A 72,089-nucleotide genomic window follows, 5' to 3' on the forward strand; every position below is an offset into this window, starting at 1 on the left:
TGCCCCCCACCTGGCTTTTGAAAATAACTAAAAATGGTATATACATATATATATATATATATATATATATATATATATATATATATATATATATGCATACATTGAGTACATGTTCTTTGCCCCCCGGAAAAAGTAGAAATGACCGGCCTGGAGGTCTCATGCATGGCCCCCAGAAGGGTGGGACTGCCAGGGACAGTGCCGGCTTAACGTATGGGCCCACCCGGGCCATGCCCGGGTGCCTCAAGAGAAGAGGGGCCTCTTAAAAATTAGATCCGGTTGAAATTTTCTAGGATTTACCAGGTAGGGCCTACGAAAAACCACTTGGCCCGGGGGTCCATGATACTCTTAAGACGGCCCTGGCCAGGGCTCCAACTTGAAGGCCCGGGCTATTCTCACTAGTTTTTGTTCCTTTCTACAATAATAACTTACTAGTGAGGCCCGGTGAAAAGTATAATCACGGCATCGATTAGTATGTGCAAGCAATTTTCAGGGGCCCTTGAACATCGATTTTATCATTTTGGGTGTGGTATGTTGAAAAACACCATCATAAACGATGTTTTTTTTTTTCTGAATACACGAACTATTAAAAACTATGAATGAATGAAAGTCTCAATTTTTTTTTTTTTTGGGGGGGGGGGGCGGCTGTTGGACAACCCATTATCACGCCAATAAGTCCTTCCAGTTTCAAATGGAGAGCTCTCTTTCATTTCTGCTAAAATAAATAAATTTCTTTCTGAGTGAATTGACAAATTTATATCATAAAAAGTGGAAAGAGGTTGGCCGGGGGATGGGGCTCATGGAGCCTTGTCAGGCCCCAATTACTGCACTTGGAGGGAAAAAAAAGGGGGAGGGGAATGGGGTATCGAGAAAGACTTGTGAAATACTAATGGCAGGGACGTCGGAAGTGTTTCGAAGTTGTGCATGTTGGTATTGACGTTATACAAATACAACGCCACAACAGGCAAATTGCCCAACGAGGTGGCTGACTTAAGAACATCATGGATCCCCGAACCATTTTTTGGAGGCCCTACCTACTACTGCTACACACATGCACCCCGCCCACATCCCCCCCGCGGACCCCCAACGAATCGGTACATGCGGGAATGTGCGTGTACGTGTAGTGAAACCTGACGTGAAGGTTTTTTTTGTTTCTCTGTAATGCTTGTTATGTGTAGTGCTGCCATCTGCCACCAGTTTTTCTAACTATGAGTGAAGTGTTATGATTGAATGATTTATCGTTGTAGAACTGTTGCTCTCTGTGGCGAGACTTTTTAACGGGGAGATCGGCTCGCATTTGCACCTTGAAGTTCGGAACCACAGAAAACCAACTTCAGCCGACTACCACTGTGGGGTTCGAACCCGGATCCTCGCATCGCGAGTCCGTCACTATAACTACTCGACCACCACGTTGTAAGTTTTGGTTTATGGACAAGGCCGCAACTAGATAGTTTGTCACCTGGGGCGACAAGCCGGAATTTTGGCGCCCCTTGCTTGAAGAGGAAGCAATTAAAGGGCGAATTCGGCGCCCCTTCTGATTCAGTGCCCGTGGCACCAGACCCGCCTGCTCCCTCTTGTTGTGACCCTGTAAATGAAACATTTCTTGACGTGCTCGGACCTGTTCTACAATCAATGGTAAAATGTCCATTTTCCCGCGCGGGGAGGGGGAGTCAATTGCGCCCTTCCGCCTTTGAACACTAGAAATGGTATATATATATGCATACAAACACAAATGAAAATAAACAAAATTCCAGTCTTCCCCGGGAAATAGAATATTTCGCCAAATGCCGCCAGAATCACTCGCCAAAAATATATTTTATACGCTAATCATATTTTTTTGCTATTCTTCACCGCAAATGAATCGACCGCATCGGACCCCGCTACCGGAAATGCCGGTTACTGAGGGTTGCAGAGTTCGCCTGAAGGTAGCGCTAGAGCAGCTTAATAAACGTCAAGGTCAGAAGGGAAAAACAGGCCGCCGTTCAACAACCGCAACTTCGGCAGCCATTTTTATGTCTCTCGCGTGTTTATTCTAATTCTCCTTCTCAAGAATCTTCTAGAACATTCTCATCGATCATTCTTTGATAAGGACGGGCCGAAATAATCCTACAGAGGTAAGTGTTGTTAAGATTAAATAACATAACGATAATTTTAGACACTCCTGTTGCAAGCGTCTTCCGTATTTTAAAAGGAATAATTTCTTTGTGTTCGAGAAATGGTTCAGATAGTGCCCGATAGATGGCGGCTGTTATTGGACTGCAATACCAAAACAAATATGTTGTTTCTTAATTGGTTGGCCCACGAGCAGACGACGAAATTATTCATCCGTTGTAATTGATGTTACTTAATATCCATGTAAGTTCAAACAAAATTATACCTTCATACTTTGGTTCTCCGTGCATCATCGAGGAGAAAGCGCGATCTTAAATACGGGGTACCAGTAAGTATTGCCAAGAATTGCAATTTATTGCTTTGAATGCGATATGCCAACTACTGCTAAAATTGCTGAAGGGTGTGGATGTAAAATGTTATGCTACAAATCGCGGTTAACAAAAATGTGTAGTGCTTCACGAAAAAATATTCAAATGATCTGATGATCATATTTCATTGACAAAAATATAGTAAACTAGGATCTTTAATAAGAATCCGTAAAATACGGGACATCACCAATTGTCATCAAAAAACATTGCCAAAAGTACGCACATGCACCGATCGTAACTAAAATTAAGGAAAAATATGCTAAACCCGACAAATGTGTAAGATGCGCAGTTATAATTTTCGTCATAATTATTGTAATGTAATTTATATTATGAGAAAATTCTGCATGTGTGTGTAATACAATTTTTGTAATTATTACAAATTCAAGTAAGTTATCATTGAAAAAACAGGACAAATGTATGAAAAAAAGAATGAAAATTACAGGTATGACCCATAATATGGGATACAAGTAGTCCATCAAATTATTTCAGCCATTCTACTGGCATGGGAGGAGATACGGGGAGGGGCATTGCCCCCCCCCCCCCAGCGTCAAAGATGCAGTCGACTGATCTAATGTATATATGTATAAATGAATTGGCATCATCATCGTGCCCCCCCCCCCAGACTTCTAAGTCTATCTCCGCCTTGTTTTCAGAAAGGTTGAAGACACCATTAGATTATCGAAGACCCCTTGATAATACAAGGTATATTCAAGGGGCTATAGTATTATCATTGCGGGAAACTGTAAATTTTTGTCAAACTGATCAACAAATAATGCCTTAAATTAAATCACAGACCCCTACATCCGGCAGCAGGGCCCCATGTTAAGAGTCCCTTTTGAGGCAGGGATCTGCGGGCCCTTGGCAAGATTATTCACAGAACTCCTTCATTGTGCATTTTTGTGTAATTTCTACCTGAAACTGGTGCGTTAGTAAGGTACCTGAAGTATTGCTAATGTAATATGTGTAATAATCAGATTATATATATCAAAAACCCACATTGCTGTTTGAATTCACCATCCTGGACCATAGTTATGTTTGGTTAATTTAGGTAATTGATTGACGATTTATCATTTTTGCCAACACGTGCTTGGAATTAAACAATCTTAGTTATTGAATTATCTCTGGATGTCATATGCCGAAACTGATATTTGGAAAGAAAAACAATTTGTCTCCTCTGGGAGTCGAACGTGGGTCCGCTTGTATACCGGGCAAGTGCACCAACCAATACACCAGAGACACACCCTCCAATTCCTTGTAACACACATTAGTAGCGTGAAGCATCGAGTGGAGCCACAGCAGCCTCCCCCAACCACAGCAACTTCTGCCCCAGTTGGTGTTTTGTACCATCTCTTCATAATCTTAGTTAATTGATAAATTCTTGGTTTATGACCAGAAATTAAAGCAACGGTGCCTCGTGGAACCTTTGAGGCTTTGTGGCCGCTCGAGAAAAATGAAATAAATCTGTAAATCTCTCATATGTACAATAAATGTTGATTATAACGACGTCAACGATTTTGCGAAATTTTGTTATTGTAACCAGGGCAACGTTACACCCAAGGCCAGCGTTTTGAAGACCTTTTAAGTATGAAAAATATAAGATACAATCAAGTAGCGTGCATGAAGTTTTTATTTTATTTAGGGGGTGACCATATTTGATAAGGAAAAATATGCGAAATTGAGAAATCATAAATATAGGTCATGGCCGATTCTTGTTGAAATATCACAAATTTTCAGACAAATCTCCCTTAAAAATAACCATTGGTGATAAAAAGGTTGAGCTTTGCTGTCTTAATGGCATCACAGGCAAAGCAATTTTTCTAGGACACTCTGCTTGGCTAGAGAGAGTACCAGCTACCCAATTTCATACTCACTGCCGAAAATTATACCATATCTAATTTTCCTGAGGTCCTTTCTGCACTTGATGCGCCCATGTGTTAAGCCAGCATTGGACCTGGCAAATATGTGACATTAATACAGATATTTATAGTCGCAATTACTACACACACCTAACCCTTTCTATTTTTTAGTAAGGGTTATGAATTTAAGTAAGCTTTGTAGAAAAGAAAGGGGCTTTTTAAAAAGGAAAAAATTGCAAGAAGGGCAAAATTATGGAAATTTCCATGTACGAGTCATATCACCCTAGTTATGATGGAGCAGAATGATAACAAATGTGCATAGGTCATTGTGTTTCAATTGACATTATAAGCAAGATCAATTAGCATTATTTTCTGTAAATTAGTCAGAACCGCCAGTTAATGACATTATAACAGTTTTTGTTACAACCAAAGTTCAACTGTATATAAAAAAAGAGGGCCTACAGGGCTTCGTCATGGAAATAATATAAGGGTTTTACGAGTCAAAAAATGTTTTTGAGAACTGCTGAATTAGAGTTTGCCTATTGATTTTACTGTCCACTATCGAGAGCGTCTGCTAATGGGGAGTGAAATACATAAAATATTTGAACAGGATCCCTATTTCACGGGACCAGGATCACAAATGTGTCCGTTAGGGGAGGTTTCACTGTAATAATTTGAAAAAACAGGTTTCTCTTGACATTCCTGTATCTTCACATAATTTTGGGTATACTGGCTTTTCTTTTTAAAAATGCCCTTTTCTAACTCTCCCCACCCGTATTTTCAACGGGCCCTACGTAAATTTTTATTTTTCAGAAATGTCAAAAGATTAATTTCACGTATGAATTTTATTACTTTACAATTAAACCCTATTCATTGGAATTCATTGTATTGTATAGCCGACTGATGTCACTACGTAAAGTAGAACTTGGTTAGTTTGATTTCTGGAAAATTCAAACTTTAATGAACCCTCCTTGAGTTTTCTATCTAATTAAATGTTAAAATTTCTTGCTTAATTCAATTTTCTTTTATAGTTCGAAGTTGGAGGGGAAAAATTTTTAATTTTTTATGAACAAATTTAGTTAGGAAAAGTTCCATAAAAATTACAAGATTTAGCTTTTTATCTCGATCAAGTTGTAAAACAACAAATTTTCAACCATAGAATTTTACTTCACATTTTGGAAACATAGACATATATTGACAGTTGACATGCTGTTTTGATTAGTTTTTATTTTAGTTAGTATTCTATGCAGGCCCGTCATTTGGGGGGCTGGGGTGGGCATTACCCCCGACTTTCGAAAATACACTAAAAATAGTATACACAAATATTTATATATACATACATTGAGTACATGTTCTTTGTCCCCCCCTGGAAAAAGTTGAAATGACGGCGTTGATTCTAGGGTTAAAGGCGAATAAAAGTTTGAAAATCCTGTTTTTTCCTCTATTTTTTTTTTTTTTTTTTTGATAATTTATTCCCATTTTAACATTGTTCAGCTGGAGTGCATCGGGATTTTGTATTTAAGCCTTCCAATGTTTTTAATGTAATATTACAATGGAAATTTTATAGCATCATTCTTTTGCTTGCCAAGGTGCAAGTCGATTTGAGATAAGAATGCATAGGTGCCAATGCTCCCGATTTACCCGGAAGCTTTCCAGTTTTTAGCTCTATTTAAATCTTTCCGTCAGAAACCAAAGTCTTCAGATTTTTTGTAAATTTGTGCATTTCCTGAAAATTCTCAAATTTTTGTTTTGCAAAAATAAAAAAATTCTAAATTCCTAAAGAAAATATTTGTCCTTGCAGTCATACGCTCACCATGATACCTTTACAAAAATTCTGGAAGATTTAGACTTCTCTAAAAACTGGAAATCTGCGATTATTGTCAAATATGATGCCAAAAGTGAGTGAACAAGCCAATTATTGCTGAATGAATGAACAGCAGAACTTAGCCACTGGACTTATCCTGATGCCGAGATCTGGATCACTTTATTTTGTGTCAAAAAAGAAAAAAAAAAAACATACAAAATTTTCAAAATTTTTACAACATATTTTCTGCGGACAATTGGATACTGTCGCGATTTACAAATTCTGCGGTGATTTCAGATGAGGCGGGGTTGAGAGTTGGAGAAAAGTTTCTGGGTTTCGTTAAGATGGGTGAATTTACACATATTAGGATGGAGATATATTTTAAAGCAGTTGGAGGAGGGCCCCATGCTATCTCATCTGTTTTCTTACACTTGCCATATTATATACACAGGATACAAAAAAAAAAAAGAAAGAAAGAATTTTATTAATGTGGATATAAAATATCCACATCGGAGCCAGTCATCGCGTTTCACACCTTATTGGTGAGAAAGTGGATTTGATAACTTGCAGACTAGAAGCCAGCATCAGTTTTAATAAATTAATTATTTAAAATTGCAGTGGATTTAAAATGAAAAGAATGAAAGGAATTATTCCACACAAAGAAAAGAAAAAAGTTTTAGCACATAAAACTTGTGACAAATATTCATATTTACAGTCATAATAATAATGTTATAATTTTTAGGTTGCAAAATAATTTTAATCCTTGATTTTAGTGAAAAATAAAAACTCAAGCTTATTTCGTTTAAAATTCAAGAAAAACAGGACATTTAAAAAAAAAGAACAGGCAGGAAAAATACTGGAATGTCCCGAAAAAACGGGTAATATGGTCACCTTATGCATTCCTTGAAAAATTCACGTTTTCCCCTTTTTTCTTGTATGAAACTTTCTGTGTATTTATTTTTTTCTGTAAATATTCGTCACATGCAAACTACAGTTTTTTAGGTCTGAGAATTGGTACCTATGAGAATGTAACCTTGCGAATTTCTTGTATGAGTAGATAAAAACACATTTTTTTCACTTCTTTTTCCATACTTGCCTTTGCTTTAGAGGGGTTCTCGTTCTACTTTGGAATAATTTCGTAGAGAGGGGATTAAAACCTGACCAGTGTATTATCAAATTAGAAATGATATAAAGTACAATATGCAAATGTATGAAGTTATTGAAAATATTGAAGGGGCTCAAAAACATTGTGGTCGTTGGGGGGGGGGGGGTAATACGCTAATCCCAATATTTTTAAAGGTGTTGTCGAGATGGTGGGAAATATTGAGGGGCTCAAGCTCATGGACCTGATACAAGTACGCGCCTATGATAATCTAGCATTATATAGTTCGCTAGCAGTTCATGTGACATAAATTATCTGTCCATTATACAATAATAATATATAATGCCCAATATCTCTTTTTTGATTTGATATTACAATTGAAAATTAATTTCTAATTTCCTATATCAAATGTTGGTGAATCCCCCTAGGAGCCGTGTTGCTCGAACTACATTCAAGTGAATGTAACCAATAGGCTGATTGGTTACTTTTTTCAAGTTTTGTAAAAACTTTTATAAAACATTTATAGTGTAATCCTGGTTCTAGATCTGTGGGTGCTCATCTTTTGATTTGTGCAAAAATACTATTTATAAATCCTTTCCGGATATGCTCGGCATGGTACTGCAAAATACCATGGTTGCTTGTAAATTCATAGCACCCTCAACTTTAATGCCACAGTTATACCCAGGGCCGCAACTGGATTCTTGGTTAGCCAGGGGCAAGCATGCGTTTTGGTTTCCCCCCTTTTAATGTTGAGGGAAAAGGTTAGAAAGTGAAATTTGCATCCCCGCTGGTCCAGCGCCGGGGACATCAGACCCACTTGCTCCTTCTTAGTTGCGGTCCTGGTTATACCCACAAAGGTATATAAATAGTCCCTATTACATATACGGAATCCTAATGAATATTTAATTATACTGATCTTTGGGTTTTAATTTTGAAACCTCTCGTTTAAAAAGGTGGGGAGGGGAACACAACACTTGTTTTAGAATGTGGGACAAATGAGAACAAATAATCATTCTTCGGCCGAAAATCCCTACCTACTATTATGACAAATATTCAATCAAATAACATCCCCCCTCCCTTCTCCATTTAGTAAAAGATCTCAAACCTGTTCTTAAACCAAGAATATATTTCAAGGGAAAAAAAATCTAACTAGAATAATCTTTTTTCCCTCTGATTCTTCGATGACTGAATTTTCCACATTTGGTGAATATTTGCTAGGGAAAGAAAACATTGGTTTCACTGAAAGAAGGCATGAGCAGAGATTGGTGGGGGGGGGGGGCGGCTCCACATCAAAGTTATAGCTAACTGATCTAATGTATTTGCATATATATGAATTAACATCATCATGCCCCCCCAGACGTTCAAGTCCATAGCTCCGCCTATGAAAGAAGGGGGAAAGTAAAGAAACATTGTAGGGGTTAATACTGATTATGCTGTTTCAAGGTGGGGGCATTCAATATCTGAATCTTTTTGTCATCATTAAGATTAATGGAAAGTATCAGTTGAGTAAATTGTAATACAAATAATGAAAGTACAGGGTGTTTAAAAAAAAATCATAACTGTTCAGCTTTTAATATGTTGTGATAGAATAATGTATAGTCAGAAAGAGGGAAATCTCGAGTTTCACGCAGTTGCCAACAGGTAGCGCTAACGCCTTTCCTTTGGCCGCCACCTCAGTGTTTGTTGATATTGGCTTTTCCCACAGTTAGAAACCAATTTGGGTGACTTTATTTTCCAGCAGGATGGGGCACCACCACACTGGAGCTTGGACATTTGAGAATTTTTGAACAATCACATTTTTAAATGATGGATCAGCTGTACGGGACCTGACAATTCAGTTAAACATCACTGGCCTCCATGATTTCCAGACCTCAGAGTGTGCAATTTCTTCTTGTGGGGGGGGGGGGGGTTTATAAAAGACTATGTTTATGTGCCTTCCCTTCCAGCTACATTAGTCAAACTGAAAATATGCATAACAGCAGCCGTGGAAGCAGTGGATGAAAACATGCTTGCAAAAAATTTGGGATGAATTTGACTACCATATAGACACATGCTGTGCATCCCAAGGTGGTCATATTGAGCACCTTTAATTTGGTATGTAAAAAAACTGATTAGCAAAATTAATCTTAAATGTCTGTGTTCAATATTTTTTTGTAATATACGCATTTCAAATTGGGTGATTCTTTTTGAAACACCTTGCATATTTCCTTGGTAATGTAACAATGATAAGCTTGAACGGCAGGACTTTGCTACTGGACTTATCCCGTTGCAGAGATCTCTTCCAGCCCAGCTTCAACAATGATAAGCTAAATGTTTGGGAAACCGTTTCATAACGGATGCTCATGAGCTGTTCCTGTAAATCAGGCTTTTAACGTGGCCAAAATATTCTGTAGTGATACTGATTCCAGAGCAGTGGAATAATGTAGCTTGGGAAAAAGTTTCATAACTTATAAAATTTTAATAACTGGCAATCAGGGGGGAAGGAGGGGCACATGCAAACATTCTGCGCATCTAGAGCTATTTTCTCAGTGCTTTTGTAAACAAAATAATCAAAAAGAGATTAATGACAATATTTTCAATTTTCTGCACTTTTGAGGAACCTTTTCAGATTGTTTAAAATTGATTCTTTTATTTTTAAAGGAATTCAAAGAATGGTTGAAAATGTTCACATTATGTGCCCCACTAAGGGGGGGGGGGGAGAGAGAGCACACATTGTGAACATGCCTGGGGCATTTGTGAACAAGCATGAATACTCATAAAAACAGACTTTACTTTTCATGGCTACACTGTTTTTTATTTACTCGCACATTTCTTCAATGCTATCGCTTAGAGTTTATACTTATCAACAGGGTAAGGATGGGGCAAATACAGTGATGTGGCCGAATATCAATCTTCTTAAAATTCATCAAAATTATAAATAAAATGCCATTTTTAAAATTGAAAATGAAGTTATTGGTCATTTCAAATGTGATTGATATTGAATAAGAATTATTTTAATTAATTTTATTTAAATATTAATTTTAAATTTTTTGTATCAATAAATATGAAAAAACTGGTAACCAAAAGATTTTTATTGCCATGTTACTGACAATCAAATTTAATGATGATATATTGTATTTTAATATTAGTGATACTTCAGTAACGAAAATGATTTGTTCCGGAATCACTTCATTAACCGAATGGATTTCCCATAGGTTTCCGTGGAAAATTTTTTGATTCATTCCAGCGTATGCCAAAAAAGTTTAAGATAAGCTTTTTAAAACACCAAGGGATGCTATAAAAAAGACAAAACTGATTGAAAGCTGAAATGAATAGCTTTAAAATTGTGTAAATGGAATATGGGTCATCCCCAAAAAAAGTGTACGAACCGTTTTCGAGACTCTCGCTTCTTGAAATTTGAGGGAATTCAAATTTCAAGAAGCAAGAGTTTTTCACAAAGTCATATACGAAGTCGTCTACGAAGGCACATATATTCGGGTCTTCAAAAATACACTAGAAAACGATAATAAATCTACACCCTCGATCGGAACACCATGGCTTAAATTCATTTCGAGCGGGAATTATAAGAAAATTTGAATAGACCAATCAGATAGCACTATTCCGCAAGCGTCCAATCAGGACACTGCATTAGTATCTCACTCAGGCTCACAGCTTCATTCTGACCACAACGTTTGAAGTGAAAAGACGTACTTCCGCTGAGCAACTGAGCATTAAGATTTGGTATTCAACCCAAGTGGTGAACTAGTGGTAAAATTTTCCTCTGAAGACGGCATCCATTAGTGTTGAAATGCATTAGGACCTTTTGTATTTTCGTGTATTTGCCTTATGTATTGGTGTCTTCTTAATAGTCTTGGGTAAAGTTGATCAACTCTTCCAAGTCATTATTTGTAGCAAAACGTCAAAATATTGCTGTCCCAGCTTCAAAAAAAGTGTTAAACAAAAAGACTTTGTGCAAATCTGGAATTTTTTTTCAAAAAACTTTGAATCACATTCTATATATATATGCCATAGATAAGCAAAACTGACAATAAAATTTTGAAAAAAAATAATGAAAAATAATAATTTAGGCTAATCTGTCCCCACTGTGTTACATCTTCCAAAAACTGAAGCAACAGAATAGAAACGGATCTATAGTAAAGTTTCCTTAGTTAAGCAGTTTTGAAGGTTTAAATTGCATTTCATAAGTTACCTGTTCAATTTAAACCCTTTACCATACTCTCCATCATGTTATTTTTTCAGTTAAATATGAAAGTTTTGTAGTACAGATCGTTAAAATCACTGCCAGGCACAGATCCAGGAAGATGTATCATAAGGGGCATTTTAGTATGAGTGAAGCTTGTTTTATGACAATACATTTTGTATTGTATGAGACAGAACCATTATTTTCCTACATTATTTTTGTTTTCAAGCGTTACTCCCCCCCCCCCCCCCCAGTCCACTCTGCATCACTAATGTGAGAGGCATAAACACGAGATTTGTACCAACACATCAAATTGCTATTCAATTTCAACAAAAATAAATAAAAGAAAAATCAGTGCAAGTGCAGTGTCCACTTTGAACAGTGTCCCGTCATTTCCCACACCTTGCAGCAATTTGGTGTGGGAAATGAAAGGCTGAAACATAAATTGCAGTAAACAAAAATGTATTTCACGGAGAAAAAAAATAAATGGTCCGATTATATGATCATATTTCATTGAAAAAATATGTTAAGCAGAGATCTTAAATAGGGTAAAATACGGGACATTGCCAATTATCAAAAATGTTGCCAGAAGTGGCAACATTTTTGCTGGAGAGCAGCAGATGATCCATAAATTGGGCAAGGACGCCACAGGTGACAAAAGTTTGCGAACCACTGGATTAGATATTGTGAAAGCTTTCTGTGGAAGCAATGAGTCAAACGTGCAAAATATATTCAGCATGAAAATATAATGAGTAAAGTGATGAAAATATGCAAAATATAAGTGAGGGCACAATTATATGAGAGAATATGCAAACCTTGTGTGCATTTCTTCAAGTACAGTATGCAACGCAAGATTCTTCGCTAACTCCAGAGGATTTTTATTTTATAACAAGGAATCACTTCAAAGAACTGTATAAAACTGTATTTTACTGTTAACTGTGATTTATTTCTTTACTATAATTACTGCTTCTCGGCGCACAGTTTAAAACCTCTGCTTGTAGGCATAGACCAGGGTTGGCAGGTTTATGACACATGGCAGTTTTTAACATATTATTGTCATAAATATCACATAATACGTCAAAACCTCAAATATTGCTTTTCAATATAAAAATTCCAGTTGAAAATACTCATATTGATTGCATATAATGTTCAAAGTCACTATGTTATACAAAGAATAAATATTTGATATGATTACAAAATAGTTTTCTACTCTGTACAGAATTATTTTGGACAATATATTTATTTTTCTTGTAAAATATTCAATTTGAATTGAGCATAACATAAAAGCTGAAGGAAAACTATGGAACTATTTGATATTCTTTGATTCTAGATGATTCTTGACCTTCCAAAATTTCCAACTGCTTATATGTGTGTATTGATATAAACCATCTGCTGCACTCTCTTCATAACGGATAAGTGTTTAAAAAGTTCATTTACACCATATGTTTATTTCTATTACTATTAAATTATTTAGATAATCACATATATATATATATACTTAAAACAATACCTTTTATTTTTCCCCAGCCATCTCATTGGTTATTTTACCTCTTGTGGATTTGTATTTGTGCATAACATTAGAATATATGTAGCAATCAAAATACTAAATTGTAGGACTAAAATGTCCTTTAATTTGGCAGTGCTGGCTTGTATATGATGCCAAAGAAACTCCTGTAACTCATGGGCAGAGATACGGGGGTGGGGGGGAGCATCAAAGGTAGTGGACTGATCTACTGTATAGGCCTATGTGTATATACGAATCAACATCGTGCCCCCCCCCCAGACTTCCAAGTCTATCTCCGCCTATGCTGTAACTTATTCTTGGTACAAAAGTAAGAATAACTAAGTTTGACTATATGGTATATTTATCAGCATTTATATAATGATATGGTTTTCGAATTGAATCTGTATCTAAATGTGCAAAACAATGCTTTGGGTATCAAGTCCTGCCAGCTCTGCTTCGATTTAAAATATTCTTTAAAAGATTTATACAGCCTGAGCTAAGAAATTTTTAGATGAGAATAACTGAATTAAAGTGGTGTGTTGGCAGTAGTTGCACGAGAATTTTTACTATGGATTAAAATTTTGGGGGGGATCAGAGAATTTAAGATATTAAAATAGATATTCTATACTCAGTAATTATACATAATTTAAACTATAAAACACTAAGCTACATGAAAGTAAGGTTTTTGTTATTTAACATTAACATATCCATCAGGTTAAAAAACTATTTGACAGCATTGACAATAAGTTTTTGACTTTTAACTGAGTAAATTTCTGAGGTTAAAACCCAACTTTGTAATTTCCTATAACACATATTTTGAATATAAAGCTTCATTTAGAAATTATTTCACTTAGTAAATTTCAGGTAATCAGTAGTTTGGATAAAATCAGTTGGGTTTTTGACATGACAAGCATCAAAAACTGGTTTAAAGTATCAAAAATTGGTTTAAACTGTCAAAAACCTAAATGAATGCTTTCAGATAATGTTTTGAACATATCTGATCTGAATGTATATAACGTGATGAACTAACCTTTTTACATATTCCAATACTTTATTTTTAAACACTAATTTATTGCAGTAATTAAAACAGAACACCAATATTATAATTTGCAATTTTGAATTTTTCAACACGCAAAGAATCTACAACAGATGATACATAATTTTATGGTTCATTTTATCTAAACTATTGATCATCTTTGTTCAATTTACCAAGTCAAAGAGATCTGTTTATTCAAAATATGTGTGATAAGAGATCAGGGTTAGGTTTTTGACCTCAGAAACACAGTATTGTAACAGTGAAAAACTTATTGTCAATGGTGTCAAATAGTGTTTTTTTTAACCTGATAGATATATTAAATAAAAAACTTTATTTTTCAGGTAGATTAAAGTGTATTATATTTCGAATTATAATTACTATGTATAATATATATATATATATATATATATATATATATATATATTTCAATATTTTAAATTTTCTGATCTGCCCAAATTTTTATTCCATATTAAAAGTTTTCGTGCAGCATCTGTCAACACACTAATTAAACTAATTTATTCTCACTTTTAAAAATTTCCTAGCTTAGGTTGTATAAATTCAGAGTTAAGAGTATTTTCAATCAAAGCAAAGCTGGCAGGACTTGATATATCCAAAGCATTGTTTTGCATGTTTAAATATAGCTTCAATTTCAAAAACATATCATATATTATATATATAAATGCCAGTAAATATACTATATCATAGTAAAACTTATTCTTACTTTTGCACTAAGAATAAGTTACAGAAGTTTCTTCACCATATACAAGCCAGCACTGCCAGATTAAAGGACAATTTAGTTCTAAGAACTTAGTATTTTGATTGCTAGATTTACCTATATATTTTGATTTTACACACAAATAAGGATACTTTTTCAAGTATAAGTGATTATCTAGATAATTTAATAATAACAGAAATCAACATTATACATGTATGGCATTTTTAAACACCTATTTGTTATGAAAAGAGTACAGCATGTGGTTTATATCAATACACATATATAAGCAGTTGAAGAAATTTTGGAAGGTCGAGAATCATCTGAAATTGAAGAGTATCAAATAGTGCCATAGTTTTTTAGTTTTTACTTCAGCTTATATGTTATGCTCTATCCAAATTGTATATTTGATAAGAAAACAATATAGATATTAAACAATAATTCCGTAGAGAGTAGAAAATTATTTTACAATCATATTAAGTATTTGTTCTTTGTATAACATTTTAAACATTATATGCAATTAACGTGTGCATTTCCAATTGGAATTTTTGAATTAAAAAGCAATATTTGTGGTTGCTTTTCAATTTGTTGTTTTGCCATGCGTCAAAAACCTGCCACCTTTAGATAAAATAAAACATGAAATTATAAATTATCTATTCTAGACTCTTTGTATGACGAAACATTTAAAATTGCAAAAAAAAATATATTTTGTTTCAATTATTGTCATAAATTAGTGTTCGAAAATAAAACATTGTAATGTGCAAAAAAAGTAAGTTTCTTATTGTGTTATATACCTATTGTGTTCAAAATATCCAAAAGCGTTCATTCAGGTTTTTGACAGTTTTAATTAGTTTTTAACATCAAAAATCCAACCCTGGCATAAAATTCATATTTGATGTAAAAATAATTTCTCAGAATTAATGAAAACTTCAGTCAATGAAAAAACAATTCAAGAATTTGAGAAAATTCATATTTAATAAAAAAAACATCTCAAAATAGATTAAATTCTCCAATAATGTAGGGCATTCAGTTTGACTCTGAGCCCTAGGTCCATTTGTGGGGGGGGGGGGGGGTCTAACTGCTAAGATTTCACTGTGTGAATTGAGATATCGCTGTATGACTTGTTGACCATGGGGCTTCATGGAAATTTTTTCTTTTGGCCCTCAATGTGTCAAAAGTTAAACTGCTTTAGACGAAGTTATTCTTTAAATAGTAAGAGTTACATTTCACAGAAAAAGGACAGGGATGTAAGATGTGAGCAAGATCTACTTTTTTGGGGAGGGAGGGCGCAGAGAATCTCTCCTCCAAGGAAATTTTGAGTTTTTTTACCTTCAAAAGCATTTCAAAATGACAAATTTTTTTGAAACAGCGTTTAAAGAATTTTTTTTCAATATTTGAAATTTTTTATTTTTCACTTTTTTGATCATGGGGGTGGGGGACGGTGGGATGTGGACATGCAGCCTGCCCCCTTCTCGTCATACTTTATTCAGGCCCAAAACCAGGTACGAAATATTGGTGGGTTGAAATTCCCTTGAATTTAATTTGATAAAATTTCCTCATCTTATATAAAGCTCGATTTTCTTTGTGGTGTGAATATAGTGTGAAATCTCGCGAGTTTTCTGCTCTCATACTTCTGATGAACGGATAAAAATAAAGTTGAAGAGGAGCTGTGACAGGTGGCAAACGGGTGGCATGGTGGTAAGATGCTCGTCTACCATCGTGAACAGGGCCGGTCTTAGACCTAGTTGCGCCCGGTGCAAAAACAGTAGTCAGCCCCCCCCCAGGTGCGGAACCAGAGTGATGTGTCAGAGGAGGCAATTTTTGGTAGTCATTACTGCCCCGTAAAATATGGGACAGATTCATTCTACCATATTATCAGTGGTGTGGTGGTGATTGTCCCCATCGCTCCCCCCCCCCTCTTGGTTGAATATTAAGGGACGAAGAAGTCGGATAAGCTTTCTTCCTAAAACGGGGTTACCACCATTTAACTTGTAAACAAGCATAAAAACCCAACTTGTTTGATTTAAAAACAGTAAAAAAACGTCACACATTTATGCAGGGTACTCACCACAAAGGATCTATCTTCTTCATACTTATTTTAATTGAATTTTATGGTAAAATAAGTATATATATAGTTTCACGCGTAAGGGTTAAACTGATAATAAAAGTGGTTAAATGAAAGTGATATTTTCGTATGATTACTTTCATATTTATAAAACTCATGTGAACTTCATTTATAATTATCCCTTTCAGACCCAGTACTAAGAAACGGAAGGGGCAGGCAAACACCAGCTAAAGCACCGGGCTCTGCAACTTGGGCAGGCCCGTAACGATTCCGAAGCAGCTTGGACGGTGACCCGAGCGGAATGGGAGAGGGGCACTTGTAACTCCTTTTTCTGAGCGTAACCATTTCAAGAAAAGTCTGCCCCCGAGAAAGCACGCTACGGACCTGGGGAAGGGACAGGGCCATCTTAAGAGCATCATGGGCCCGTTGCACCGGTCGCCAAATGAGAAGGGCGCCGAAACGCATTAAATATACATTACTAGAAAAATTATCTTTAAGATACGTATTTATAAAAAAAAAACTAAAATATACATGAAAAATGACCGAGATGAGAATTTAAAAAAAAAAAAAAAAGGTTTGAGTGTATATAATATTACGGTTATTTTTCGAAAAGAAAATAATCGATGGGCAGTGCACCTATATACGTACAGTACATAGCGATTTTGGTCAGATAAAAATGCACACTCTCTCAAGCTCTTTTCGTTTACCCCTGTAGGAGATTTTGGGGGGGGGAAGGAGAAGCAATTTCTTTCTCTGTTGTTGTGCAGTAAAAAAAATAAAAATGATAGAGGAATCGCCCTCGCGGTCACCCAATTTTTCTACTAACGAAAGCAAAAGTGTTTTCCTGTGTTGTGGGGTGTATCACAGGAATTGAAGGTGTCTTCTGATGCGGGAAAGATTTTGAGCCAGAAAGCCTTACATGCATCTTTTTTCCCGACTTGTATTACTTTTATTAAAAACGCAGAATCGAATCTCAATACAGTACAGTATTTCTAAAAAAAATATTTAAAAAACGAATGAATTAAAACCCATGATTAGCTGACCATTTTAAATAGGGATCCTGCACTTAGGTCACGTTTCTACCTGTCACGAAAGGAGAAACAAAAATGCTCACATGAGAAAACCCATGCACTTTAGCGTCCCCGATCACTGGCCAGTCTCCCGACTCGCCAGACTTTCCTGTTAGTTTAACCAGGGGCAGCTCCGTGGCACTGGGTGTGCTCTAGAAGGGCGTCAAATCCGAAGTGAAAGGGAAAAAAAAATTTGGAAAAATTATTTGTGCCCGCTGTACAAGGGGCGCCAAGTCTGAGGTAGACAGGGAGGAAAAACGTTAGGGGAAATGATTTCTGCCTTTTACCTCTAGTAGGAGCTCCAAATCCGGCGTAAAAGGGTGAAAGAAATTACAGAAAATTATTTCTGCTCGCTTTAGGAGGGTCGTTATATCCGAAGTGGAAACGCAAAAAAAAATTAGGGAAACGTTTTTGCTCCCTCTCTAGGAGGGGCGTTAAGTTCGGGGTAAAAGGGCGAAAAAATGGGAAAATGATTTCTGCCCGCTCTAGGAGGAGCGCCAAATCCAAGGTAAAAGGCCAAAAGAAATTTGACATATGTTTTGACATAAAATATCGCTGTTCCTTTGAACACATCAAAAAGAAGCGATTGAAACAAAAGTTTTTTTTTAATTAGGGAGGTCAGGGGGACCCAAATATAGGTCCCACTTAGGTAGAGATTTTGTCGCGAGCCCACCCTGAGTGAAATGTATGTGTGTGTGTTTGTGGAAAATTTTAACAAACCGTACATATACACAGCTGAACATCTTTGCGAAGTTTCATGGATCTTTGTTCCAGATACCCAGTGAGTAACGGTAAAGGCTCCTATGAGACTTCTAGACAGTGTCTCTGTCTAGGAGGCCTTGGCAAGGTGAGGCCACAACGAGATTCTAAAAAGACATCTACATCTTTTTCAAGAAACTAATGAGGAACGTATGTCGGAAATTCAATTTTTTTTTTTTCCAACCGACTTTCAAAAGAAGGGTAGAAAAAACCTCAATATATAAATTCGATCGAAATGAAAATCTGGTGATCCTAGGGAAATTTTCGATTTTAATTTTTTTTGTATTAGTTTTCTATAAGAGTAGTAAGGATTCTAATCATCTTAAAGAAAGTCATTTTCTCGACGTTAATCTTGAATAAGAATTAAACAAAACCTATCGAATTTTACTGCTTATAACCCGCAAACTTCGCTAGTTTGGGGGGGGGGGGAAAGGCACCATGAGAATAGTCCGCAACGGTGTATAACCCACGAGAAAATTTCATTTATCAATATAAAATCGCTCTCAAGGAGGAGGTTGGGGGGGGGGTGTTGTTTAACACGGTTTTGTAGAGAAAATGTCAATTTTTGTACCGTCTTCCACTCAATCTATAAATATTTAAAAAATATATGTTTCTGTTAATAAATTTTCAACGTAATTATAACTAATGAAACCTCTCTCGGAAGAAAAAAATAAAGCCGTAGATAAGACGCAGCGGCTTATCCACACTAAAGCCACTTCAAAGTTAAGACTCTTCTTATGCAACTTCGACCCACAATAAGAAATTCATTTCTGACATTTTGTTTTTATTTCATCGTAATTTTTTTAAACGTATAATCTACGGACTATACGCAGCAGAATAGGTAGGTTAATTGGGACTTCCATGGAAATATGGAAATAAAGTAGTGTACCTCACATATTCAAAACAAGGAAGGGTGGGGGCAGCGGCAAATCCATTTCGTATAAGAGAAATTTCGGATATGTATCTTCGTGTATTTGAAATGAGGTTTTTGCAGCTAATGAAATATAGAATTAAATGTATGTTATGGTAAATGTGTGTGTGTGTGTGTGTGTGTGCGCGTTGAATCAGTAAAGCATATCGGTAATACATAATCACAAATCGTTTCGGTAAGTTTGATAAATTTCGCAACATTACCAGCGCGATTATGCACAATTCCTTTTAGACCCTGTATGCACAAACGTGCGGGTTGCTTCTTTTCACTTTAGATTTTTTTTTTTTTAACTTCAGGGATGTTCAGCCCAAACTTCAAGAATTGTGCGTTATCGTTGAAATTAAAGCCGAAGTTCCTGAGGTTAAAAAAAAAAATATCTATAGAGCGGCCTCACGAAAATGAGATCTACTTAAGATTTTCTAGAATCTACTAGGTAGGGCCTCAGATTGGGGCCACTTGGCCCGGAAGGCCCATGATGCTCTTAAGACGGCCCTTCCCCAGGGCCGTAGCGTGCTTTTTCGGGGCAGTCTTTTCTTGGAGTGTCCTTGAAATGATTATGCTCAGAAAAAAGGAGTTACCCCCCCCCCCATTCGGCTCGTTTCAACCGCCCAAGTTGTCTCAAGATAGTTACGGACCTGCCCAAGTTGCAGGTCCCGGGGCTTTAGCTGGTGTTTACCTGCCTCTTCCGTTTCTTAGCACTGGGTCTGAAAGGGATAATTTCAAATTAAGTTCATGAGTCTTATAAATGTGAAATAAATCATACCGAAATATCACTTTAATCACTTTTGTTATCAGTTTAGCCTGTACGTATTTTACCATAAAACTCAATTAAAATATGTATGAAGAAGATAGATCCTTTTGTGATGAGTATCCTGCATTAAATGTATGACGTTTTGCTTTTTTAAGGTTTTTAAATCTCTTAATTAAATCAAACAAGTTGGTTTTTATGCTTTTTTACAAGTTAAATAGCAGTAATCCCATTCTAGAAGTTCTTCTGACTTCTTCGTCCCTTAATATCGAACCAAGTGGTGTGCGGGGGGATGGATCACCACACCAAGAGTCTGATAATATGGTAGAATGAATCTGTCCCGTAAAATACGGGACAGTAATGACTAGCAAAAATTCACTGACACATCACTCTGGATTTTCGCCTGAGGGAGGGGGGCGCTGACTACTGTTTTTGCACCAGGCGCCACTAGGCCTAAGACCGGCCCTGCCCTAGCCAAGTGGTTTTTCTGAGGCTTTGCCTAGTAAATTCTAGATAATTTTAAACAGATCTCATTTTCGTGAGGCCCCTCTACTTTTGAGGATCCGGAGTGAGTCCATGCGTTAAAACGGCACTGTGTGAGAAGGGGTTATTTTTCTCTCTGGATTTTTTTTTTTAACCTCAGGAACTTCGGTTTTTATCTCAACGATAACGCGCAATTCTCTTCCACCTAGTACCTTACCAAGGTGTAAAACGATGCCGTAAAGCACATTTTAGGGACAATTATCCCAATGGAATAAAGCAATATATATTTTGCGCCTCACTTTTTTTTTATTTTAAAAAACAGAACGGGGGAGGGGGGTCCATGATTGTAGAATCTGGTTTACAAAGCTGTTAAAAAAATCAAATTGAACTTCCAACATACGTTCCTCATTAGTTTCTTGAAAGCAAAAAGATGTCCTTTTAAAGTCCCTTTGTGGGACCTTACCAGAGATACTATCTAGGAGCCTCATAGGAAGCTTTACCGTTATTCACCGGGTATCTGGAACAAGATCCATGAAACTCCGAAAAGATGTTCAGTTGTGTATGTACGGTTTGTTACAATTTTCAAGTCCACACACACGTCGCACTTAGGGGCGGTTCGAGACAAAATCTCTACCCGAGCGGAACCCTTTTATGTCCCTGACTTCCCCTAATTAAAAAAAAACTTTTGTTTCAATCTTTTCGTTTTGATGCGTTCAAAGGAACAGCGATATTTTATGTCTCAACATATGTCGAATTTTTTTCTGCCCTTTTACCTTGGATTTGACGCTCCTCCTAGAGCGGGTAGAAATCATTTTCCCATTTTTTCGCCCTTCTCATGTTTCGGCGCCCCTTCTCATTTAGCGCCCGGTGCAAGCACCGGTCGCACTGCCCTAAGACCGCCCCTGATTGTGAAGGTTGTTGTCAGGGTCCCGGGTTCGAACCCAAGGGAGGATAAAGATATTTTCCCTAACGAACTCGCGCGAGGCGACCACCGATAGACAGCGCCTTCACTTCCAACCCATCTCACTAATGGCAGTAAATTGCAATATGGCGATATGGCCAGAGTTGGTGTTTGGTGAAGTAGGTGGCGAACGGGGAGTCACAAAGAACTATGAAACAAAAAATGCAAATGTGAAGAAATTACACAAGTTTCCAATTAGAATACATATTAGAAAAATGTGACTACTTTCAGAATCTAGCACAGGGAGATGTGGTACCATGATTTTCGAGAGTTAAGTAAATATGAAAGTTGTTACTTCTTTAGCTAGGAACGTTGCCCCAGAATGTTATTTTGCCCAAGGGCCTATAATTTTGAGATATTTTCATGCATTGACCTCCCACCCCAAAGAAACCTCGTGGGATCAGGGGTCCGGAGATCGGCCAATTATGAATGAAAATTTGACTCGCTATAAATTTACTTAAGCCAAAACAACAAGTTGGAAGGATATCATTCCTGCTTGAGGATAGATGGGGGTCCCCGGATAAGATAAAGTGACTATGAGAATAAGATATGTTCAAAAGGGGGCCACGGGTGAAAAGATTTAATAGACAGATTTTTATAGGGAGTGTAACTGCCCCTCGTCCGCTGATACATGCTCTTCGAATGGAGGCGGGGGAAGGATCGAATTACCGAGGGTATGTATAGTGAATAGGAGGGCGATTGCCCACCTATGTCAATAATACAATTTTTTTACTAAACGTAATACCACTCTGTGTCCCCTATGCCTCAGATGTTTGCGGAACTTCTTGAAATCCATATTCCCTTCACAATGTGTGCGACGCCAAACCCTGCACAATGCATCACGCCGAGCAGAAAATATTTTGTGTCTACATAGCTTTTGATAAAGCTTAGATACAGGCTATTTCTTCATTTCTAACTGCCCATGAGAGCGTCGTGGATATTTATCACAAAGTTGTGAGAACCGCAGATGACTGGTAACGCAAGGAACTGCAGATAAACAATCAACATGACTAAGGAGCCACAGGTAAATTATCAGTTGGCCATGGGAAACTACTCGTAAATTAAGTGAGAGCTACAATCAAATGATCTCTAAGACGAAGGAACCGAAGAATGATTTTCGCTAGGACGAAAGAGCTACAGGTAAACGATCTATATAGCAATGAAACGAAGTAAATGATTACTAGGCTAAACGAACCTTGCATCTTAAAACTTTGAGAGCCTGTGCACCATACCACGGCTTATTAGCCATGTTCATCCCAAAAACTATCTTATCATAGTTCAAGCTTCTAGTCTGCTTGCTTTTTAGCAGAGCTATCTTCTCATCATTACTCAAGCTTTTATTCTGCTCTCAGTTTGATGACAAGATATTCAACTGCAGGATTTATGACAGTGTTATTTTTTCTTGCCTGCAGATATATACTTCAAGGGTCTTCCACTGGTAACTGATATTACAACCGCTTCTATTGGAATACTGGATACTCGCCAGAGCAGGACTGCCTACAACACCACCAATCGATCCATGGTCAATCAGCAGATTTCTACTCATTGTTTCCACAGAAAGCTCTCTCGTTTGCAACACCTTAACAGGATCAACAACAGAATGAATAAACCATTTCAACCCATCAGATGCAATTATTTAATTATTGAAAGATCCTTTGTTTAGCCACAGTTAGCTTTGGTGAAAAGATGATGGACTCGAGACAAAAAAAGCGTTTTGAATGCGACACTTGTGGCAAAAGCTACAACCGTCGTTTCAATTTGGTTGTTCATAATCGTGTCCACACAGGTGAGAGACCACACGAGTGCGATATTTGCGGTAAAAGATTTTCGCTCCTCTACAGTTTGAAGACCCACAAACAAGGACATATTGCAGAAAAGCAATTCGAGTGTGGCGTTTGCGGCAAAAAATTCACGCAGCGCGCCAATTTGATCACACACAGTCGGATCCACACTGGAGAAAAGCCAAAAAAGAAACACGTGTGTCATATTTGCGGTGCAGCGTTTCGACGTGTGTTGCGTTTGACAAACCATATGCGATTCCACGCGGGAGGAAAGCCACACGAATGCCACATTTGCGGTAGACGATTCTCTTTCGTCACCGGTTTAGACAAGCACGTACGATCACACTCCGAAGTCAAAGTATTTAAATGCAACTTTTGCAGTAAAATTTTTAAGCGGGAATCCAACCTCATTATCCACAACCAGATCCACGCTGAGCTAAAACCCGAGGATTTGGATCCCTGCAATGAAAATGTTACACGATTGCCTACAATAAAACGATTTGAATGTGATGTGTGCAATAAAAAGTTTAAGCGACGTTGCAATTTGATTGTCCATAACCGGATCCACACTGGAGAGAAGCCATATAAGTGCGACATTTGCGGTAAAGTGTTTTCACATCTATATAGTTGGAAAAGCCATAAGAGAGGTCACAATGCAGAAGAGTCATTCGAATGTGGTGTCTGCGGTAGAAGATTCAAGTATCGTTGTAATCTAATCACTCATAAACGAGTTCACACAGGAGAAAAACGATACAAGTGTGAGTTTTGCAACAAAAGATTTTCGGGTAGCAGTAGTTTGAACAGGCACCACAAACGCTTGCACACTGACGAAAAGCCATCTGAAAGCGAGATTTGCAGTCAGAATATCGAGCAGCCTTCTGAATTTGTTGATCACTCCATGAACACCGGAGAAAAGTCACGCGAATCGGATCCTTGCGATGAAAATGGTTCACTAATCTCCAGCAAGTGTATGACACAAGCTAAGGAAAAGCCATTCGAGTGTGATTTTTGCAGGAAAAGGTTCCGGCGGCGTTTCAACTTGGCTGTCCATTATCGGAGCCACACTGGGGAGAAGCCACACGAGTGCGTTATCTGTGGTAAAGGATTCGCACATCTTCACAGTTTGAAAAACCACGAAAGGGCACACAGCATGGAAGCGCCATTCGAATGTGGTGTCTGCAGCAAAAGATTCAAGTACCGTTGCAATTTGCTCACTCATAATCGAGTCCACACCGGAGAAAAGCGATACGGATGCGAGTTCTGTGATAAAAAGTTTTCGAGTAGCAGCAGTTTGAATAGGCACAAACGACTGCACTCCGGAGAAAAGCCACACGAGTGCAGTTTTTGCGGCAAAAGATTTTCGAATACCAGCAGTTTAAAGAGGCACGAACTGTTACACGCTGCCGATGAGTCATCGGAGGAAGATCTCTGCAGTAATCTGTCGTGATACTCTGGTAAAAAGTGTGACATGGATTAACCACGTGAGCATGTACTGCTATCACATCAGTGTTCTTCCTAAAATTATTGGAAATATGATTCAGTCTTCTGCAGCTAACACGAAACTAACACACCTCTGCTATCATTCATCCCGGAATATCCAAATCAATGCAATATATATTTGAAAAATCTATGTATAAAATTGATTTTCTGTTTGTATATCTGTGTGTGTGTTCTCTATATAAATGTGCAACTTTCGGCCAATCGCCAAGGGGAGAGTAGGGAGGAATGGGACAGTTTTCCCAAAAATATTTTTAAAAATTTTTCCCTAAGGCCGAACACATACTGGGGAGACGACAAAGAGAGCGATTTCAAAAGAGAAAATACATCGATGCTTATCTCGATGTCCCCTCACATACTGACGAGGCGGAGAGAGCGAAAATGACCGCAGGCGTTCCGAAGGGTAAAGAAGAGAAGCCTTTGAGCGGGAAAAGTGACATCTCGCCAACTAGTAACCCTACCAGCCTGTTCATGCCAAATCAATCAGTTTGGCAATATTGGAGGATTCCAATAAACCAGCGGTTCTCAACCAGTGCTCCGTAGAGCCCTTATGGCCCCGTGTGAACTCCCAGGGGCTCCGTGGCCACTCGAGGAAAATAAATAAAAAAAAACAGTAAATTTGAAAAAAATAATTAATATTTTTGAATAATAAAAATAAGTCAGAAACTTTGATGAATAAATACAAAAAATAGGCGTCTGGGGCTCCGCCATAGAAATTACATACCGGAAAAGGGCTCCGTGGGTCAAAAAAGGTTGAGAAGCGCTGCAATAAACCCATTAATCCTCAAAAGACTGCAAGTCCTGTTTATATATGTTTTTAATGACTTCTTGTATCGAACCGTTGTTTCGAATATTATTATTGCATAATGTTATTATATTATAATATTATTGCATAACGATTTAAATAATTACACTTCAATCAAGATAGAGAGACAACAGAATTAGTTAGACACTGAATAAAAATACATGCCTATAATCCGCAGAAGATAATTTCGATACTTTCTAAACAAAATATCACCGTTAATGAGATGAAGTGAGAAGTTATCCATACACCCCTCGATGATGAAACCGTAATTTTTTTATGGCCACCGTATCATTATGAAAATGATTGTTATTAGCGATAAATGTATACGTGGTCGTTAAGCACAAATTATCAGTGTGGATCCATTATTTATGAAATCCCAGAATTACAGATTCCTCCTATATGCAGGGCCGTCTTAAGAGCATCATGGGCCCAAGGGCCAAATGATTTTTCTGAGGCCCTACCAGGCAAATTCCCGAAAATCTCAACCACATCTCACTTTTGTGAAGCCTTTTTTATCTTTAGGTCCCACGGTCCTTGCCCTGGTGGGCTCATGCCTTACGACGGCATTGCTTTTAACCGGCATGTTCTGTGCATAACCAATTTCAATGAACGCACGGATGCTGCAATCAACTGGTTTCGATTTTTTAAGAAATACAGAAATATGTATTGTGTGTGAGATGTTCATTATTTGCATCAGAAAAAATCTTGTGCCTCTTTCATAACACACGACATTCCAATTCAAATCCACGGAAATAACAGATATTCAGTACAATAAAATAAAAGAGAAAAAAACAGAAACCGTGTTTCGACAATGTTAGTAAGCGATGAGCAATCATCACGGTGTTTATCCGTTTTCCTAAAAAACTGGTTCTCAATCTCAAACATTTTCCACCCGCGCCGCCCATTTCTCTTATGAAGAGCCATTGGCGTACGCAAAGGGGGGATTTGGGGTTCTAACACTCCCCCCTTAAGCCAAGATTATAGTGTTATTTTGCCGGGAAAAACGTAAACCCCCCCAGAAGGAAAAACAAATCTGAACCCCCACCCCCCGAGAAAATTCTGCGTACGTCTACGTGAATAGCAGTTGTAAGAAAAGCATTTCTTTGAAAAACCTTTGTCAAGACCACTGCGAAACTGCACCCCTGACAAAGGTTGGCGCGCACAGTTTGAGAACCCCTGCTAATCCATCAACGTGTTGACAAATACGGGGCCGTCATTCGAGGGAGGGGGGGGGGCTTTGGAAAATACACTAAAAATGGTATATATACATACAAATATATATATATACTAGGGGGCTCTGCCCCCGCCCGTCGCCTTTGGCAACCAACCCCCACCCCCCCTTTTCTCATCACAACATATCTTGTTTATTTCGTCCCACTTCATCAGCGTACTATGGAAAGGGACATGTGAAAGCACCAGTTTACTGAAGAAGCGAATTTTATAATAAGAAAACAACAAAAAACAAATGTGATTCATCAAGTACCCCCAGAAAACTTGCCCATGGGGGTCCCCAGACTCCAATTCGCTGAATTTTAGTGGGGCCCAGACTGGATTTATCTCGGGCTACCGATGTGTTGCAAATTTTACATTGTTAAACAACAAAAATCAATGAGATTCATCAAGGGACACCCAAAATGAAACCTGTCAACATTTCCATGGGGCCCCGACCTGGAGACTTGTCGGACATCTCCCCGGTGAGGAGCTACGAAAATTTTAAATTTTTATCAATTTTACAACGAATGAAATCCAGGGCCCCCATTCAGCAGCAGGGACCCAATATCCGACATCCCCCCTGTGAGTGCCACGGCAAATGTTCATTTGTATTCATTTTACCAACGAATAAATTCCAGCCCCCCCCCCTCAATTACCCGTGACCGAATTCGCAAATTTTATGGGGTCCCCAGACTGGATATAGCTTGAGCTTCCGCTATCGCAAATTTTTCAATGTTAAAGCAGCAAGAAAACAACGAGATCCATCAAGGATCCATCATCATCCCCGAAAAGCTGGTTTGGGGGCTCGCCATCTATTCCAGTCTAGGGGCCCTGCTGTAGGATGTGGGAGCCTCTCAGTACATGCACGTAACTTGGTCCCGATGGGTTAAATGGGTCCCGAATATGCTAGAGTTAAATGAATACTTGACCTAAAATCGTAACCGATTTCCATCACTCAAAAAACGTCACTCACTTCCGTAACATAAAATCGTCACTAATTTCGGTTGCTTAGAAACAGGCCCTTTTCGAGTTTGTGATTTTATATTATAGAGTAGATATACATAAATTGAGTTCATGTTCTTTGCCTGCCCCCTACCCTGGAAAACGTTGAAATGACGTTCCTGGAAAAATCTCTACAAATTTTCGTTGAAATTCCAAGAACATGTTCAGTATTGAGTAGAAAATTAATGTCGACCAGCAATTCTCAACCTTTTTTCTGCGTCACGGAGCCCTTTTTAGAATATAATTTCTACGACGGAGCCCCGTACGTCACGTTTTTTTTTTTCATTTGGTCATAAAATTTACTGATTCACTTTACTTCAATTGAGTGAACGTGGAGCACCCTCAACCAGTGCACGTGGAGCACTGGTTGAGAACCGCTGGTGTAGACAGTACATAGATAAAGTTTTCTTTCTAAAAGATTTTTGATGTGTTTGTGGGGAGGACAGGTTTTTTCCGCCCCAGCGACTGCATAATGATGTATAGTGATATATAACTTATGATTTTATAGTGGTTTTCCAGTTTCCGACAGAAATTTGCCACCCTTTACATTTTGCAGCCCAGAGCAAAGGCGTGGGCATGAAAAAACATTGAGAGGGTTGAAAGTTTCCAGTCGTCCCGTGACGAGCCTCGAGCCCGTATGTAGAAGGATGCAGTGCCCCGCTTTATTTATTCATTAATTGGGGAAGGGGGTTCTCAGCCCCCCAACACAAAATTTATTGGGGGGGGGGGGTTGAAATAGCCCCCCCCCCCCCGCCATGTTTTGGTGCCTACGTCCCATGGCAGTACGGCAGTACGTTTCTTATTAAAAGCTATTCAGAGACAATTGAAAAGATGGAATTTGCGCCCCTCCTGATACTACGGCCAGGAAACCAGACCAACCCCACCCCCTAGTTGCAGCACTGTCCGTTCATCAGAAGGAAGTTAGTTCTCTTGCACATAGTGTAGTTTTCCATGCAAAAAGCGCAATGGGATGGGCGGAAATTTGAGAAATATCTATCTCGTTAGTCCAGTAAAATTTTGAAAAATATTCACGTCTAAAAAAATGACGGGGGGAATTAATCCGTAAAATGCTACCACAACAATCGTCAAACTTTTAAATTAGGATACAAAATTAAGGATCAAAATTAATTAGGATTTAAATTAAGCACAAAAAATGGGAATCGAAAAGAAGAGAGAGCGCCAAAAGTGAAAAAAAATCCGAAGCACTCCCCCCAAACCAAATGGTGTGATGATGATGATGATCCCCCCTCAGAAGTTCTCTTTTTTTTCCAAGAGAGTGAGGAAAAAAAAAAGGGGGAGAAAACTGACCAATCCCCAAATAGCGTCTGATTTTACCTCGCGATGAAAACAAACCGGCTTGAAAGAATCGCGTACCTCTTGAGCCGCCTCTTTCTCCTCCTCGTCTCGCTGCCCGAGTATGTGAGGCGCAGAACAAAACAGTACATTTGTTTTCGCCGCTATTTCGTACCTCTCCGCTCACATACTGGGGAGACGACAAAGAGAGCGATTTCAAAAGAGAAAATACATCGATGCTTATCTCGATGTCCCCTCACATACTGACGAGGCGGAGAGAGCGAAAATGACCGCAGGCGTTCCGAAGGGTAAAGAAGAGAACCCTTTGAGCGGGAAAAGTGACAACCCGCCAACTAGTAACCCTACCAGCCTGTTCATGCCAAATCAATCAGTTTGGCAATATTGGAGGATTCCAATAAACCAGCGGTTCTCAACCAGTGCTCCGTAGAGCCCTTATGGCCCCGTGTGAACTCCCAGGGGCTCCGTGGCCACTCGAGGAAAATAAATAAAAAAAAAACAGTAAATTTGAAAAAAATAATTAATATTTTTGAATAATAAAAATAAGTCAGAAACTTTGATGAATAAATACAAAAAATAGGCGTCTGGGGCTCCGCCATAGAAATTACATACCGGAAAAGGGCTCCGTGGGTCAAAAAAGGTTGAGAAGCGCTGCAATAAACCCATTAATCCTCAAAAGACTACAAGTCCTGTTTATATATGTTTTTAATGACTTCTTGTATCAAACCGTTGTTTCGAATATTATTATTGCATAATGTTATTATATTATAATATTATTGCATAACGATTTAAATAATTACACTTCAATCAAGATAGAGACAACAGAATTAGTTAGACACTGAATAAAAATACATGCCTATAATCCGCAGAAGATAATTTCGATACTTTCTAAACAAAATATCACCGTTAATGAGATGAAGTGAGAAGTTATCCATACACCCCTCGATGATGAAACCGTAATTTTTTTATGGCCACCGTATCATTATGAAAATGATTGTTATTAGCGATAAATGTATACGTGGTCGTTAAGCACAAATTATCAGTGTGGATCCATTATTTATGAAATCCCAGAGTTACAGATTGCTCCTATATGCAGGGCTGTCTTGTCTTAAGAGCATCATGGGCCCAAGGGCCAAATGATTTTTCTGAGGCCCTACCAGGCAAATTCCCGAAAATCTCAACCACATCTCACTTTTGTGAAGCCTTTTTTATCTTTAGGTCCCACGGTCCTTGCCCTGGTGGGCTCATGCCTTACGACGGCACTGCTTATAACTGCCATGTTCTGTGCATAACCAATTTCAATGAACGCACGGATGCTGCAATCAACTGGTTTCGATTTTTTAAGAAATACAGAAATATGTATTGCGTGTAAGATGTTCATTATTTGCATCAGAAAAAATCTTGTGCCTCTTTCATAACACACGACATTCCAATTCAAATCCACGGAAATAACAGATATTCAGTACAATAAAATAAAAGAGAAAAAAACAGAAACCGTGTTTCGACAATGTTAGTAAGCGATGAGCAATCATCACGGTGTTTTATCCGTTTTCCTAAAAAACGGGTTCTCAATCTCAAACATTTTCCACCCGCACCGCCCATTTCTCTTATGAAGAGCCATTGGCGTACGCAAAGGGGGGATTTGGGGTTCTAACACTCCCCCCCTTAAGCCAAGATTATAGTGTTATTTTGCCGGAAAAAACGTAAACCCCCCCCAGAAGGAAAAACAAATCTGAACCCCCACCCCCCCGAGAAAATTCTGCGTACGTCTACGTGAAGAGCAGTTGTAAGAAAAGCATTTCTTTGAAAAACCTTTGTCAAGACCACTGCGAAACTGCACCCCTGACAAAGGTTGGTGCGCACAGTTTGAGAACCCCTGCTAATCCATCAACGTGTTGACAAATACGGGGCCGTCATTCGAGGGAGGGGGGGGGCTTTGGAAAATACACTAAAAATGGTATATATACATACAAATATATATATATACTAGGGGGCTCTGCCCCCCCCCCTGTCGCCTTTGGCAACCAACCCCCAACCCCCTTTTCTCATCACAACATATCTTGTTTATTTCGTCCCACTTCATCAGCGTACTATGGAAAGGGACATGTGAAAGCACCAGTTTACTGAAGAAGCGAATTTTATAATAAGAAAACAACAAAAAACAAATGTGATTCATCAAGTACCCCCAGAAAACTTGCCCATGGGGGTCCCCAGACTCCAATTCGCTGAATTTTAGTGGGGCCCAGACTGGATTTATCTCGGGCTACCGATGTGTTGCAAATTTTACATTGTTAAACAACAAAAATCAATGAGATTCATCAAGGGACACCCAAAATGAAACCTGTCAACATTTCCATGGGGCCCCGACCTGGAGACTTGTCGGATATCTCCCCGGTGAGGAGCTACGAAAATTTTAAATTTTTATCAATTTTACAACGAATGAAATCCAAGGCCCCCATTCAGCAGCAGGGACCCAATATCCGACATCCCCCCTGTGAGTGCCACGGCAAATGTTCATTTGTATTCATTTTACCAACGAATAAATTCCAGCCCCCCCCCCCCAATTACCCGTGACCGAATTCGCAAATTTTATGGGGTCCCCAGACTGGATATAGCTTGAGCTTCCGCTATCGCAAATTTTTCAATGTTAAAGCAGCAAGAAAACAACGAGATCCATCAAGGGCCCTGGAAATCAAACCTTTTAACTTCCCCATTAAGGTATATGTGCAATCCCCCCGGGTACCCCGACCCTGTGTGTTGGGAGCACTGGTGTTATATGTATATGATACATATACATACCTCTCAGCATGACCCCCCCCCTTCCCCCACAAGGGCAGGGCTGACAGGGGCCGGAACGATTCTTATCACTTTTTGATTTTTCACACTATAAATTAACCACAGAGGGCCCCCGAAAAGCTGGTTTGGGGGCTCGCCATCTATTCCAGTCTAGGGGCCCTGCTGTAGGATGTGGGAGCCTCTCAGTACATGCACGTAACTTGGTCCCGATGGGTTAAATGGGTCCCGAATATGCTAGAGTTAAATGAATACTTGACCTAAAATCGTAACCGATTTCCATCACTCAAAAAACGTCACTCACTTCCGTAACATAAAATCGTCACTAATTTCGGTTGCTTAGAAACAGGCCCTTTTCGAGTTTGTGATTTTATATTATAGAGTAGATATACATAAATTGAGTTCATGTTCTTTGCCTGCCCCCTTCCCTGGAAAACGTTGAAATGACGTTCCTGGAAAAATCTCTACAAATTTTCGTTGAAATTCTAAGAACATGTTCAGTATTGAGTAGAAAATTAATGTCGACCAGCAATTCTCAACCTTTTTTCTGCGTCACGGAGCCCTTTTTAGAATATAATTTCTACGACGGAGCCCCGTACGCCACGTTTTTTTTTTTCATTTGGTCATAAAATTTACTGATTCACTTTACTTCAATTGAGTGAACGTGGAGCACCCTCAACCAGTGCACGTGGAGCACTGGTTGAGAACCGCTGGTGTAGACAGTACATAGATAAAGTTTTCTTTCTAAAAGATTTTTGATGTGTTTGTGGGGAGGACAGGTTTTTTCCGCCCCAGCGACTGCATAATGATGTATAGTGATATATAACTTATGATTTTATAGTGGTTTTCCAGTTTCCAACAGAAATTTGCCACCCTTTACATTTTGCAGCCCAGAGCAAAGGCGTGGGCATGAAAAAACATTGAGAGGGCTGAAAGTTTCCAGTCGTCCCGTGACGAGCCTCGAGCCCGTATGTAGAATGATGCAGTGCCCCGCTTTATTTATTCATTAATTGGGGAAGGGGGTTCTCAGCCCCCCAACACAAAATTTATTGGGGGGGGGGGGTTGAAATAGCCCACCCCCCGCCATGTTTTGGTGCCTACGTCCCATGGCAGTACGGCAGTACGTTTCTTATTAAAAGCTATTCAGAGACAATTGAAAAGATGGAATTTGCGCCCCTCCTGATACTACGCCCAGGAAACCAGACCAACCCCACCCCCTAGTTGCAGCACTGTCCGTTCATCAGAAGGAAGTTCTCTTGCACATAGTGTAGTTTCCCATGCAAAAAACGCAATGGGATGGGCGGAAATTTGAGAAATATCTATCTCGTTAGTCCAGTAAAATTTTGAAAAATATTCACGTCTAAAAAAATGACGGGGGGAATTAATCCGTAAAATGCTACCACAACAATCGTCAAACTTTTAAATTAGGATAGAAAATTAAGGACAAAATTAATTAGGATTTAAATTAAGCACAAAAAATGGGAATCGAAAAGAAGAGAGAGCGCCAAAAGTGAAAAAACATCCGAAAACCCCCTCGAAACCAAATGGGTGGTGATGATGATGATCCCCCCTCAGAAGTTCTCTTTTTTTTCCAAGAGAGTGAGGAAAAAAAAAAGGGGAGAAAACTGACCAATCCCCAAATAGCGTCTGATTTTACCTCGCGATGAAAACAAACCGGCTTGAAAGAATCGCGTACCTCTTGAGCCGCCTCTTTCTCCTCCTCGTCTCGCTGCCCGAGTATGTGAGGCGCAGAACAAAACAGTACATTTGTTTTCGCCGCTATTTCGTACCTCTCCGCTCACATCCCCAGTATGTGTTCGGCCTAAAGGCCGAACACATACTGGGGATGTGAGCGGAGAGGTACCGCCATTTGGTTTGGGGGGAGTGCTTCGGATTTTTTTTCACTTTTGGCGCTCTCTCTTCTTTTCGATTCCCATTTTTTGTGCTTAATTTAAATCCTAATTAATTTTGTCCTTAATTTTGATCCTTAATTTTGTATCCTAATTTAAAAGTTTGACGATTGTTGTGGTAGCATTTTACGGATTAATTCCCCCCGTCATTTTTTTAGACGTGAATATTTTTCAAAATTTTACTGGGACTAACGAGATAGATATTTCTCAAATTTCCGCCCATCCCAGTGCGCTTTTTGCATGGAAAACTACACTATGTGCAAGAGAACTAACTTCCTTCTGATGAACGGACAGTGCTGCAACTAGGGGGGTGGGGTTGGTCTGGTTTCCTGGGCGTAGTATCAGGAGGGGCGCAAATTCCATCCTTCAAATTTCATCTTTTCAATTGTCTCTGAATAGCTTTTAATAAGAAACGTACTGCCGTACTGCCATGGGACGTAGGCACCAAAACATGGCGGGGGGGGGGGCTATTTCAACCCCCCCCCCAATAAATTTTGTGTTGGGGGGCTGAGAACCCCCTTCCCCAATTAATGAATAAATAAAGCTTTGTTTAGAAAGTATCGAAATTATCTTCTGCGGATTATAGGCATGTATTTTTATTCAGTGTCTAACTAATTCTGTTGTCTCTATCTTGATTGAAGTGTAATTATTTAAATCGTTATGCAATAATATTATAATATAATAACATTATGCAATAATAATATTCGAAACAACGGTTTGATACAAGAAGTCATTAAAAACATATATAAACAGGACTTGCAGTCTTTTGAGGATTAATGGGTTTATTGCAGCGCTTCTCAGCCTTTTTTGACCCACGGAGCCCTTTTCCGATATGTAATTTCTATGGCGGAGCCCCAGACGCCTATTTTTTGTATTTATTCATCAAAGTTTCTGACTTATTTTTATTATTCAAAAATATTAATTATTTTTTTCAAATTTACTGGTTTTTTTTATTTATTTTCCTCGAGTGGCCACGGAGCCCCTGGGAGTTCACACGGGGCCATAAGGGCTCTACGGAGCACTGGTTGAGAACCGCTGGTTTATTGGAATCCTCCAATATTGCCAAACTGATTGATTTGGCATGAACAGGCTGGTAGGGTTACTAGTTGGCGAGATGTCACTTTTCCCGCTCAAAGGCTTCTCTTCTTTACCCTTCGGAACGCCTGCGGTCATTTTCGCTCTCTCCGCCTCGTCAGTATGTGAGGGGACATCGAGATAAGCATCGATGTATTTTCTCTTTTGAAATCGCTCTCTTTGTCGTCTCCCCAGTATGTGTTCGGCCTAAGATATAAAATGTAATTGATGAATAATGAACCTTTTATCACTTTTGAGATATGGAAAAAAAATGACACTCCAAACGTAGTAATCTCTTTTTTATGAGGAATTTGTCACATTCCTCCTTCCCATATGGGAGGGGGTGGAACAATAATTAAAAAGTAAAAATTTAACATTGAAGTGGAGTAAATTTGAACTAAATTTATAATTGAAATAACTATTCAAATCACGACCACAATATTTATAAAGATGTGAAAATCTATATTCCTACAACCAGATTTAAATGAAGTAATGACTCTACATAAAAAGTTTGAAGGAAAAAATATCTAAAACTAAAAAGAACTACATATTAATCAAAAACAGTAATGAAAGAATCTGAATAGAAGAAAACTGTTATATCAAATATTTTAAAACTAATACAGTAACTCAATCAAGCTAATTAAATTAAGGATGACCCATTCCTCCTCTAATGGACTTGTACAGTCAAACCTCGTTAATGAGTCACTCTTGGGAGCGCAAAAATATGACTTACGAAGCGGAGTGACTCGTTAAGCGGAGTAAGCCATAGCTGTGCCAATTCCAATTGGGAGTTCCAAAAAGTGACCCGGTAAGCGGAGTGACGTGTTAACCGGGTGACGCACTAACGAGGTTTGACTGTATATAAAAAAAATGTCAACACAAAGCACAGTTTTCAGGCCAGGCTGAATACCGCATAAATTCTCTTGAGAATAATTCTATAGGAACTAAATACAATATTCTTTTTTTTAACTATTTTCCACCCAATTTGCATTCAAAAACACGAAAAATTATTTCACAAAATGAAATGTACTGCATCTCTTTTGAATTGGGATTTTTTTTTTTTTTTAAATTTAAAGCAATGCTAATCTTTGTCCAAAGTTTGTTTGAAATGAATGTTAAGCATTAAAGGGGCTTCATTCATTGGGAAAAACAGGAGTAAGTAAAAGCAATTTATTTACGCAGGGCCGCTGTGCCGAAACGATTCTCTTGCTACATGGTGCGCCAATTCTTTTTTCTGCTTCGTGGAGGTACCGCCAATTCACTAGTGCGTCAAATACCCGGAATTTAGAAAAAAGAAATAACCATGAAAATTTTGTTCACGGGCCGCGTTCTTTCCGTGACGAGGGAAAAGGTGCGAAGGGGGAAACTTTTCACTTTTTTCCTACCGTCTACCACAATCGCGTTATCTCGTGACCTTGGAAAGTAATTCTACTACCTGTGGGTTCCCAACTTCGAAGCGCGAATGCTAGCCGATCCCCCCTTTAAAAAGTCGCGCCACAGAGAGCAACAGACCCACAAACAGCAAAAATGTAATTCAATCATAACACATCACTCTCTTCACTTCTGGAATATAGATGGCGGCACTGAAAAATCAAACACAACAGTACATACGCATTCAGACTGTTAGGTACACACACAGTTACACTTCCGGCACAGTTCACTAGGTAGTAAATCGTCCATAGATGGTGATAGACCTGAGTTGTGCTCGGTTTGAAAGCAAGTTCTACTATAGTCCTCAGATCACGAGAAGAGTTACGCGAACGCTGCTCTCTGGAGAGGGTCCATTTCGGCGCGTGGAAAGGATAAAAATTATCCCGGGTTGCCACACAGTAAAGGCTGTCTTGGCGCAAATCTCTGTTCTGAGGGTATTCTTCACGCTTGAGTGAGCTGCGCTTTTTGTGTTGGTGTTTGTTAAAAGATGTTCTCGAAAATTGTTGTTATAAATTTTGGAAGTAAATTAAATTTTTTAATTTAAAAAATTTGAATTTTATTAAATTTAATATTTTGAACTAAAATATTTGATACAAAAAAAAATTCGAAGGGAGTCGTGATTATTTAGTAATAAAGGGAGTAAAATTACTTTAAATTAATAATTAAATTCTTAAAAAATAATGAAATAAATTAATTGTTAAAATACTTTAAATTAATAATTTTATACAAAAGGAGTATTATATAATTATAATGATAATAATTTATTACTACTGTAAATTATATTGCATTTTCTTCGGTTTAATTTCTATACCGCAGCAAGAGAATGCCACTTGCTAGCAATTAGCCATTCTTCTTCTGTTGTCCTTCTCTTATAGCCATATCATCGTCTTTTTTCCTTTCTCGACAGAAGCTACTCATATGGACTTTTTAAATAGGTGACAAATGCAGTAGTAACAAATAAAAAGATTGAGCATGCCTGCTTGTCAAGTTTGCAGTTACGTCTATAGCCACCTTTAGGGCATGTCCTCCCAAGGGCAGGGCTGACAGGGATCCTGGATGATTCTAATCATTTTTTACAACTATAAATTCATTTTAGAGTGACCCGTCGAAGATTCCAATCTGAGAGCCCGGCTGCAAGATGTGGGGGCCATGCTTAAGGGCATCGGAAGAATGGTCCTCTCATGCTGCAGCAGGGATCCTGGCTGGGATCTCTCACCGGCCTTCCATTCTGAATTTACAGTGTGGAAAAAAAATTATAAGAATTCTCCTATAGGCTGGATTTTATCAGCCCATCCTTCGTCTTCAGCTCGTCTGTCACTACGAAGGTTACCATCAAGGTCCATGGGTTCGAATCCGGGCATAGAACATTCGAAGGAAGTTCTTTACCTACCGAGCCTAGGGCGACCACCGATGGATGGAGCCTTCATTTCCCACCCAACTCCACTGGTTTGAAATTACCGTATGGCTATATATTACCGGAATTGGTGTGCGGTGTAGTAGCACATCCTTCTGGGGGCCATGGTCGAAAATGTTTTATACGAGCAGTGTTCGGCTTCAGCTTGATGCATGCAACTGATTATTAACAAAAGGCTGGAGTTTCGATCCCTTCTGCGGAATAAAAAATATATTTTTTGTATTAAAATAATGTGCCGTAAGTGCTCGAGCAGCCGAGCCATCTTAAGAGCATCACGGGCTTTCCCGGGCCAAGTGATTTTTCTGAGGCCCTACCACGTAAATTCTGGAAAATTTCAACCAGATCTTATTTTTGTGAATTTAATGCGACAATGCCTTAAGACGACACTGTCGAACAGCCGGTGTTTACGCAACAAAAACGCTGCGATGACGACGTTATCAAGAGCACTGCCGTGACTTTTTTAGTGAAATTTCTAGGAGGCCAAAATAGCGCTAAAGACGCCAAACGGGAAAGCGCCGTTGCTAATGCGTTATTCTCGATGGACAGTTGCTTTACCTAAAAGTAAATAATATAATTGTCCGACGTGACGTTACGTGACGTAGCCAGTGTTGTTCTCGTGATCGGTGGACTATACCTTTAAGTACAAAGTCCTGTACTGTTATTGGTAACCCGCGGGCTATCAAATATCGAAGTCCCTGAATGAATATGCCGAATTTTCCAATTTCGGAGAGTTTTTTCTCCCGCGAGTTGGCCGCATGGTTCGCCCCTGCATTGGTGGGGAGGGGCATTCTCTTGACAATAGCCAAAGGAAGGAGTTTGTACTAGGAGCATGCTCATTTTACATAACTTATGTGAGATACCTATTATATATGAATGTCCTACCTTTCCAAAACATGTTGGAGAGAATGAAATGTTTGCACCCTCCCTTCTTTTTTGTTTTTTGCTCTACCTCTCGTGCATTGCTGGGAATGTTGCTTAACATTGTATCACCAACAGAACTATCAATTATGTGTGATGAATGGATTGCACTACATTGCAAATTACAAGAAGTGAAATCATTTCAGAGGATAAATAGATATTGGGCAGACATATTCAAACTTTGTAACCTTGAAAGCAGCCCAAAGTTTAAAATTTTGCCAGTTTTGGTGAAGGATTTTTTTATTTTCAGCACATGGTAACGCAGACAGCGAAGGAGAGTTCAGTGCTAACAAAAGTATGTTTGAACAGGGAAAAATCTGTCCATCCAATGGAATAAGACACAAAATCTGGTGTTGTGAGGCATGAAAAATTTGAAAAAAATTGTCATTGAGATGCTGAACTCCTGAAAGCGACTCGTGATTCGTATAGAAAATATTGCAACATTCTTCAGGCTGAGAAAATAGCGAAAAAAAACATTTTTAGTCTATTAACATTCTATTATGTTGAGAAATTGTTTAATTAAATAAGGTATTTATATTTTTCTCGTTTTTTGCATTTCGCTTTTAAATTTAATTGTTTCTTTAAATTCTGTGAGAAGCTAGCTGGTTGTGCATTAGGAGCTCACAAGTTCTTATAACCGTCTCATTAGCGTATTTCCACCGAAGTCGCTCATACCAGCGCCACCTATTGGCTGTTTTTTAGTTATTTTTCTTTTCCTGTTTCAAAAAATTTCCGTGACATAGCGATGCTAACCCTGCAAACAGTTCTTTATTTCGATTGCTTTTCCGGTTTTTATTCATTTTTAAAGTTTCTGTGGACTTTTTTTGCCATATAATACTAACCGAATTTCATATTTATAGCTTCAGCGGTTTCAGCTCGGTGCCATGATTGCCTCATGTTGAACGCATTTAGAGGTTGAAATTTGAAAAGTCCCTGCTTAGAGTCTTCACATGATAAAATAAAACAGCCTAAATTTCAAATTTATAGCTTCCATATAACCTTCGAACCCCTCCCCCCCAGGGGTTGAATTTTGAGAAATCTCTTTTTAGTGAGTCTACATTACAAATTAATATTGCTGACCAAATTTCATATTTTTCACCTCAGTCGGTTTCGGCTCGACGGGATTTCTCTTTGAACTCCCCTTAGGGTTTAAAAAAAAAAAAAAAAAAAAAAAAGTGAGTCTTTGCATCATGAAATAAAAGTGCTGATCGAATTTAAAGTTTACAGCTTCAGCGGTTTTGGCTCGGCGATGATGAATCAGTCAGGACATGCTATTTTATATGTATATGTAACGTGATTTGTTTTGTTTATGAGTTGACAAAGGAAGGTGGAGGGAAAAGCTATTTTTCGCCACTGGATAGAGCGTGCTGCACGTTTTCTTCGAAATATTTCATAACGTGATAAACTACAGATTTTTCATGTCTAGGAATTGGCCTTTGTTACAAAACATCAGTTCATCAAGTAAATGGCTCTTTTATTTCCTTTTCTTATAAGTCTTAAATCAGCTTAGTAACTGTGCAGCTCAATTTTTTACAACTTTTTATAAGCAGTTCATCTGTCATGAAAACTATGCACTATATTCGTTTCTCGGCTCTCGATTACCCGCTCAGAAAAACAAATCATCATACTTTATATACCAATACATAATGTGCTGTCACGATGATGATTACGTTTTCTGATGAACACCATGTTGTTGAGAACGAAATACATCTAGAATCGTCGTTTGCATCAATACTGATATTTCTACTGAATCACAGAGAATCAAGGACCTACACATCTCCTGAAACCCTTAACAATGTTTTTCACATCCTTCCCCCTTTGTCCGCCAACCACATTTTGAAACGAACTAGTTGATTATATTATTTACATAAGCTCCATTTCTCCGTGTAATAGATGAGTGGAATGAATGCAAAAAAAAAAAAAGATTTAGACTTTGTGATGGTGGTATCTCTTCTTTTGCAGGTGATTGGGGATTCTCACCCGCATCTCAAAGATGAAATAGCCGATTCTCTACTAGTAGATACGCTAGGAGAATTTTTAGAGTGACATCGAATTTGATGAAAATTGAAGAAATCTCAGATTTGGTACTCTGCTGAAACACATCTCTGATAATATGGATGAATCATCTGTGGCATCACAGCATGATGATGTAAATGAAGACGACACCAGTTGTGTTTCGATAGCAATAGCATTAAGTATAAAGCAATGTGAATCTACCGTTTCAGATAAGATAAATATTGAAAAAAATTCACATGGGCGTGAATTATGCGGCGAAAAATTGTTGAAGGAGAAAAATTTGCACAAACACAAAAAAGTCCTCTCTGTAGAAAAGAGACATCAGTGTGGTAACTGCGGGAAATCCTTTACTAGAATGGGTAATTTAAAACTGCACGAAAGAATCCACACCGGAGAAAAACCAAACGAGTGTGACATATGTGGTAAAACGTTTTCTCGAATACAACATTTAATACTTCACAAAAAAGGCCATACCGGGAAGAAAAAGTCACACGAATGTGGTGTCTGTGGTAAAACGTTTTCTCACATTGGCCATTTCAAAACACACGAAAGAGTCCACACCGGGGAGAGGCCGTATGAGTGTGGTATCTGTAGTAAAATGTTTTCTCATTTCAGCAATTTAAAACTACACGAAAAAGTCCACTCTGGAGAGAAACCGCATGAGTGTGATATCTGTGGAAAAGCTTTTGCTCAAATGAGTGGTTTCAAGCAGCACATAAGAATTCACACTGGAGAGAAACCACATAAATGTGATATCTGTGCTAAAACATTTTCTCGAATGTCCTTTTTGAAAAGGCACATAACAATTCATACTGGGGAGAAGATATATCAATGTGATATCTGTGGAAAAGCGTGTTCTGATTTGAATTCACACAGAAGAGTTCACACTGGGGAGAAGCCGTATGAGTGTCATATCTGTGCTAAAACTTTTTCTCACCCCTCCGCTCTAAAAAAGCACATACAAACTCACACTGGAGAGAAGCCGCACGTGTGTGACTTTTGTGGTAAAGCATTTTACGCAATCAGTGATTTAAACGTGCACAGGAGAGTTCACACTGGTGAGAAGCCATACGAGTGTCATATCTGTGCTAAAAGGTTTTCTCAAATTAACGTTTTAAAAAAACACTCAAAAATCCATACACGACAGAAACAGGAACAAAAATCCATACAATCACGCGATTGTGATGTTTGCGGTAAAAAATTTTCTCGAATCGGGCGGTTAAATGAACATAAAAGAATCCACACTGGAGAGAAACCATTCGAGTGTGATATCTGCCATAAAACATTTTCTCAAATCAGCAGCTTAAACTTGCATAAAATAGTCCACACGGGAGAAAAACCGCATGAGTGTGGTGTTTGCGGTAAAAAGTTTTCTAGAATGAACGATTTAAAAATACACAACAGAGTCCACACTGGGGAGAAGCCATACGAGTGCAATTTTTGCAATCGGAAATTTTCGTCGAATTCTTATCTGGAGAAGCACAAGTTGATTCATTCTGAAGGAAGTTTAAATGAAATCGCTAGCGGTAGCCAAAAAGTTTAACATAAGAAAGACTATTTCAAACTCTTTCCAAGGTTTTTTCGCTTTGAAAAAATCGTTTTCAAATGGTATAAAGGGTCAACAAAAGAAACAAGTGAAAATTCGAAACGTCGATGTGCGTGATTGATTCCGTGTGTAGAAGTGCGTTAGTTATTGCCAATCGTTGAGAGTTGGTTCTTTCTGTCACCCTGCTATCGATAAACATGGCAATAAATTACGGTGGGACATTTTCAATACCGATTCCTTCACCGATGATAATTTTTTTGATAATGATATTGCAGTCATTAAATTTATCAACGCCTTATTTCACTTTGTCGAAACTTTTCGTAATTGAATCATCATATTTGTTAATAGCAGCGGTCATCATGATCGAGTCAAGTAACTCGGAAACTTAAAATCAAAATTCAACAAGAATTTCCAAATCACCCTGTGCTTTCTTCACAGGCTAATAAACGTTAATAACTATGGGTTGAGTATGTCTCTGAGCCTGTGATAGGTATAAAATAAAAGGATGGAATACGTTTCGGAATCGAGATAACTATTAATGACTTTTTGTAAGAATATTATAAAGAAATTTCTGTTATTGTTGTATCACAATCGGATATTTCACGCATTCAAAACTTTTCATTGGACCATCACCATATAGATTGCTTAGTAATTGCAAGATAATGTATTACTTTGGGAATCAGATCGTACTAAAAATGCGACACGTTGTTTTGTGGTTTTCCGTATGATCACTCTTTGTATTTTTGTATTTAGATTCATAAATTGTGTGTGTTGTAACTCTCCTAAAGCTTAGCCAGTATTGGTTATTGTAAGTTTTTTAACCAATAAATTCAATGTGTTAATACAGCCAGACTTATTTGTAATGACATTTGAAGCACTGTGTAGTATTTTTCGTCCAGCCTTTTTAGGTAAGTGCTATCGCATTGTAACGAATTGTTTCTATTCCTTGAAAAGTAAAGGCACAAAGATGTAATACAGAAAGTGATGAATTTTCTAACCTCATCAGTAGCATTCGTCGGATTTCTCGCGTAACTTGATGCTTTGTATTTCGGTAATCCCGAAACATCTCCCCTCCTTTATTCCTGCTCTTATTTCAGCTATGATGAATATTTGCAAATTCCACCTCTCCTGAGCTCATGTTTTCCACTTCTCCTATCGTGTCAGCTTTTGTTAACAGGAGAGAGACGGTGTAAGGATATAATTTTTTTCCCCTTCCCTTTGGGATGATATAGAAATTCGCCTACATGAATAATTAATGTATAAAAAAAGTTTCTTTTCCTCGGTTTACCGTTTGTTATGGTAATTGATCTTAGCTGATTCATTATTCCACTGCTCTTGAATCAGTATCATTCTATAATTTCCTGACCATGTTCAAAGCCTGATTTACGAAAGCAGTTATGATTTTCCGTTATGAAACTGTTTCCCAAATTTTGCTTATCATTCTTATGCTGCCAAAGAAATATTCTTTGATTCACGTATTAGCACACACATCTGAACTTTCCATACTCTTATTGACACCAAAAAGATTCAGATTTTGAATGCTATACCATGATCTATAAGTTCAAAATCATGATCGGTACCAAGTGGTACACAGTCTCGATGCTCTCCAGCTGAATAATGTTAAAATGGGCATTAAATTATCGATGAAAGAGAATAGAGAAAAGTAAATTTTCAAACTTTTATTCGTCTTTGAAAAAATTTGTTCAACTATATGATCGGGAAAAGCAAATTCTTATTACTTGTAGAATTTTTCCAAACTATAGCTTTGCTCATAAAAAAAATCATGATATTTTTACCCCTCCAACTTCAAATTATCCAAAAAATTCAAAAACGTTTCGAATCGAATCAACAAAAATTTAACATTTACGAACTTCCCTTGAGTTTTCTATCAAAGTTCGAATTATCCAAAAAAAATTATCAAATTCCACCGTATATACTACTGGTGAGCAAGTGGAGGCTCTGTTTTCTAAGGAAACCAAATATTTTTTTCTGTCATTGCTCATAATCCGGAAGGGAAAAGGGGATTTTTCGGGGAGCCGTTTTGAGCTAATGCGTTTTTTTATTGTTGGTATTTGATGTTTAGGGTATGTTGATTCATAAAATAGCGGGTACCCTTGGGCAACTCAGAATTCAAGATGGCGGCCATCCATCCCTAAGTTAAATATTTAGGTTCTATGAAAATTTCTGCTTATTTTGTCATAAACATGTTTTCCTCGTATATTTATTGCGAATTTTTTAGTTGAAATTACCCGAACAGACCTGGAAGTAAATATTTTCGTACTTATTTAAATTGGTCAAGGCAGCCAATTTGAATGTATAGTTTTACTAAATTTATAAAAAAAACTTGCTAAAAAATTATCCATTTTTGGTTAGTTTATATTTTATATCTCGTAACAGATGGTTTCTAAATTCTGCAGAAAAGCTTCATTAGTGGTTGCGAAGAGCTGTCTTCCAATTTAGATGGACCAAGCTCTAACTCGTGCTTAGAGAGAAGGTAGCGGATTTTTTTTTTCGAATTTTTCCGGCAAGTTCCCGCGCTCGACTTTGTCCCCGAAAATCGAATTGATAACCACGGCCCCTTATTTAAACTATCGAGCTTTCCATCGCGAAACCCCCGATAATAACCGCGATCGTGCAGCTGGAGAGGATTTGCAATGGTGTTTTAGCTTTAAGCGAAAACGTTTAAGATTAATTTCGCTGCTCCAATTTATAAATATCTGCTCTGAATCCTACATTTTGCTGCTCCAAAACTGCTTTTTCCATTTTCAAAAAAAAAGTCGTCACTGGAAGCAGCAGAAATTACTATAGTCGATCGTCATTGCGTTATATCCCGATGTTTCGTGGAAAACATTTTCATTCCGGGATTAAAAAAGCAAGTCCACCGAATTACGAATGCTAATTTAGAAACTTTGCCGAATAACGAGTGTTAAATCGCCAATATCGTCAAATAATGAGTCAGATCGCCACATAACCAGTTTTGAATCGCCAAACATCGTGTTGATTCTTCGAAATTCTCTCCCATTTTTTGCAACAATTTCTTTCAGAGTGTAAAAAAATTAAATGGGCTAAAAGTTTTCTATAAGTTTTCAAACTGCTGCTGTACCAGACAGCAAATAGTAGTAAATGTAATTTAATACTATTTGCAGTAGTAGTAAATGTAATTAGTATGCAAAAAATGTGACGTCTTTAAATAGACTGGTGGGAAAATTTTTATGACAGCCGCTCTTTCAAACAAGGTGTCAAAAGGCTGAAACACCAAAAACAAGCTGATGAGAAGATGTTTGACAACAAAAGACAGACACATACTCGACTATAGTATAGTTGTTTTATTTTGAAAAAGGATGGGGGTTACTTTCTTGTAGGTCAATTTCGCTGCTCCAATTTATAAATATCTGCTCCGAATCCTGAAATTTGCTGGTCCGAAATGGACTTTGCCGATCGGGGCGGTCGCACTGGGCCCTGCACTTGAAGTAATAATAATTACTTTCATAAATTTCTTAATTCTGTGTTTCCATCTAGAAAGAAATAATTCTGAAATTTTCTGCAGTTTCATCATTTTTGAAATTCCGAATTTTCATCTATTTTTGGAATTATCTCTTGCATTTACGCTGAACTTCCATTTTCTGAATTTTCGATTCTCCTCTTCCACAGAATAATTTCCCGATATAAAATTCGGGGCTGAGGGAGCCCCCGAAATAATTATCGAGACGCCTCTGATCTCATTATTTTCGCACTGGGTCCCGCGGCTGGTAAAGGTGGCCCTGGCTTAGGGAGGACAGTGACAAGTTCATAAACTTTTTCGCATGTCAGTTGACGCATTTAAATATTTGAACTCGTGATGCCATCTAGAAAACAACAGATGAACTGGCGAGTACCGCCAGGACCTGCGTCTTGTAAATACCCCCATTTATATGTAGGAAGACGTTACACTCCCCTGTTAATACAACAGATTCGGAAAACTTGCTGAATGAAGAGATATCGGGGTTTCAGGGAAAGGAAAATTTGTCTCTGCTCACGGGAACTCTAACCTCGGTCTCTCGTTCGCCAGACGAATGCTCTACCAACTAAGCTATGAAAACATATAGAATTCTCCCCCCTTGGAGCGTATGTATATGCTGAATGGCTCCGTGCAGTGAACGGTGGCAACATTCTGCTAATAGCTCGAAAATGGCATCAGGACCACCAGATGGCGACGTATATGAAGAAAGACGTCACTCTTCCCTGTTAATACAACAGATTCGGAAAACTGGATATACATATGCTCCAAGGGGGAAGAATTGTATCTGTCTTCATAGCTTAGTTTGTAGAGAACTCGTCCGGCAAACGAGAGATCGAGGTTCGCGTCCCCGTCGTGAGGGCAGACATGAATTATTTTTTTCCTCTGAAACACCGATATATCTTCATTAGCCAGTTCTCCAAATCTGTTGTGTTACCCCCATTTAATGTAGAACACCTGTTTGTGTGGATGCGGCGACTGCACGAAGTTTTGACGTGTGCGGACGCCATCCGGGCCCTGACGAACTCTTTCAAGCAGCAGGACGCATTCCGCATCGTCTGAAAAGCTCCATTTGTAAACCATTGGTTAAAACTTCCGGACCCGCATCCACTCCGGATCAAAGGGCCCTGAAACATCACTAGTGTCGTCATCCATACTCATTTCTACGGAATCGCAGTAGGTCCGTGTTCTTTCAGTGATTAATTTCTACTGAATCACTAACCACACAAGTTTCTACGCATAACGTGGAACACTTCACTGATACTAACGTTTTTCGAATCCCTTATTTTGTTCACGGAACAGATCTTGAAAACCACTAGTTAATTCTGTTCCAAGATTCACATAATTTTCATTTCTATTTCACTAAGTAAGAATGAATGCAAAAGAATAAAAAAAAATAGATTCAAACACTTTTTCTGATTATGATCTCACCTCTTCTTTTTTTTACAGGTTTGCAGAATGAAATAGCCAATTTTCTGCGGACAGAATTTTCGAAACAATAGAATAGAAAATATTTGGGTTCGAACAGATTTGATTGTCTGCTCTCTGCTCGAATAATTTTTGATAGTATGGATAAATATTCTGTGGGATCACATAACGAATGTGGTGTAAATGAAGACAATGCCAGTTGTGTTTCTATGGCGACATCGTTAAGCAAGAAACATTATGAATCTACAGTTTCGGATCAAATCAATACTGAAGAACACTCACAGGAGTATGAATTCTGTGGTGCAGCATTTATGAAGGAATGCATTTCAGACCAGCACAAAAATGTCGACTCTGTTGAAAATATACATGGATGTGATATTTGTGGTAAAACGTTTTCTAAAATCCGCAGCTTAAAACTACACGAAAGAGTACACACTGGGGAAAAGCCATTCGAGTGTGGTATCTGTAGTAAAAGGTTTTTTTACAGCAGCCATTTAAAAGGACACGAAAGAGTCCACACTGGAGAGAAGCCACATAAGTGCTATATCTGTGGTAAAATGTTTTCTTATTTGAACAATTTGAAAGTACACGAAAGAATCCACACTGGAGAGAAGCCATACCAGTGTGACTTATGTGGTAAAGCGTTTTCTAAAATCAATGTTTTAAACATACACAAAAGAGTTCACACTGGAGAGAAACCATACGAGTGTAATATCTGCGCTAAAAGTTTTTCTCAAAGCTCAGCTTTAGAAAGGCACACAAAAATTCACACTGGAGAGAAGCCATACGAATGTGATGTTTGTGGTAAAAAATCTGCAAGAGCAAGCGATTTAAACATACATAAAAGGGTCCACACGGGACAGAAGCCGTATGAGTGTGATATCTGTCGTAAAACATTTTCTCAAATCGGCAGTTTAAACGTACACAAAATAGTCCACACGGGAGATAAGCCGCATGAGTGTGGTACCTGTGGTAAAAAATTTTCTAGAATGAGCGATTTAAACGTACACAACAGAGTTCACACTGGGGAGAAGCCGCATAAGTGTGGTATCTGTGATAAAAGATTTTCCAGAATGAGCGATTTAAAGGTACACGTCAGAGTTCACACTTCGGACAAGCCGCATGTGTGTGGTATCTGTGGTAGAAAATTTTCTAGAATGCACGAGTTGAACGCACACAAAAAAAATATCCACCCTATGGAGGAGCCGAGCGAGTTCACTTTTTGCCACCGGAAATTCTCCTCGATTACTTATTTGAAAAAGCATAGATTGTTGGTTTAGCATGAGAGTATGTCTAAACCTTACCAAGATATTTCAAGAAAATCATAATTTTTAATACAAATACAAAGGCCGCCACAGGCAAAATGCTCAACTAGGTGGCTTAAAAAAAAAATGCCCATAAAAAATATGGATGTCTAGCATATCTAAACTATATCAAAAATACAGATACACAATTACGAGCAATAGAAACCAAATAATTAAGATAAAACGTAATACATTGCCCATAAGAAAAAAATTTATGGTTGTCTTATCTAAAGCCGGCATTACACTGTAAAAGTTCTTTTATAAAGCTTGAAAAATTTAGTCAATAAGCGCATTGGTACATTCGAGCGAATGTAATCAATAGGCTTATTGGGTGTCACACACACCCCATGACACACCCGTACTTTGAATATTACCTTCAACATTAGAGAGTGATGCGAAAAAGTCACCGAAAGCACCATGTATGCCTACATATGCTCTCTAGCCTAGACCCTCATACCGAAAGAGGGCCAACTGATGTTTTCCCCCATCAAACCAGACACGACCCAGGCTCTGTCCCTCCCGGGATATAAGCCTTTTACCCGTGTGGGTTGGCTGTTTTCCCCCCAACATCCATTATTAGCATAGTACCTAAAAATGACTTTTGAGCCAATGTTATCTGCCAACCTAGATTCAATACTTCCTTCTTACTATACGTTTTAATTTCATTCAACGCCCTTCTTTTTGCAGTAAATGATGGCAGGTCACCTGTTAAACTTTTATACTCTGTAAAAAATTTCCCTTTTCTTTTCAACATGAAGATTAGGCACATTATCCGTGAAAACGAGGGAGTGCGACGAACAAATTCCCTTTTTACGAACAGAGAGCATGGCATTGTGCAAAACCGAGTTCTGTCCTGAATTCTTCCTACTGACTTGCCACACCCACTGATTCCAACTAGTCTTTGAAAATTACCGCTAACCTTTACTTCAATGTCAGAAAACTTTCCTGACGCGGGTACAACAAAAAACGGCGACTTGACCGCAGGGAGTCCCCCATCGAGGGGTTAGCGCACCAACCTCTCGATGAGTATAAAAAAAAATCAAGTCTGCTTTTCGGAATCGGCAATAAGTTGTAGGTCCCGGTCTAATTAGCCCTCGTGTGCAGAAAATGACCGTGGTGCGACAAAAATGATCAAGAGACCCCCTCAAAAGTTCATGGTTGGTTCTTCGAAATAGTATGGTTCTTTAAATGGTAGAGTCGTGGGAGAGTGGGGGCATATATAAGATAACAAAAGAATCAAATGAAGATTATTCAAAAATCTGTTTTTAATGTGGAAAGTAAATTTGTGAGTTTGATTTCGTATATAGTTTAGTGTGGGTAATTGCAGAGCCTTGCTCAGGGGGGTTGTTCGGGGGCCCGTTGCCCCCCCCCCCCCTCCCCAGGCCTACCAAAATTATGAAAAAAATATTACATATTTCGGCGAAAAAATTTGAGATTTGGAGAGATAATTTCTATAATATTCTATCATGTATATACAGTCTTAAGTTTTTATAATTCCATGTCTTAATTGGGTTACTGTATCTTAGAAAAATATGACATCCATATTTGTTATTGTGGCATCTTTTTCTCAGCCACCTCGTTGGGCAATTTGCCTGTCGTGGCCTTATATTTGTATAATGCCATTTATATGCTGTATTAACCGATTTTCATTAGTTTAAATGCTATTTTGAAGGGTGGTAACTCAATATTTTTCGGGAAGGAAATTTTTATGCTACCCCTAAGCATTTTGTGGCCCCGCCAAAGGTTTGCGTACGCCCTTGGGTTATTTTCCAATTGTCGAGGATTATTTTTTCTGTTGACTTGATATCGATAAACATGGCAATAAAATCATCGATAAACCATTTTCAATACCGATTATCTGCCACACACACCGATGTTGTTGTTTTTTTTTCCAGAGTTAGAACATGCTCACATATATATACCCATTAAGAGTTAAATAAGTGATGAAAGATTTCGGAATCAAGATTACTATATCGATGACTTTTTTGCAAGGTTGTTATGAAGTCATCTTTGCCGTCGTATAGCAAACAATATAGGATATTTCACTTATGGGGCCGTTCAAGTATTTACGTCATCATCGATTGGGGGGAAGAGGGGGTTTCCGATTTGATGACAAGGGGGGACGGGGGGTTTGGATAATGCTTCACGTCATCAATCATCCTTTATGAAAATATGAGTTGGATTCAGTGGGGCAGAGCTGATGACGAAATTTTGCTGACAAGGGGGGGGGGGGGTTAAAAATGGCCAAAAATTTGCTTTCGTAATACTTGAACGGACCCTATCCGAAACTATTTTCATTTGGCCATGTTGATTGCATTGTCATTACAAAGTAATGGATGTATTAGGGTACGAACTGGTTTTCGAGTCGGCGTAGTTACGGATTGCTTAAAAATCCTCAAATATTCGGGCTTTTAACCAATCGACAATGGCGCCGACTTGCAGAAACAAAAACAAACGTGCACCATATTTGTACCTTTAATTTGGATCGTACTAAGAATGTGTCGCGTTGTTTTGTGGTTTTTCATATGATTAATCATTGAATTTTTATATTTAAATACATATTCTTGTAACTCTTCAAAAGCTTTGTTGGTTTTTTTTTACCGGTACTGTACATTGTAAATAATCATGCAGAATAAATCTGATGTGTTGATACAGTCATACTTGTTTGTAATGACATTTGTGAGACCATGTGGTGTTTTTCATTATAACTAAGGTGTAGGATCTAGTCCGTACAGCACGACATGAAGTTCATTGACTTAAGCGATGTAAATCAATTTGAAATCTTCAAAAATAGCAAGTCTTATCCAAGTGATTTACGTCGTATTGAATGTTCGCTAAGGATTCATCGTTCCGACAATGGACTGAAAATTATTGGTGTTGACTGAATGGCAAGCTCAGTTAGTTTTTCGGGCATAAGGAAACGTCCAAAACAAAGAACCTAGGATAAAGCAGACGACAGCAGAAATTTTCATTCAGTACTGTTCCCTACGAGCACACGCCACAAACTGAACTGAATTGCAAGTTCAGTTTTTTTCTTCAGTGCACAAGGAGACGTCCAAAACAAAGAACCTATCGTCATTTTGATATTTAGAAATTCATCTGCAAGTTCACGAATTCATCGCTAGATGGCTGCTCATACACCAAAAGGTGTCATCAGGGCCTTGGCGTACCTAGTAAGGGCCCCGGCAGACATTTTCTTGTGGGCCCCTTAAAATATAAAAAAATATACAAAATAAGTGTACATTTGTTTCAGACGCCCATTCGGATTCGTGTCTGGAAAATTCACCGCTATGCAATTCCATGCTAGGAAAATTCACCGACAATAAGTTCAACATGAAGAAGCTACCGAGTCCGTGAGCGAGCGAGAAAAACAGTGAGGGAGTGAAGGAGCGAGATAATAAGTGAGTGAGGGAAATAGGCGCCGGAACATAGGGTATGAGGCCATTCTAGCCACCCACCCCAATAAATTTTATAAAGGGGCTGAGCCCCCCGAGTGGATGATAGGGTAAATGACTGGGGAGGTGGGTGAGCGAGGGAGCGCATAAAGGGGGGAAGTGAGATACTGAATCCGTGAGTGGACGAGTGGTTAAGCGAGTGGGTGGATGAGTGAGTGGAAGATTGGAACGAGCTACTGAGTCCCGTGAGTGTGTGGGTAAGCAGGTAAGTGAGCGAGCGGGTGAGTGAGGGAGTGACCGAACGATCTACTGAGTCTGAGCGGGTGAGTGAGGGAGCTACAGAGTCCGTGAGTGGATGAGCAAGCGAGTAAATGAGTCAGTGAACCGGTGAGTGTGTGGGCGAGCGAGCGAGAAACGCTTCAATTATAAATATTTAAGGAATGAAAATTATATCGGAAATTATTAATTAGGTACTGTATGTTTTGAATGTGAAAGTTACCAAATTAGCATGTGATGAAAGTTTGTCGAATTATATATATCCTACATTTCCCAAAAAAGGAGTGCTATTTTTTGATTTCGTTCGTTTTTCAAAGCTCTAGTTTCACGAGGCAGTTTTCGACAATGTTTTTTTGTCACCCACGAGGTTTTATGTGCAAGAATTGGGTGCTCAAAACGAGATAACTTCACACAGCTTTTGAACTTAAGCATGGCTTTCAACAATTAGAAGCTGAGGCTCTCTTTTACTAGTTTTGCTGATGGAGAAAATTAAAAAAACTTACCTTTATATCCACTTTATTCCACTAATGTTTTTTCCAGCATCAGTAGTAGGACATGGGTCGACAGGTCAAAATCCCGCAAGGGTCGAATGGTTTTACCGTATACGCCGCACCTCGCGATTTATGTCGAGATTTGCATTTCTCACAGCGAGGGCGAAATCAAGGGGCGAATTTCTGGGGCGAAAATCAAGATAATGAATTGCGATCAAATAAAAGTTTGAAATTTTAATTTCACTGTATAAATCGACTTTCTGTCCTGATTTTCATTCCTCCTAGCGTGGGGCGTTGCGGTTCGATAAGGATAATGAATTGCAATCAAATAGATTTTGAAATTTCGACTTCAACGTATAAGCCACGCTTCGCGGTTTCTGGCGGTAATTTTATAACGGTGTTCTTTGTTCTCACCTAGAACACTTCTGCCTCCTAAATTTTTCCGCTGGGCAGTTACCCTACTTCTACAGTTCTGGGCCTACACTGGGCGAAGGGGTTTTATGCTTTTTCTTGGGGCCCCACTTGATTGGAAACATCTGCTTATATATTTACATTCTGAATGTCGAAATTTTTCGAAAACTGGCTCAAGAAACTAGAGCTTCAAAAAAAGAAATCAAACAAGAGTACTTCTTATTTATTGTGAATGGCAGGATGGCACTCACATCACTAAGAGCGGGGGGGGGGGGGGGGGAGAACAAACAAATAAACATACAAAGGAATAAAATAAACAAGCAAGTAAAATAATATGTCTTATTAATGATATCCATTCAAAACATACAGTATTTAATTAACAATTTCCGACATAATTTCCATTCCTCACATATTTATAATTAAAGCGTTTCTCGCTCACTCATTCCCTTATTATTTCATTCGCTCACGCACTCACCCGCTCAACCACTCACTCGCTCACGGACTAAGTAGCTCGCTCACCCAACCACTCGCTCGGTCACTCACCAGCTCACGGACTCAGTAGCTCGCTCTCCCACTCACTATTTCACTCGCTCACGGACTCTGCAGCTTGCTCGTTCACTGTTCCACTCGTCCACTCACCTGCTCATGGACCCAGTAGATTGCTTGCCCACTCATTAGCCTACCTATTCTCCCACTCCTCACTCGCTCATTTACCCACTCACGGACTCAGTAGCTCGCTCTCCCACTCATTCGCTCACAAACTTATCCGTTTAGTCGTCACTCACTCACCAAGTCACTCGCTCACTCATTCACTGACGGAGTAGTTCTCTCACTCAATATTTCTCTCGTTCACGGACTCGGTAGCTTCGTGACGAACTGTTGTCGGTGAATTTTCCTAGCAGTGAATTAATGTTGGTGAATTTTCGGTAAACCATTCGGCGTGGGCATTGCCCCGGTCGCCCCAGACTAGTTACGACTAAGGGTATCATAAATGTCTGATAGTAAATCAAACTTCATCACAGTCATTGAACCCGGGTTTTAATTTTCGTCAACACATAGCAGCAACAGCGGCATTGACGTCATGCGCTGCAATGCGCCATTATCTGTAAAGCACTACAATAAGAAATATGGCGTATAAAACACGCAATGCATCAACCATCATAGGTAATACAGCACAATAAGTAGAGCACCTTATATATTCTGGGCACCACATTAAGCAATACAGCACTTAATGCATCACCAGTGGCAATACAGCACAATACTTATTTCACAACCATCGGCAATACAGCACAATAATTAGCGCACCACTATATTTAAAACACCGCAATAAGCAATGCACCACTATATTCAGTGCACCATATTGTATGCACACCTGATATTTCTTCTCAATGGCTGAGTGGTATGTATTGAGTGTAGTGTATTGGGCTTTTATTACGTTTAGGAATTAGTAGAAGGTCGATTTGTTTACTTATATTTGTTACAGACAACTGACTATCCGCAGTGACATCTAACGAGTCTTTATATGCCATGACTTTTCGATAAGCTGAGTAAAGTGTACAGGGCTTTGACTATGGTTTAGTTATTGGTAGAAGTCGATTTGTTTACTTATATTTGTTGCAGACAAATAACTATCCGCAGTGACATCTAACGAGTCTTTATATGCCGAGACTTTAACATAAGCTGAGTGAAATGTATAGGGCTTTTACGATGTTTTAGGCTTTGGTTTGGTAGAAAGTCGATTTGTCTACTTATATTTGTTACAGACTATAATTTATTTGCAGTTACATCTATTGAGTCTTTATGACCTGAAGTGTCATCACTGGTCGATTGACCATATTTGCTTGAGAAAATACTGTAAATTAAGCTCAAAGATACAGAATATCGCCAATTATCGCGAAAATTGAAGCTAAAAGTAAACATATTTGCCAACTCGTGCTAAAATCTTAGAAAAGTCGCCAATCTCGCGAAATGAAGCCCGCTTCAAATTCTAGTGAATTAAAATAAAAAAGACATGAAAAAAATGTGAGATGATTTTTCTTGTTTGTGTTCTTAATACAATTTCTGAGTTTGGAACATACTTTTATTTATTGATTTGATGGATAAAATTAAGAATGCAAAGTAAAGTTGGCTTCGCTGAAAATACGTGATAAACCGGGACATTTTTGCAAAAAAACTCGGGACAGCCAGAAAAACAGAAAACACCGGGACTGTGCACGGAAGTACGGGGTGTATGGGCTGACCATATTTCCTCGAGAGAAATACGGGACATCGGCAATTATCGCCAAATACGACGCCAAAATCAAACAAAGTTGCCAAATATTGCTGAAATTACGGGTAATCACAAAGGCGGGAAATGATGCATTACTGCAAATTGCAGTGGATCAAAATGTATTCCACGAAAAAAAAAACGTTCACCAAGGCAAATGTGGGAGATTAATATTCTCATATATAGTTGTAATTACCATAAAATAATTTATGAGTTGAAAAATAATGTCAATCTTTGACTTCAATAAAGAATAAAAATTCGAGTAGGCTTCGTGTAAAATACGGGAAAAACCGGGGCACTTTTGCCAGAAAGACGGGACGGCCAAAAAAACAGGAAATAATGGGACTCTCCCGGGAAATACGGGACGTATGGTTACCCAACGTGTGGCTCGTAGTATATCACAGCTTGCTATAATGTAACAGACACGGAGTCAGCCAACGCCACACTAGAAATATATATTTAGTGTGGTGTTGAGTCACCCCCCCCCCTCCGCACATTCCAAATATATGCACGAATACGACACATCCCCACGATTTTTATTTCGATAAAAAATCCTGTTTACCTGTCTGGTAAACAGGAGATCGTGGGTTCGAATCCCACCGGTGCCTCGTGGGGAATTTTTTTGCCGCTGTGGTGGTCGAGTGGTTATAGTGCCGGACTCGTGATGCGAGGATCAGGGTTCGAACCCCACAGTGGTGGTCGGCTGAAGTTGGTTTTCTGTGGTTCCCAACTTCAAGGCGCAAATGCGAGCCGATCTCCCCGTTAAAAAGTCTCGCCACAGAGAGCAACAGTCCTACAACGGTAAATCATTCAACCATAACACTTCACTCATAGTTAGTAAAACTGGGGGCAGATGACAGCACTACACATAACAAGCATTACACAGAAACAAACTTTACGTCAGGTTGCACTACACGTACACGCACATTCTATGTACCGACATGTACCGATTCGTTGGGGGGGGGGGGGGTTCCGAAGGGGGGGGTGCATGTGTGGTGTAGCAGTAGTAGATAGGGGCTCGGGGATCCATGATGTTCTTAAGTCAGCCACCTCGTTGGGCAATTTGCCTGTTGTGGCGTTGTATTTGTATTTGTAATGTTTCGAGATTAATTCACACGTGCGTGGTCTATCTATACATCTACTCTATAATATAAAATCACAAACTCGAAAAGGGCCTGTTTCTAAGCAACCGAAATTAGTGACGATTTTGAGTGACGGAAGTCGGTTACGATTTTGGGTCGAGCTTTCATTTAACTCCTGAACACATCAGGAACCGCTTGATCTATAGGGATCAAGTTTTGTGCATGTACCCAGAGGTATGTATACATCACCAGTGCTCCCAACACACAGGGTCCGGGTACCCAGGGCGGGGCATTGGACAAATTTCTTTATGAGGAAATTGACAGGTTTCGTTTTGAGTCGAGGATGAATACTTGCTTCTCATTGCGCATTGTGCTGAATTGCCTAATGTGGCACTGCAAAAAATAATGGTGCATTACTGATTCCGGTGCATTGCATATTGTAGTGCGTCGCGTGCTGTATTGCTCATTGTAATGCAGCGTTTAATGCGTATTGTGGTGCATTGCGTACTATAGTGCTTTGCTTATTGCGATGCATCGCATACTATGCTGCATTGCTTAGTTGTGGTGTACAATATTACTGATTACACACATTACTACATTACTTATTGTGATGCTTTACGTGTTGTAGTGCACTGAGTGCTGTATTGCTTATTGAAATGCAGTGTTTATGGATTATTGTGGCTCATTGCGTATTATGGTGCTTTGTTTAGTGCGATGCATTGCGTATTATGCGGTATTGCGGTGCATGAGGTATTGTGCTGCATTGCGTATTGTGGTGCACTGTAAATATTGGCCTGTTGCGCATTGTTATGCATTACGTATTTTAGTGAATCACGTGCCACATTGCTTATTCTAATGCAGTGGTTATGGTGTATTGTGGTTCATTGCGTATTGTGGTGCACTGCATATTGTGGTGCATTGCTTATTGTGCTGTATTGCCCACAGTGGCGGTGTATTTGTTATTGTGCTGTATTTCCCACACTGGTGGTGTATTTGTTATTGTGCTGTATTGCCGATGGGGAGGAATTACGCATTGCGTTGTTTTGCTTATTGTGGTTTATTGCGTATTGTGCTTAATGTGGTGCACTGAATATAGTGGTGCATTGCTTATTGCGGTGCACTAACTATTGTGCTGTATTGCCTGTGGTGGCGCATTGCTTATTGTGCTGTATAGCTTATTCTAATGCATCGCGTGCTGTATGGCTTATTCTAATGCATCGCGTACTGTATTTCTCATTGTAATGCTTATTACATATTGTGGCGCATTGCGTATTGGGCTGTATTGCTTATTGTGGCGCATTGCGTATTGGGCTGTATTGCTTATTGTGGTGTACTGCAAATAGTTGTGCATCGCTGATTATAGTGCATTGCTGATTATAGTGTATCGCTTGCTTATTGTGTTTCTTATTGCGAATTGGCGTATTGTGGTGCTTATTGCGATGAATAGTGCTTTATTGCGTATTGAGCTGTATTGCTTATCATGGTGCGTATTGTTATGCATTACGTGTTGTAGTGCATCGCGTACTGTATTGCTTATTATAATGCAGTACGTATTGCGTATTTTGGTGTATTGCGTTTTGTGCTACATTGCGTGTTGTACGTACATCGTGTGCCGTATTGCTTATTATAATGTCGTGCCTACTGCTTATTGTGGTGAACTGCAATATGGTGAATGTGGTGCATTACGTATTGTTATGCATCAATGTAGTATGCGCATTGCAATGTAGTATGCAGTACATTACGTATTATGTTGCACCGCTGATTGTGTTGCATTGCGTTGCACCGCTGATTGTGTTGCATTGCGTATTGTATGCATTACGTAGTACATCGTATTCCGTATTGCTTATTATAATGCCGTGTCTATTGCTTATTGTGCTGTAGGCCTTATTGTAGTGCACTGCAATATGGTGCATTGCGTATTGTTATGCATCACGTATTGTAGTGCATTGCATGCTGTATTGCTTATTATAATGCAGTGCTTATTCCGTATTGTGGCACATTGTGTATTGTGCTGTATTGCTTATTGTAATACATTGCGTATTGTGCTGCATTGCTTATTGCAATGCACTGCGTATTGTAGTGTATTGCTTAATCTAATGCAGTGGGTATTGCTATTGTGATGTATTACTTACACTTATTAGCATACACTTATTGTAGTGCACTGCCAATACAATGCTAATTTTAGTGCATCGCATGCTGTATTGCTTATTATAATAAAGTCCGATGCAGTCTGTTTTGCGTATTGTTGTAAATTGCTTATTGCGATGTTTCGCTGATTGCAGTGCATTGCTGAATTTGCTGGTTGTTCATTTGTGCTGTTATGCATTACGTACTGTAGTGCATAACATGCTGTATTGCTTATTGTAATGTAGTTCTTATTGCGTATTGAGGTGCATTGCGTATTATTCTGCTTTGTTTGATGCGATACATCGCGTTTGCGTATTGTGGTGGATTGCATATTATACTGTATTGCTTATTGTGGTGGATTGCAAATGGTGGTGCATTACTGATTGTAATGCATTGTGTATTGTAGTGCATTGCGTGCTGTATTGCTTATTTTAATGAGTGCTTATTGCATATTGGGGTGTATTGCTTATTGCGGCGTACTGCAAATAGTGGAGCATTCCATATTGTAGTGCATCGCGTGTTGTATTGCTTATTGAAACGCAGTGCTTATTGCGTATTGTGGTGCATTGCGTATTATTATGATTTGTTCAATGCTATACATTGCGTACTGGGGTGCATTGCTTATTGTAATGCAGTGCTTACGATGTATTGTGGTACATATTATGGTACTTTGCCTATTGCGATGCATCGCGTATTGCGCTGTATTGCGTATTGGGGTACACTACTTATTTTGCAGTATTGCTGATGTTGGGGCATTGCTTATTGCTGTACATTGCGTTTTGTGCTGTATTGTGGTGCACTGTATATAGCGGTGGATTGAGTATTGTGCTTTATTGCCGATTGTGGTACATTGCGTTTTGTGCTGTATGGTGGTACACTGTATATAGTGGTGGATTGAGTATTGTGCTTTATTGCCGATAGTGGTGGTTTGCGTGTTGTGATACACCGTATATAATTAATCACTACTTAATTTGCTGTATTGCTGATATGGTGGTGCATTGCATATAGTGGTGCATTACTTATTGTGCTGTATTGCCTATCGTGGTGTATCACGTATGTATTGTGGTTCATCGAGTATTCTGTTGTATTTATGATGGCAGTGCATTGCTTATCGAAATCAGAATGGGAAACTGGCAATGTCAAAATGCCGCTGTTGCTGCTATCTGTTGACGAAAATTAAAACCCGGGTTCAATGACTGTGAAGAAGTTTGATTCAATATCAGACATTTATGATACCCTTGGCCGTAACTAGTCTGGGGCGACCGGGGCACTGCCCCGAGCCGAATGGTTTACGGAAAATTCACCAACATTAATTCACTGCTAGGAAAATTCACCGACAACAGTTCGTCACGAAGCTACCGAGTCCGTGAGCGAGAGAAATATTGAGTGAGGCAGTGAGTGAGCGAACTACTCCGTCCGTGAATGAGTGGGCGAGTGACGACTAAACGGTTAAGTTTGCGAGCGAATGAGTGGGAGAGCGAGCTACTGAGTCCGTGAGTGGGCGAGTGAATGGGTAAATGAGCGAGTGAGGAGTGGGAGAGTAGGTAGGCTAATGAGTGGGCAAGCAATCTACTGGGTCCATGAGCAGGTGAGTGGACGAGTGGAACAGTGAACGAGCGAGCTGCAGAGTCCGTGAGCGAGTGAAATAGTGAGTGGGAGAGCAAGCTACTGAGTCCGTGAGCTGGTGAGTGACCGAGCGAGTGGTTGGGTGAGCGAGCTACTTAGTCCGTGAGCGAGTGAGTGCGTGAGCAAATGAAATAATAAGGGAATGAGTGAGCGAGAAACGCTTTAATTATAAATATGTGAGGAATGGAAATTATGTCGGAAATTGTTAATTAAATACTGTATGTTTTGAATGGATATCACTAATAGGACACATTATTTTACTTGCTTGTTTATTTTATTCCTTTGTATGTTTATTTGTTTGTTCTCCCCCCCCCCCGCTCTTAGTGATGTGAGTGCCATCCTGCCATTCACAATAAATAAATAAGAAGTGCTCTTCTTTGATTTCTTTTTTTGAAGCTCTAGTTTCATGAGTCAGGTTTCGAAGAATTTCGACATTCAGAATGTAAATATATTAGCAGATGTTTCCAATCAAGTGGGTCCCCAAGAAAAAGCACATTTACAGATCACTTGAATGACGCAAAGCACATTTACAGATCACTTAAATGACGCAAAGCACATTTACAGATCACTTAAATGACGCAAAGCACATTTACAGATCACTTAAATGACGCAAAGCACATTTACAGATCAGTGATTGACCATATGAGATGCGTGCTATATTGCTTATTTTAATGGATTGCTTATTATGGTGCTTTGCTTATGTGATGCATCGCGTATTGTACTGTATTGCATATAGTTATATGTATTGTGGTGCATTGCGTGCTGCATTGCTTATTGTGGTGCATTGCGTGCTGTATTGCTTATTGTGGTGCATTGCTGATTGTGGTGCGTTGCTAATTGTTATGCATTATAGTGTATCGCGTATTGTATTGTATTTGTCATTGCGATGCTTATTGCTTATTGTGGCGCATTGCGTATTGGGCTGTATTGCTTATTGTGGTGTACTGCAAATAGTTGTGCATCGCTGATTATAGTACATTGGGGAATTTGAGTAATATTTCTTTTAATTGCATTTTAAGTGTTCTGGAACTTTGTCCAGGTCACTCATGTGATCTGTAAATATGTCACGTGTCACTCAAGTGATCTCAGAATGTGCGACTGGAATGATTTTGGAAAGTGCCACTAACGTTCTCCCTAATGATCATGGCTCCTGAATTACGGAGATGTGATGTCATTAGACCATGATCATTAAGGTCCCCATTTCTTGTTTTTTTCAAGCTGTAAATTCATCATAAAGAGGGCCCGTGAAAGTCTGGTTGGGGGCCCAGCGTAAGATGGCTATATTTGGTCCGCGGGCCAAGGGCGTTCATGCGATTTACCATACATGGCTTAGAGCATCCATGTTTCAGCTCCATAAGTCAGCCCCCACACATATATAATGCATATTTCTCTCAGAACTGATCCTTCTATTATACAAGTGGAAAAATTCGTTCCCCAATCGGCTTATACTCGGGTCAGTTTTTGATGAGAAAACATCGACCCCCGGCAATCAGTAGTCATTTTTGTAGCAGTGTTCGAGAAACCGGCATTATTGGTATTGGATATGTTCAAACCCCACAGAACCGATGATGTCAAAGCCGGGGCAAAGAAATCGAAAACATCATTGGCTGACATCCATTGCGCAGCCTTTAGATGTGAGCATCAACAAGCCTCTCAAAGACTATTTGAGGAATTTGTGGATCGAATGGATGAGCTCCGATGATGAAGAAACTACGAAAAAGTGGTGCCTTGGAGAAACCAGACATTGGCCTGGTGTGCCGATGGGTACATGAGGCGTGGAATTCTGTTTCCACCGAAATTATCTTCCAATCCTTCAAAAAGTGTTGAATCAGCAATGATGCATCATCATGAAGATGATCTCTTTGAAAGTGACCATGGCAATGACAGCCCAGATGAAGATAAAAACGAAGATTCCGCACCCTCTATGATGATCTAATGGATTACCATGAACTTGGAGACTTAAAAGAAACGGATTAAAAAGTTTGAATCATTTTCTACTGCAAATTTCCGTAAGCTATTCGTCCTCCGGCAAAGACGGCCATTTTTAGTATTTTTTCTTTTCTTAAATCAATATTACTATACGAAAATAGTTCGGTTTCGCCTAACAACAAAAAAAAAAACGTGACCGCTCACCTCCTCAGAATAGGCGAAAGTCCTGATGTTCGTACGTTTCTGCCGATGGTCGAGCTTTCATATAATTATTCCGATGCCTTGAGATACTGGTGACCATCCAATGTGTGATCAGCTACGCCAAGTGATCAGTCCTGATCCTTCTCTGCTGTCAACCACTTAAAGATGATGATTCCTCTCCTGCGATCACCTTCGCACAAAATAGTCAGTTTCCATTCCTTTTTATTCAGTATAGTTCTACTGACCGCACTGCTGACACCACTATATAGGGTGCGTTTTCAATGAATAATTGCCACACACAATCATAAGCACTCTCTGCCACTTTTATATATAATATTTGGTTTAATCATACTTTTTCACAATAAACATTATACTGAGATATAGATGGCTTTTTTCTCAGCCAGAGATATCAAGGAAACAGTTATTTTCCGGATATTATGCTGAGGTGAGCTCGGAAAGAAAAGTCATCACGTCTCCGCCGGGACTCTAAACCGTCCCACCCGGGGGCCATTTCCTGAAGTTAAGAGAGGCTACTAATGCCTCTACTTCAGCGCCTCACGACACAGTGCGTGAAATTAGGAAGGCAGATTCATGTGTCTCCAGTGGTGTAGATGGTAGCATGCTTGCCCGGTATGCAAGAGGCCTGGGTTCGAGTCCCGGCGGAGACGTGATGACTTTTCTTTCCGAGCTCACCTCAGCATAATATCCGGAAAATAACTGTTTCCTTAAACATTATACTATTAACACGTCCTCCTCGCTTACAGCGAGCCTTTGAAATTACCTCCTGAGTCCACAGGAGCCACTCTCTAACTAACTGAAAACGCACCAAGCTTCTTTCCTCTTCCCGTCGAGGGCCTTTCTCCCCCACCCACGCTTTCTACTCCCATCATGCTCCTTCCCAATGGGGGGGGGGGGGGAAACCTTACAACACAATTTCTTTATTCAAATTGGTATTTTGACAATAAAATATTAAATTATATATTTTTTTATTATAATTTCATTCGCCTTCAGTGATTTCAATGAAAAAAAATACACAATAATATGTCTGTATTTTTCCTTAATAAATATGGCTCTCAGTACGCATATGTTGGATTTATTATTAGTTTATTAGTTTTAAAGTATCGTGTCTAGTAGGATTTTCAGTAATTTGATGAAATGAAACGGCAAAAGCTGCTGTTCCAAGACGCAAAAAATAAGTGTTGTTTATGATTCAGGGAATGATTTTCCCCGAATAGTCGCACGCACGTGCGTGTACGCGACCTAAATTACAGACATTCCAAGCAAGGGGGAAATCAGGGAACATCCATCCCTATAGAACATGTACTTGTTTAGGTACACGTTGTGAAAGTAGACCGTATTTTGAAAATTCCTAGAGGTGCTTACGAAGGGCCGTCTTAAGAGTATCGTGGACCCCCGAGCCATGTGTTTTTTTTTGAGGCCCTACTCGGCAAATTCACTTGGTTACTGCTGAAATTTTTACCAGATCTAATTTTCATGACGATACCCCGTCTTTTTTTGAACCATCCTGGGGAGGGGGGGGGGCCGTGCTCGGGTTGGCCCATGTGTTAGGACAGCACTGTGTTTGCCTTTTCATATTATAATTTCAAAGTATCAATTAAAATAAAGAAATTGTGTATTTATCTGTGAGCTGAAATTCTGTCGCAATTGCATTCAATGCTTTCTCCGGTGTCTTTTTTTTCCGCATAGTGTTTCAACTGATAATTATATAACTCTGGATGCTTTTCGGTTTTCGAAACAAATTTTAAATTCAACACTGGGTCACTCATGGTCCAAATTCGAATGACGAAAATATGAAGGAATGCTAGAGGCGATTTCCGCAACAAAAGTTGGCGGCGACTAGCATGCCAGTCACCAAGTGACTGAGTCGCGTACAATTTCCTCGTGTGAGGGCTTCTATAGCAATATACAGACTAGTCTTATGGAAACAGTTTCCCCGTGTGAGAAGGGCCTCACTGACACGGTTTCTCTCTAGTGTGGATCATTTTATGTATATTCAAGCCAGACTTAAAAGAATATTTTACCTAGGGTGAGCATACATCCCGTTTTTGCTGGGACAGTCCCGGTTTTTCGAGTTTTTTTCACCTGTCCCGACTTTTTTGCAAAATTGACTCGATTTTTCACGTACATCCAATGAAGCCAACTATTCAAATCAACGATGAAAATTATCTTCCCAGCCCAGAAATTACAGCACGATAATTACGACCACAATAAGAATATATAATAAATTTATTTTTCATACATTTCTCATTTTTTTAATTCACTGCAATTTGAAGTGGCGCTTCATTTTTCTCGATTGGTTACTTTTTACGACTTTAGCACGAGTTGGCAACTTTGCCTACTTTTGGCATCATTTTTGGTGACGATTGGCACTGTCAAGTATTTCGAAGCCCAATTTCACGTATTTTTCCCGAGCAAATATGAGCAGCCTACTTTTATCGAATAGATCGCGCCGATATGGTTTCTCTCCTGTGAGAATCCTTCTGTGTATATCGTAGCCAGAGACTTGTGAAAACCTTTTGCAACAAAGATCGCACTCACGTCGTTTCTATCCTCTGTGTCTATTCAACTAAGAGTGTTCGGAAATTTTTTTACCACAAACATCATACTCATGCGGTTTCTCCCCAGTATGGACACTCTTGTGTCGTTGTAAGCTACGCAATTGCGAGAACTTTTTACCACAAACATCACACTCATGCGGTTTCTCTCCTGTGTGGGCTCTTTTGTGTCGTTGTAAGCTACCCAATTCCGAGAACTTTTTATCACAAACATCACACTCATACGGTTTCTCGCCAGTGTGGATTCTTTTGTGTGTTTGTAAGCTATACAAATGCGAAAACATTTTATCACAAACATCACACTCATACGGTTTCTCCCCAGTGTGGACTCTTTTGTGTGTTTGTAAGCTAAACAACTGCGAAAATTTTTTACCACAAACATCACACTCATGTGGTTTCTCTCCTGTGTGGACTCTCTTGTGTCGTTGTAAGCTACGCAATTGCGAGAACTTTTTACCACAAACATCACACTCATACGGTTTCTCCCCAGTATGGACTCTTTTGTGTCGTTGTAAGCTACGGAATTCCGAGAACTTTTTACCACAAACATCACACTCATACGGTTTCTCCCCAGTGTGGACTCTTTTGTGTGTTTGTAAGCTAGACAAATGCGAAAACTTTTTATCACAAACATCACACTCATACGGTTTCTCCCCAGTGTGGACTCTTTCGTGTCGTTGTAAGCTAAGCAATTGGGAGAACTTTTTACCACAAACATCACATTCATTTGGTTTCTCTCCACTGTGGAATTTTTTGTGTCTCTTAAAGGAAGAACTATCTGAAAACTTTCTACCACAAACATCACACTCATACGGTTTCTCCCCAGTATGGACTCTTTTGTGTTTCTTGCAGGAAGAGCTGTCTGAAAACTTTCTACCACAAACATCACATTCATAAGGTTTCTCCCCAGTGTGGAGTCTTTCGTGTGTCTGTAAGCGAGACAATTGCGAAAACATTTTACCGCAAACATCACACTCATACGGTTTCTCTCCAGTGTGGACTCTATTGTGTGTTTGTAAGTTAGACGATTGCGAAAACATTTCACCACAAACATCACATTCATACGGTTTTTCCCCAGTATGGACTCTTTTGTGTTTCTTAAAGGAAGAGTTGTCTGAAAAATTTCTACCACAAACATCACAATCATACGGTTTCTTATCAGTGTGGACTCTTTTGAATCCTTGTAAATGTGACAATTGCGGAAACTTTTTACCAAAAACATCGCTTTGATATGGAGTCTCGCCGTTATGGACTTTTTTAGTTGTAACCAAGGAAGGGCCTCCGGAAAACTTTTGGACACAATCATTGCACTCATATTGTCTCTCTCTTGCAAGGACTGTTTTATGTGCACAGTGTGTAGGGATTTCGTTAAATTTTATATTTAACATATCACGCTTATATAGTGTTTCATCACAGTGGGCTTTTTCGGCTGGATAATTCATTGATGTCATCTCCGCGGGGATTCCCGAATTCGTTTTTTAAGGCTTTTCTTCCGAATGGATATAATTTTTGCAGATTTAAATCCAAACGGTTTGAAAATCTTTCACAGCAATTATTATTTTCGAATTCTTCTTTATCAGAATGAACGATCTTGTGCTGCCTGAATACAGTAGGAGACGAAAATTTTTCGTTGTAAACAACGCACGTGAATGTATCTTGACCGTTGTGATTCAGATTACAGTCGACCATGTCGAAAAAGCAAACATCTCTTTCATGATGTTGTTTTTTGCAGTTCGATCCGTGCACTATGTATCATTTTATTTGAAATTATGAAGTGATCTGGAAGAAGATGTAAACTTTACTCGGTTTCTTGAATTATAATTGTATCCTGCTATTTTTGGGATGAAATTCTCGCGGTGTGCCATACTCGTTTTAAAATGTTTGTATATCCCATGGTATAGAATATATTTCTACGTTTTCTCTTTTCTTCGAAGAAATTCATCCAACAGATGTTCAAGTACCTGTCAATGGGAAATAATGAAGTCAACATATTTATAAATATATTTCATGGCTTATATAATAATATGACATAAAATTCAAAAGTTATAATATTCATCAAAGACGAACGGTGTGAATATATATGGTGGTCCAGAAGTCTGAACCTGTTTTTTTTTTATCAGAAAGCTTTTAAATATACTTGACTACCGTGTTTTTGAAAATGTGAGACGCTTTGCAAGGTTCATACATTATTTCATCTAGTAAATGATGACTGCGACCAAAAGAGGTCGGAAAAGCAAAATCAAATGAGAAAAGTATGTGGAATGATTCACGGAATACGACGAAAGGAAGGCATTACGAAAGCATTTGAGAAGTTACGAACTTGCAATATTCACTGAGATATTTGAATTCAAATATCGGAGAAAATTTTGGAAGGAACCACGTGAACTAACTGGCAACGCTTCTAATTTATGTTGTTCTGTTGTCTGTTCTTGTTCTCTTCTCTGTTTTTGCGTTCAAATATTTCAGGGAATATTGCACTGAGAAAATTGGAATTTTTTTATTGGGCTTGGGCGAGACATTGCAATGAATTTTTAATTAGGTATTTGCTGACGAGGACTGTATAAACCCTCAAAAAATCACGGCATTTTAAGAAATCGTATATCATTTAAAAACTTTTTCTAACTCAAAGTATACAGTAAAACCTACAACCGAACTGTTTGTTCCGAAATTTTTGATATATTATGGCCGAGAGATCATCAAATACGATCGGCACGAAACGAAAATCGCTTTCTCCGACACTGCCGGACTTTGTGCAATGTAGGAAAGCAAGTCGGAACAGTGAAAACGTATTCGGAGACTCATATTTGGGGGTTGGGACGATTTTGATATGGAGTCGCACTTCGCTACATGGTTGAGGCCGAATCCGAGACCAAATCCCTATTGAATAAAATGCTTGGTAGATTAGATCATTCACAACTTAGTTACAAAATGTGGAAGATTGCGTCATTGAACTGGAATCGCGTGTTGATCAACTGGAAAAGAAAAATACTGTGTCGCTGAGGGAGACTGATCCAATCCTCGCTTCTGATCTTTTAGCGATTTTAAGAGCAATGTCGAAAATTCTATAGCTGAACTGTCTCACTTTTTTGAAAATCTAGGACTTCCTACGATACTACGACCAACATCAGGGGCCGTATGCTTATAAATCAATGCAAGCTCAATGATTTAACTATTCTAAATGGTCGAGGTATCGGGGATTCTGGTGGTTGTGTAACATACTTTGGAGGCAACGGTTCCTCTGTTGCGGACTATGCCTTTTGATCGCCGGATTATTTAAGTTTGACAAGTCGTTTTGAAGTTCCTTTGCGACTCTGATCACTTACTCATTCAAATACATATTTTTAAAGCTACCACTATGTTTAAAAGTTGCTTTATGCATAAAAAGATTTTTTGGATTTCAGAAAAGTGTAAAATTTTTAGATCCAACTTAGACATACTTCTTTTCCAAATCGATGTCTCCCACGCGGATTGGAATTCGCTACCTCTCGCGATCACTTCCGCGGCCAGAGATGCCGATATAATGGGATCTAGACCCCCCGTGTTTCTCATTCTTGGTTTGATGAAGACTGTAGGGAAGCTATTGCGTCTCGAAATCAGGCCCAATATTGATTTCGTAGGTCTGGATCCGGGGAGATCGCGTAAGATTTGTGAAATTAAGAAACACGACACGTTCACTCTGTCGCTATAAAAAACTAATGTATTTTAAATCACTAATTGAGAATCCCGATGTGTATAAAAACAGCTCCAAATTCTGGAATTTTTTGAAAATTCATGAACGAAGTAAAGGATACATGTTAGCCATGATAATATCGACTGGTTCAGATATCTTTCTACTGTTTTCTCAGAAATCATAAACTCCGCCCACTCGGACCGTTTAACCTCTTCACAAATTTGAGCGACGTTTTTCTTGATGCCCCATTACCCTCCACGATATAACCAAGGCATTAAGGGCCACCAAGTCCTGGCAAAGCCCCAGGTTTGGATGGAATCCCAATCGAGTTTTACAGAGTGGGCGAGGTAAGACCGTTCTTAGTAAACCTCTTTAACCATTTTTTTATGGTCACGGATGTTCCTGATTCCTCGAAAACAAGTCTCATTATACCTTTACACAAAAAAAGGATCTATATCCAACCCCCCGCAACTACCGCCCGATGTCGCTTCTATGTACGATTTCTAAATCATATATTTCCGTGTTGTACTATCGCTTGAAAGAATGGCCCTCTGTCAATGAAATTTTATCCCCATTTCAGACGGTTTTAGAAACGGGTGTTCAATTTTAGATAACATTCTTATTTTGGCCATCATGATTCAAACGTCTCTTTCACGAATACGTCAGAAACTATTTACTTTCTTTGTGGATTTCAGGGCCGCCTTTGACTCAATAAATAGAAACTTAATCTTTATTAAACTTTTTCGTTTTGGTTTGAGTTACAAATTTGTTACCGCTATAGTTGGTCTGTATAATTCAAACTATGGCACAGTCCTCACTCATGCTGGCCTATCAGAGAAGTTTCGTATTCTAAGGGGGGGGGTAAGACAGCGATGCGGCCTCAGCCCTATTCGTTTTAATTATCTTCATCAACCACTTTCTTGTAGACCTTTCTTCGGAGGACTCCGGGGCCCCTCTTTTGAATGAGACGGTGAATGTGCAAGCTTTCGCCGATGGTATTGTTCTGATGGCAGATTCCAGGAGTGGACTGCAGAGGGTTGATAAACAAACTCGAGAGTTTTGTTGATAAAACCTTCCTTCAGATAAACCTTTTTAAATCTAGGATTTTGGTCTTTAGGGTAGGTTTTAATCTCCCCGACACTTTCAGGTGGTCTTTTCCTTGCGAAGAAATAGAATTGGTCAATCACTACAAGTATTTGGGGATTAATTTCCATTAAAACGGATCTTTCGCAAGTCATATATGTAGATCAAGCATAGTCCTTTCCCAAACTGCGCATCGATACACTCTTGCACTCTTCCCCATTCAGCCAAATTTTAGACAAAAAAAATCAGAGTTTTTGATTCTACTATTCTCCCTCTTCGTCTCAGAAATTCGGTGTGTCAGATCGGATGTTTTCGATCCCCTTCAACTCTACTTCATAAAAAAAAAGTTATGCTATCCCGATGTGCACTGTTTCCCATATAATCTATATGGAGTTCGGAAGGCTTCCGGTTTCTTTCAATATGTTTAAGCGTACTCTCAGATTGTTGAATAGAGCAAAAAAATTCGCACAACCATATACTTAAACTTTGTATATAAATCGGTGCCACCATACCGAAAAGGGCTGGGAAAGCCGGCTTTACACCTTCTTGTCCGAATTTTTCCCCAGCGAATTGCATAACTTGGAACGGAGTGGCACACTTTCTTCCTCTGAACTGCTTTAAGTGATTGCCCTAAGTGATTTTTTGCGAAGAATTTTACCCAAAAAATTTCCCTCAGTAATTCCAATCCGTTCTACAGGTATCTCGATTCCTCCTTCTACCCTGAGCCGTATCTTAACAGCTCTAATAACAAGACCTACACATAAGCCCTTTCGCAGGCTCGTTTTAATTTTGTGCAGGGTTGCTGTCATTTCAACCACTGCTGCCCTCTCTGTGGCAGGTGGTGCCCCCACACAAATTTTTGACATTCCTTTTGCACCTGTCCTATGTTAATTTCCCTACGGGGGATCACCTTTTCGATATCTCTCACCCTCCCCTTTCTAATCTCATCAGCTTCTCGAACACCCAACCAAGTCGGGTTTGCGATTTTATCAATTCCGCAAAAACACACATTGGAAACTCTTGCATGTAAATTTGATTTGTTTTTATTCTCAGAAATGTATATTGACAATTTTATGAATTTTCTCAATATTTTTGACGATTAGATGTTCTTCTCACCGATGTTCAAAAACGTGCAAATTAACTCATCACTTTTTTCTGCAGTCTAATGTAATCTTATGTTTATTTGCTCACAGGCTTCCGCCTAAGCAGTTAATTATTTTGCTTGAAGCATTTCTGGACGTACGAAATTTGTCGTTCAGGTGGACATTTTTCAGTGGTACAACAGTGCCCGAGTGGCAAGATGCTCGTCTTCCACCCACTATAAAGGTTCACGGGTTCGAATCCAGGCCAAGAACGTCAGAAGCAAGTTCTTTATCTACATAGCCTGGGGCGACCACCGATGAATGGAGCTTTCATTTCCCACCCATCTGATATATCTGGCTGGAAATTGCCGTATGGCAATACATGACCGCAGTTGGTGTGTGGTAAAGTAGTAGCCGGTACAACATCCGAGGTGCCCTAACTCGTTATTTTTCCCCTCAATTAAAAAGATGCAGGAAATGTTCACAAAAATCAACCTGTACAGAGTGTAAATAAACAGAATAAAAAAAATTCAATTTTTTTTTTGTTCCCAACTTTACTCGAATTTTAAATTCAAATATATCGCTCGGAAACAATATCTTGGCCTCATCACCTTTGACAGGACAACACCTTTGTTAATGGGTTTTTTAGGACTGGACGTCCATATAAATAAAAAAAATTCAAAATATTGTTTCCAAGCATTGTTTATTTTACAACACAAGCTAACGGGCAATGCTCTTTTTCCTCATTTATGCTGTTCTTTCCCAAGTTCTCTCTAATTCGTGAATTGAAATGTCTCAGTTGAATATTATGCATGGATATACTCAATTGTAACATATGGAATCTGTGCTTGGAGAGGTGCATACTATACTAACATAAATAAATTAGATAATATATATAATAAAATCAGATTCACAATAAAAACTAATCCCACTAACGAAAACAAAACTGAGTCCATAATGAAAAAAACTATATAGACAGAACAATAAAATTTGTTATAGCGAATGAAGAATGGTTAATGAAGAATCGAAACAGATCTTCAAATAGATTAAGTATAGAATATCAAGTGCCAAAAACAACTGAAACTCTATTCACACACAAAAAAAGTTTTAGTTACACCGCTCCAAAAATAATAAATAAATACCAAACTGCTAATTATACTAATAAAAGATTGAATTATAGTATTTTTGATTTAGCGAAGAGCATTGTATTTGAAATACTAATACAATAGAAATATTTACATTGAAAAC

The 72,089-nt window shown here is 38.8% G+C and overlaps 3 protein-coding genes across 4 annotated transcripts in view; 2 read left to right on the plus strand and 1 right to left on the minus strand.

Moving 5' to 3' along the window:
* Positions 1 to 1,865: 1,865 nt before the first annotated feature.
* On the plus strand, positions 1,866 to 25,125 carry LOC149068323 (uncharacterized). Its single transcript, XM_089251718.1, has 2 exons — positions 1,866 to 2,111; positions 23,101 to 25,125. Exon 2 carries the CDS (start codon positions 23,375 to 23,377, stop codon positions 24,914 to 24,916), a length of 1,542 nt encoding a protein of 513 aa, XP_089107844.1. The 5' UTR covers positions 1,866 to 2,111; positions 23,101 to 23,374; the 3' UTR covers positions 24,917 to 25,125.
* On the plus strand, positions 2,295 to 50,720 carry LOC149068324 (uncharacterized). Of its 2 annotated transcripts, none has more exons than XM_089251723.1 (2): positions 2,295 to 2,437; positions 47,344 to 50,720. In XM_089251723.1, the coding sequence occupies exon 2, from the start codon at positions 47,463 to 47,465 to the stop codon at positions 48,600 to 48,602; it is 1,140 nt and encodes a 379-aa protein (XP_089107849.1). In that variant the 5' UTR covers positions 2,295 to 2,437; positions 47,344 to 47,462; the 3' UTR covers positions 48,603 to 50,720. The 2 variants fall into 2 exon arrangements, with proteins under 2 accessions (XP_089107849.1, XP_089107848.1); XM_089251722.1 differs by lacking the exon at positions 47,344 to 50,720 and adding an exon at positions 40,799 to 43,238.
* A 13,976-nt stretch (positions 50,721 to 64,696) lies between these two features.
* The window catches only part of LOC149068325 (uncharacterized), an 8,708-nt gene continuing 1,315 nt past the window's right edge, over positions 64,697 to 72,089 (minus strand). The window contains exon 2 of the mRNA XM_089251724.1: positions 64,697 to 66,967. Within this exon, the coding sequence (XP_089107850.1) occupies positions 65,018 to 66,457 (1,440 nt within the window). The 5' untranslated portion in view covers positions 66,458 to 66,967 and the 3' untranslated portion in view covers positions 64,697 to 65,017. The remainder of the gene's footprint in view (positions 66,968 to 72,089) is intronic.

This window comes from Pholcus phalangioides, unplaced genomic scaffold, assembly GCF_987345545.1.
Source record: "Pholcus phalangioides strain wild (caught in Gottingen) unplaced genomic scaffold, Ppha-v1.0 ptg000027l_1, whole genome shotgun sequence".
Classification (NCBI taxonomy): Eukaryota; Metazoa; Arthropoda; class Arachnida; order Araneae; family Pholcidae; genus Pholcus; species Pholcus phalangioides.

What these genes read in the sequence shown, in the direction of transcription:
- LOC149068323 (XM_089251718.1), top strand. Translation starts at nt 23,375, where the DNA reads ATGATGGACTCGAGACAAAAAAAGCGTTTTGAATGCGACACTTGTGGC.
- LOC149068324 (XM_089251722.1), top strand. Translation starts at nt 40,950, where the DNA reads ATGGATGAATCATCTGTGGCATCACAGCATGATGATGTAAATGAAGAC.